The 72,089-nt window shown below is 41.8% G+C and overlaps 1 protein-coding gene across 2 annotated transcripts; it reads left to right on the forward strand.

Moving 5' to 3' along the window:
• Positions 1-24,437: 24,437 nt before the first annotated feature.
• LOC106560799 (lysM and putative peptidoglycan-binding domain-containing protein 4) lies at positions 24,438-32,361 on the forward strand. Of its 2 annotated transcripts, none has more exons than XM_014124102.3 (3): positions 24,438-24,861; positions 27,843-28,118; positions 28,839-32,361. In XM_014124102.3, exons 2-3 carry the CDS (start codon positions 27,852-27,854, stop codon positions 29,418-29,420), a joined length of 849 nt encoding a protein of 282 aa, XP_013979577.1. In that variant the 5' UTR covers positions 24,438-24,861; positions 27,843-27,851; the 3' UTR covers positions 29,421-32,361. The 2 variants fall into 2 exon arrangements, with proteins under 2 accessions (XP_013979577.1, XP_013979576.1); XM_014124101.3 differs by having other exon boundaries at positions 24,441-24,861; positions 27,840-28,118.
• Positions 32,362-72,089: the final 39,728 nt, after the last annotated feature.

The following is a 72,089-nucleotide window of genomic DNA, read 5'->3' on the forward strand; positions in this document are numbered from 1 at the left end:
AATGGTGAGCAAACTGTAAATGCCTTATAAATTGTTTATTATGGACCTTTAAAATAAAGTGTTCCCGAGATTGTAATCATGTATTCTGTTCTAACTACCCTTTCCCCCACTCCCCTTTCTTTCCCCCTGGTTCATTCAGCGGGCATCAACAGTAAGTGTCGTCATGCAGGATTTCACCCCAATTTCAACAGAATCTGACAATTTACAGCTCTGGGCATTTTCTGCTCCTCCACCCCTCCCATCCCATATTTCTAGACTGCCATGTATTTTTAACAGACTTAATTTCATCCATAACAGCAGACAAAGGTGTTGAAAAGTCCCTACAGTTTGCACCGTGCTCATGTTTGTGTGGTTCACAGAGGCCTGCATGTGATTACTTATTTACAATGACAGTTGGAGGAGGGGGGAGGGGGGGGTCGGGAATTAACTGAAATATTTTTCCCTGCCCTCTGCAGTGACAAATCATGTCCTTACAACATCTGGGTCAGAGTCAGACAAATAATCATTTTCAGAGAATGGACAACAACTAAGTCAACTTCTTAAGGGCAGGACTCTTGTCTTGCACAGGTTTGCCATACAGTACTGTATTTCGAGGTCTTTCCAGTACTGTTAGAAGGTGGTGTGCTCTAATGGGCACTGCAACCTCTTCATGACAGATGACCAAGTACACTTTGGATGACATAGGCTAATCAGTATCTAACTAACTAATAATTTTGACTTATAATAGAATAGAATTTGATTTAAGAGGAAAATAACAATGTGCAATTGAAAAGCCACTTATTCTTACATTGGTTCAAAATACCGCTCTCAACAACTAGCCTCTGCCTAAAAACAAAAGAGTTCATGTAGCATGTATCATTTATATCTTACGTTTTCAGGGGGAAAATAAATGGAATAAGGCATGTGGCTGTTTATTGTTGCTATACAGCATCTTTCATTGTTGTCATACGCCAGTAACAAAATGAAGACCCCTGTCTAAACCATGATTAATATTTCAATTCATGTGTTTTTCCCCAGCTTCAGCGATAATTTAGAGCCAACACTGCTGAGGTCATGTAATGGTAAAACAGGTAGAAACCCACAGAGCAGAGATTGAATGCAGTTGGGACACGTTATTAAAAAGGTCCAACGCAGCCATTTTTATGACAATTCCAAACCATTTCTGGGTAACAATTAAGAACCTTAATGTGACTTTTTTAAATTAAAATGGTCAAAAACAAACAAAAATTGCTTCTTAGCAAAAAAACAATTTCTCAAGCAAGAATTTTGCTAGGACTGTCTGGGAGTGGCCTGAGTGAGGAGGGGAAAACTGAAAAACTATCTGTTATTGGCTGAGAGGTGAAACTCAATTTCTTATTGGTCTATTAACTAATTTACCACCTGGGGATGTCACCAGGCAGGTCAAAACTACATCCCACCAAAACAGGCTGAAATGTAAGGCGGTCTTTTCAAACAGCTCGTACACTAAAAGGGCATTATCATCATTTTCACAATTTCACGGTATTATTCCAACCTCAAAGTGTGGAAATATATAGAAAACACAGGAAATCACGTTTTTGACTGCACCGAGCCTTTAAAATTCCTAGGTCATGAAGAAACTCACATCCTATCAAAAAAGAGAGAGAGATAGTGATGCCTCTGACTTTAGTTTGAACTCGCGGTGAGGATACTAACCATTAAAGGTTCAATAGTTCTTGCCTTGTGTTTCACACTGCAGATGAGTTTCTTTTTCAAATGGTGCATTACATAAAGCCTTTCAACTCCTTCAGAGCTCAATGGGAATTAGCCCATTGTTAATGCAATACGGAGAAGTCACCTTAGTATGCATAATTCTTGGTGTTTCATAATTAATTCCTCTAACAAAAAGAGATTGAAATTGAGCACATTACCCTTGCACTGAACTGTTGACATTTCTTATTCATAAATCTAATACAAATGTCAGATTTTACTGTCCCCATCTGTGACACAAGATGGCATCGCATTTCCTAGAATGATAAGAAAAGGCAGTCAAACTCACAGGTTGAATTTCAGCAAGGTTAAGTTACTGAATAAAAACAAATGCTGCATATAACAATGGGCTGGACATGAAAAATCCGAAGATAGCATCATGTACTTCATCATTCTAAGAGCCACCCAGCACTGGGCAAAAAAATGTCCACACAGAAATCCCAACAGAACAGTCTGAGTGGATGGGGGCATGTAGCATATCAAAAGCATGCTCTTAGTGCAGGGGTAGCCCATCAAGGCACAGCACACAACATTAACTCTGAAACGTAATGTTCATGATATCAGCTTTGTGAGCAGTGCGGGTCATTGCATATTTTATTAGCAGGAAATCATAGAAACGGCAGCTCTCCTCTCTACTGTCATCCATGTTTAATGCAGCTCTGTCCCTGGCTACATAGGCAGCAGGCACAGCGGGCCCAGTTAGACTATTCTAAAGCTTTTTACAATACAAATCCTGAAAGATGGTGGCAACTTCAATTATCTAACAATCATATTAGAGTCGCATTTAGTTTTGTTTCATGCCATTGTTAGAGCTATAACTAGGATATTTTACAAAGGGAATGGTAACAACTGAGTTATATGCAGCGTATTCATGATGATTTTGCGAGGCAATGTCAAGATTAATCTGAATTCACCCAAAAAACAACAAAGATTGAACACATAAACAAAAATAGCTAGGGGAAAAAGCGCTGTGCTCATGTACAACCATAGCCTACATGCCCCAATCTCTAAAACCAGGAACTTGCTATTCTATTTCACATGAAGCAGCAAAAGCATTTTCCCTCATCTTCCATAGGACACAGGGCACAGCTGAAGATGGCTTCATAATAAACAGTACCACGCCCCATGTCTAACCTTTATAACTGACTGTTTGCCAGGGTGAGGTTATACAGACCCTCAAAACTCATAGGACTGGAGTGCTGGGTCAACGTCAGTCACAGTAATATCAGCTGACACATTGGTGAGGGTGGCGACAGGGCAAGGTTATCTGTCACTGAACGCTCATGGCCAGCTTGGAGACCATGTACTGCCAGTGCTCTCCTTAGAATGTCTCTCCCTAAAATTTGTCCCATATGGACTTGGGGGGGGGGTGCCCTTAGGCTTGTTGCGACACCCCTGTCGCAGTGTCTCTGCCCTCTTCTGTAGAATTATTTTCCAAGGCCCTGAGGTCAGTCTGGTGGCTCAAGCCTTTACCCGCCTGCAACTCTGCCACACACACCAATCCCAGATACTACATCTCCCTCCAGATTTAGAAGACAAAAAAGGGTTGAGGGCAATGATCCTACTTCAGCCAGCACAGATCATTACCCTTGGCCTAACTCTTTACCCTGAACTGCCCAGTGCATAAACACAATTAACATTGCATCTTGACATGCAATGCCCAATCTGGAGGCAGCTTCCTGTCCATCTAAACATGTGGACACAGTTGACTTTAAACAGCAATTCCAACTTTCAACTTTGAGAGGTAATCTGCTGGTTTATTATAGGACTTCTATAGTGTACATCATTTTTGGAACATGGTAAGCAGCATCATATGATCATAATATGAAACTGATGGTTGTGTTGCTAATTCAATAACTGTAACTTTGGGAGAGAGAGACTGACCTAGCGAACCTAGGCAGGGTCTAGTCATAACATATACTCACCTTGCCAGTTACTTTTTTGAGCTCCCGTATTGCCGTTGACATTTCTATCACCTGGCACATGCGCAAAACTTTGTAAACACCTGCAAGACTTTAACACTGTAGCCTACATTTCTAATCAGCATTGAGTGAGATGAAACACTATGAAAAACCACACCGCCCATTGTAAATAAATAAGCACTGTATATCCTTATGGGCTTTGAATTGGTTGCTGCACGTAAGACAAGCCTAATTGAATTACAAACCAATGTAAAATGGTGTAAATGGCTTGTCTCCTGGACTCACAGAATTGAAGGCTACATCTGAATACATTGAGCTGATTTCAACATGCATTGATGTTCTGTTTGTTTGAATCTTCCTGTGAATATTATATGATGGATTGTCTACTGAGGCCTCCTCTGAGTAAATGAATCATCTTCACCTGGGAAGCTGACGTTTAATCAATACACTTCTGACCTGTTGACGTGACCCATAGCCATGAAGATTAATTTTGTTTTCCCACACCGACTCCCGTGGACTCCCATGGATCTCAACGACCCACCCCAAGCAGATCGTCAAATCAAGTGTGGCATGAGTCAATAACCACCCAGCAGATGAAACAACAATCTTCTGCTCCATTTTTTTGCAAAACAAATCAACTAATCCAGTTGGGTTTTGCCACAGCATGAAGAAATAGCTTACAAAAGCAGGCTTGTTGTGAAGATGTGCCAGTGAACTCCCTCCTCTTCTCTCCACACAAACAGACTTAATGGTTGCTACTTGCTATAAACCCTTTTTTTTGTAATCTAACTAATATATTACCATTTCCTTCAAACGTTTGCTTCGTAGGCTAATGGGGGTTATCATACAACTTATTTAAAAATGTGTGTATTTGTTTTGTTTGTTTGAAATGCTAAACTGCGATCTAATTATTACGCCGATTCTGTGGCACAGAAACCATTTACTCCAAAATGGAAAACGCAAATGAGAATTTAAATTGGATAAATTCAAGTAGGTGCCTCCCCGTTTCGTTATGTTTGCTCTGTTTGAGTCGTAGCCCTTTCCTGCAGTCAAATGATTAGTGGCCTCGGGTGGAATGTTATTAATATTTTTTATAATTTAAAAACATAAAAACAGCGGAAAATCTGGTGTTTCTATGTCAAACGGTTTTGTTATATTTCAGTCTTCTGTGATGTATATAAAGTGTAATATTGGGAGGCAAACTCGAAATTGAATGCATTTCAACTCTATATCTGACATGGTACAGGTGTCTTCTTTTTTAAGCCCATATCCTTGTGTGTGAGGTCTATACTTTGGTTTCAAAGTATATTTGTTTAAGACTACCAAGAAACACTGTGTGATCCTGATTTAGCCCACTGCAGTATTAAACCGTTTCCATAATGAATACACCCCTGTTCCACACAGCTGACACAGGTTGCGCCTCCAATTGTTATTTGGTTTTCCTATTTACAGTAGGGGGTGTTTATGCCAGGTGAGGGCAGTTCCTTTTAGATAGTCCACACTGCGCTCTTCAATGAGAGTGAAGGTTAAGTTATTGGCCAAGTAATTTGACAGATTCTGATGTTCATCAACATTCCTCCAAACATCAAATTTGAAGTGGTTTTGACACCCTGGGTTGCTCCTCCTGCTCAGCATCATTCCATTTCTCCAAACATCAAGGTTTAGGGATAGTGTTAAAACATGAAGTTTAGGCATTCATTTTGAATGGTTAAGTTCAGAGTTAAGATTGGGAATAGGGTTAAAGCCCCAACATTTCTAACGAGTGTCTACCATTAGAATGAACACCAGACCAGATCAGGATTCATTTAAACGTGTTAACCCTCGCAAGGCTGTCAGCCCAGACGGCATCCCTAGCCGCGTCCACAGAGTATGTGTAGACCAGCTGGCTGGTGTTTACGGACATATTCAATCAACTCCTATCCCAGTCTGCTGTCCCCACATGCTTCAAGATGGCCACCATTGTTCCTGTACCCAAGAAAGCTAAGGTAAGTGAACTAAGTGACTGTAGTACTCACTTCTGTCATCATGAAGTGCTTTGAGAGACTAGGCAAGGATCATATCACCTCCACCCTACATTTTACCCTAGACCCACTTCAATTTTTATAGGCCAATCTCAAAGCTGTCACCCCTGGTGAAAATACTTGAAACCCTTGTGAGTGACCAGCTAAAAGAGTTTTTATATACTAACTCTATTTTATCAATGTACCAATCGGGTTTCAGGAAGAAGCATAGCACAATTACAGCAGCCATGAAGGTTTTAAATGATATCACTGAAGCTCTTGACAAAAAACAGCATTGTGTCTCACTTTTTATTGATCTCTCTAAGGCTTTTGATACAGTTGATCATGCTATACTAAGGCAGAGATTGTCGAGTGTAGGTCTTTCAGAGCATGCAGTTGCATGGTTTGTTAACTATCTGTCTGATAGAACTCAGTGCACTCAATTTGATGGGCTTAGGTCTGTTAAATTGTCTGTCTTAAATGGTGTGCCCCAAGGCTCTGTACTTGGTCCTCTCTTATTCACTATTTATATAAATAATTTAGACAAAAATGTCCAAAATGCACAACTTCATTTTTATGCTGATGATACTGTTATTTACTGTTGTGCTTCATCTCTTACAAAAGCTTTCCAGAACTTGCAAACTGCTTTTAATACTGTTCAACATACCTTGTCTCAATTGAAGCTTATCCTCAATACTGACAAAACTAAACTTCTGGTGTTTTCTAAAGCAAGAAATAGACCCCTGAACCTTTCACCTATTACTACCTTTCAGGGCAAGGAGATTGAGGTTGTAACCTCATATAAATATCTTGGAATTTTGATTGATGATGGCCTCTCTTTTAAAATGCATATTCAACAACTTACAAAAAAATTGAAGCTGAAATTAGGATTTTATTTTAGGAATAAGGCTTGTTTTTCTTTTGAAGCCAGAAGGAGGCTAGTATCAGCTACATTTATGCCTTTACTAGACTATGGGGATATTTTATATATAAATGCTTCCGCTCAGTGTTTGAGATCAATTGACACCCTTTACCATGGCACTTTGAGATTTATTTTAAATTGCAAAACCCTTACGCACCACTGCACTTTGTATACCAGGGTTGGCTGGCCTTCTCTAGTCACTCGTAGGCTCAGTCACTGGTATACTTTTATTTACAAAGCCATTTTGGGTTTACTACCTTTTTATTTGGGCATTTTTATTGTTCAGAAATGTGGTGGGTACTCTCTTCGTTCGAGGGACTTTATCTTGCTAACTGTTCCAAATGTCCGAACTGAATTTGGTAAAAGGGCTTTTATGTACTCTGCGCCATCGTCTTGGAATGCCTTACAAAATACTTTTAAACTGGAAGAACTTGTCCCGATTGGTATTTTTAAATCACTGATGAATGATCTTGAGACTGATTCCCTGACCTGTCAATGTTTTTAATTTGCTGTTTTTGATTTTGTTATATTCTTTGTTAATTTTATGGTTTTTACTAGATTACTTGTAGTTTTTCATGTTGTTTGTCTAATTTTTGTAATGACTTGGCGCTGCCTATCTTGGCCAGGACGCTCTTGAAAAAGAGATTTTAAATCTCAATGAGCCTTTCCTGGTTAAATAAAGGTTTAAAAAAAATAAAAAAAAAAATTGCTTACCGCCCCAATAGGTCCACAGACGATGCAATCGCCATCACTCTGCACACTGCCCTATCCCATCTGGACAAGAGGAATACCTATGTAAGAATGCTGTTCATTCACTACAGCTCAGCATTCAACACCATAGTACCCTCCGAACTCATCATTAAGCTTGAGACCCTGGATCTCGACCCCGCTCTGTGCAACTGGGTCCTGGACTTCCTGATGGGCCGCCCCCAGGTGGTGAAGGTAGGAAACAACATCTCCACTCCGCTGATCCTCAACACTGGGGCCCCACAAGGGTGCATTCTCAGCCCTCTCCTGTACTCCCTGTTCACCCATGACTGCGTGGCCATGCACGCCTCCAACACAATCATCAAGTTTGCAGACGACACTACAGTGGTAGGCTTGTTAACCAACAACGACGAGACAGACTACAGGGAGGAGGTGAGGGCCCTCAGAGTGTGTTGTCAGAAAAATAACCTCTCACTCAATGTCAACAAAACAAAAGAGATGATCGTGGACTTCAGGAAACAGCAAAGGGGGCACCCCCCCTATCCACATCGATGGGACAGCAGTGGAGAAGGTGGAAAGTTTTAAGTTACTCGGTGTACATATCACCGACAAACTGAATTGGTCCACGCACACAGACAGTGAGGTGAAGTAGACGCAACATCGCCTCTTCAACCTCAGGAGGCTGAAAACATTTAGCATGTCACCGAAAACCCTCATTATCTTTTACAGGTGCACAATTGAGCATTCTGTCGGGCTGTATCACCGCCTGGTACGGCAACTGCATCGCCCACAACCGCAGGGCTCTCCAGAGGGTGGTGCGGTCTACACAACGCATCACCGGGGGCAAACTACCTGCTCTCCAGGACACCTGCAACACCCGATGTCACAGGAAGGCAAAAAAGATCATCAAGCACAATAACCACCCGAGCCACTACCTGTTCACCCCACTTCCAGAAGGCGCGGTCAGTAATGGTGCATCAAAGCTGGGACAGAGAGATTGAAAAACAGCTTCTATCTCAAGGCCATCAGATTGTTGAACAGCCACCACTAGCACAGAGAGGCGGCTGCCTACCTATAGACTCGATATCATTGGCCACTTTAATAAATGGAACACTAGTCACTTTAATAATGCCACTTTAAGAATGTTAACATACCTCGCATTACTCATCTCATATGTATATACTGTATCCTTCACTATCTATTGCATCTTAGCTGCTCTGTCATTGCTCATCCATATGTTTCATACTTATATATTCTCATCCCATTCCTTTACTAGATTGTGTGTATTAGGTTGTGGAATTTGTTAGATATTAGGTTTTGTTGTGGAATTGTTAAATATTACCTGTTAGATACTGCTGAACTGTAGGATCTAGAAGCATAAGCATTTCGCTACACTTGCAATAACATCTGCTAACCATGTGACCAATAAAATTTGATTTGATTCATAGGATTAAAAACCCAAGCCTACCCACTGTTGCCCCTAGTGGCCGGTTTTGAAGGAATTTTCCGACATCCTCAGGACATGGACAGACGTCCAACTTCGAAGTCAATCTTGGGCGGTCTGGCTGCCCTGAGAGCTCTGAGCTCTCCTTCCATCCAGGGCTCTGGTCTGTTAACAAGGCCCACCACTGCCATCTACTGATCTGTACATCTATACTCCAAACCAAGCTCTAGATTTATAACATAAACATAGCTTTAACATTTCTCTTCAAAAATATTAACCAATTGTATCTAATCAGTGAGTATGCCATTATGGTGAGTCGAAGAAGGGCCTCGGTGCTGTAATAGTTATATTTTGAATCGAAACCTTAGCTATACCCCAAAAGGTGAACTGATATCTTCAGATTAACACCTTTCAAATGATGCCTACTATGTAGCTACAGTGTAAAAGCTAAAAACAACACAATATTAACAGAGCACATCACCACACATTAACATGGACCGCTGCTGAGTTCATATGTGCCCTACATCAATCTTATGTCAATAAATATTTGATATTTGTTCTGAATCATTCAAAGTGAGACCCTTTTTGTTGTTCTTTAAGAAAATGTACACCCCTTCCTCTCTCCATCTACAGTGCATTCGGAAAGTATTCAGACCCCTTTTCTTTTCCCACATTTTGCTAGGTTACAGCCTTATTCTAAAATTGATTTTTTTTAAAATGTTCCCCCCTCATCAATCTACACACAAAACCCCATAATGACAAAGCAAAAACAGGTTTTAGAAATGTTTGCAAAAAAAGGAAGGAAAAAAGGGGGAAAAAAGGAAATATTACATTTACATCAGTATTCAGACCCTTTACTCAGTGTTACGTTCGTTGATTGAAGGATCGGACCAAGGTGCAGCGTGGTAGGCGTACATTTTACTTTTATTAAAAATGACACTGGAAAAAACAACAAAATACAAAAACGAACGTAAAGCTATATGCAGTGCAGAAAACAACTACACACAAACAAGATCCCACAATCTAAGGTGGGAAAAAGGGCTGCCTAAGTATGATCCCCAATCAGAGACAACGACAAACAGCTGTCTCTGATTGGGAACCATACTAGGCCAACAAAGAAATAGAAACACAGATTTCCCACCCTAGTCACACCCTGACCTAACCAAATAGAGAACAAAAGGGATCTCTAAGGTCAGGGCGTGACACTCAGTACGTTGTTGAAGCATCTTTGGCAGCGATTACAGCCTCGAGTCTTCTTGGATATGGCACACCTATATTTGGGGAGTTTCTCCCATTGTTCTTTGCAGATCCTCTCAAGCTCTATCAGGTTGGAAGGGGAGCGTTGCTGCACTGCTATTTTCAGGTCTCTCCAGAGATGTTTGATTCAAGTCCGGACTCTGTCTGGGCCACTCAAGGACATTCAGAGACTTGTCCTTAAGCCACTCCTGCGTTGTCTTGGCTTTGTGCTTAAGGTCGTTGTCCTGTTGGAAGGTAAACCTTTGCCCCAGTCTGAGGTCCCGAGCATTCTGGAGGAGGTTTTCATCAAGGATCTCTCTGAGGGCCTCTGTCGCAGCCGGCCGCGACCGGGAGGTCCATGGGGCGACGCACAATTGGCCCAGCGTCGTCCGGGTTAGGGAGGGTTTGGCCGGCAGGGTTGTCTCATCGCGCACTAGCGACACCTGTGGCGGGCCGGGCGCAGTGCACACTGACCAGGTCACCAGGTGTACGGTGTTTCCTCCGACACATTGGTGCGGCTGGCCTCCGGGTTGGATGTGCATTGTGTCAAGAAGCAGTGTGGCTAGGTTGGGTTGTGTTTCGGAGGACGCATGGCCTTCGACCTTCGCCTCTACCGAGTCCGAACGGGAGTTGCAGCGATGAGACAAGACTGTAACTACTACCAGTTGGATACCACGAAATTGGTGAGAAAAAAGGGGTACAAAAAAGGATCTCTGTACTTGCTCCATTCATCTTTGCCTGCCATCCTAACTAGTCTCCCAGTCCCTGCTGCTGAAAAACATCCCCACATCATGATGCTGTCACCACCATGCTTCGCGGTGGGGATGGTGCCTGGTTTCCTCCAGATGTGACACTTGGCATTCAGGCGAAATAGTTCAATCTTGGTTTCATCAGACCAGAGAATCTTGTTTCTCATGGTCTGAGAGTCCTTTAGGTGCCTTTTGGCAAACTCCAAGCGGGCTGTCATGTACCTTTTACTGAGGAGTGGCTTCCGTCTGGCCACTCTACCATGAAGGCCTGATTGGTGGAGTGCTGCAGAGATGGTTGTCCTTCTGGAAGGTTCTCCCATCTCCACAGAGGAACTCTAGAGCTCTATCAGAGTGACTATCGAGTTCTTGGTCACCTCCCTGACCAAGGCCCTTCTCCCCTGATTGGTCAGTTTGGCTGGCCGGCCGCCCCTAGGAAGAGTCTTGGTGGTTCCAAACTTCTTCCATTTAAGAATGTTGGAGGCCACTTTTTTCTTTGGGACCTTCAATGCTGCAGAAATGTTTTGTTATCTGTGCCTCGACACAATCCTGTCTCGGAGCTCTATGGACAATTCCTTCGACCTCATGGCTTGGTTTTTGCTCTGACATGCACTGTCAACTGTGGGACCTTACACAGACAGGCGTTCCAAATATTTTACCACATGTAGAGTCCAATCAGGTTGTAGAAACATCTCAATGATGATCAATGGAAACAGGATGCACCCGAGCTCAATTTCGAGTCTCATAGCAAAGGGTCTGAATACTTATGTAAATAAGGTATTTGTTTTTTTATTTGTATAAATTTGCAAACATTTCTAAAAAAACGGTTTTCACTTTGTCATTATGGGGTATTGTATGTAGATTGCTGAGGATTTTTTTTTTTTATTAATCCATTTTAGAATAAGGTTGTAATGTAACAAAATGTGGAAAAAATCAAGGGGTCTGAAGATTTTCTGAAGGCTCTGTATATATTTATTTCTCTCTGTCTATCCCTTCATCTCCCTGTTATTTCCTCTCCTCCTGTCAGTTGGACAAGCTGCTCAATGACCCCGAAACACAGCACGTTATGCCACTCCGTTGATCACCGTTCAGTGTTGTGCCCTGCATCTGAATGTGATGTAAATGATAGGATACATTCCTCATAGGCAACATTTAGATTACTTTTCCTTTAGCTTTTTCAGAGTGCAAAGGTTAGCTGAGACTATGAACTAAAGAGCAAAGTTCACTTCCAAGAAACCGTGTTGGATGCTCTGGCAGACGAGGGCATTTTGAAGACCATTAAGCTAAACAGTACATACTGTAGGTGACATGAGGACAATAATCCTGACATGAAGAGCAAGCCAGTTTTAAACAAACATGCAGCATGCCAAACCAAATACTGGTTGAAATTAATAAGCTTTGTGACCCACAAAAGGTTTAACTGAAGTTTTCTGTTGAGCCCACCTTGCCTTGCTGTCATGTTAAAGGGGTCAACTGGAATTGACTTGTGGGCTCCAGCTGGTTGGATGGATGTGAGTTTTATATGGGGGAAAAACACAAAAATATGCATGATTACTACTAGCTAAGTGTTTAGTCCCCAGCATGCTCGTAACGCAGTGTTGTATTATGATATCAAAGGAGGCTTATCTCAGAATTGTATCTATGTTTTCATATTTGTAAGGAACCGTGGCTGTGGCTTGGAATTGGGATAATGCAAACATGCAAGATATTTTCAGGCGTTAAATATGAGACAAGCATTGACCCAGTTGACAGCTTGTTCACACATTAGATCATGCAGTCAAAGTAATCTGCTGTTGAAAATTCACATATGCCCGATTGCAGGGTTGGGGTGGGAGGTGTTTATAAAGATAGCTGAGATAATAAAGCAAGCGGGTGGGGGCATCGTTCTGGTTAATTCATATGTTCCTTTATAATGGTGTCATTTAGAGTGGAGAAATTCCGGTCTAATAGATTCATCAATGCTCTAAGTGTAGAAACGGCTCATTGAATATCTAAGAATGTTATTCTTCCTTATTTCAGACTGTTTCACTGTCATTTTCCAAAAGCTTTGAATTCTATTGTTCTGTACTGAGGCTAATAAACACGTTGTCATGGTTTAGAAAACTTTGTGCCTAAATGGCTGGACAAGGATCTGTAATCCAGTTCCTTGGATTTCCTTAAATTCGTATTTTCCCCTGCAGTTTGCTTAGTTCTGCATCCATACAAAGTGTAGGCTACTTGTTTACACCAATGAACTCTGCCTATACTCCCTTTGTTCGTGTCTTCTGTAAACAATATGATTTTTCTTCTGCTGCAGCATGTGATTCTTTAACAGGCTTATTCCTCCTTTTGTTAAACGTGTGTTCATAAAATCACTCTCTTCCAGCAATTTCTCCACTGCAGATTAGGTCCTTCATATATCAACACATTTGATGCAGTTCTACAGCATGTCTCTAAAACATACACATTACAATGTATTTGTGTTATTTAAATTCAGCCCAAAAAGTTCCCTTTTTTTTAAATTAAAACTTTCTTTACACCATGAAGAGTTCTGATGGACCCTAGCCTGGAAACCAATACTAATGTTCAACTCTGAAAAAATAACCTATCCCTATGATCATCCAGAGAACCTTCATCAGTTGCAGAAGGAAAGATTACCGCATAGCTAGCGCATAGCCAGGCAAAGAGAAGAGTGACAACTGTCCTGTTGCTCTAGACATCAGTGCCTGTCTCTGGATGAGAGGAGCCACGCAGGTTCACATCCTGCCCCTGAGTCCTACAGTGCTGCTCACTTGCCTTTCATAAGCATACTCTCATCATATCCACCTCCTGACTAAGATATGCACTGTAATTCAACCCTGTGCTTCAGCATCCATTGGTCCTAGGCAGTAGTTTTTGGAGACAGACTTTGATGGTGAAAGAAGATTGATTGAGACATATTTGTAAAAAATTATGAAGAAATCTGACCTCTAGTTAAACCATAATGCTGGCAAGTGGATAAAACTGCCGTTCTAAAAACACACAGATGTTCTTTCTAAAGTCAAATACCACCATCTAGAGGCCCAATTAATGTTTGCTAGTAGGGGGGCCAATTAGTCCCCCAGTGAAAACAGGCCAATACTAGATTATATTTTATTTTGATTAGCAAATACTGTTTTCTATAAGATTATCTCCAATTCAAGGATACCAATAGCCCTAACTGCCCTAGGCTGTTTCCTTAGTTATAACCAAGGGGTGACCTGCCTTCCACGAGCAAAATTACCACATAATAGGCAGGCTAAGCAGAAAATGTTCATTTTAATAAACACGACTATCAGGTTTCCACTAAATAAAGTCAGATTCCACAGCCACAAGGTCAAAAGTGGCAAATAAAATGTGCTTTTTGGTCTTAATTTAAGATTAGGGTTAGGCATACGGTTAACAGTGTATTAAGGTTAGGGTTAAAATCTAATTTTAAGATATATTTTAGAAATGGTTGGAGTTTAGCCATAATTATGACTTTGTGGCTGTGTTAACGAGTGACGACCAGACTATCAAAGTTTAGCAAAGGTCATCAAAATTGTTCAAATGTTTTAAAAACAATTCTAATAAATGCAATAGTTGGACAATGGATGAAGATATTCCAAACTTTTGGCATTTTTATAATCCATCAGATATTGACTGAATTATACCACATAAAACATTTATTCTATTTCACAGCCAAAATGATCAAAGCACTGCTGGTGGTGGAGGAAAGTGCTGGGTTTTGATGAATAAACCAGTTGTGGGTGGTTTGAGGCTTGGCCCCTCACTGGCCAATCAGAACGTGCTCCATGGCTAAATATGTGGTTGCTTCAAGTTGTATATTTACGGTCTTTTATGTATTGCCTTGGAGTCAAGTCCAATGTTAGTTTGTTAAACAGCTTACAGAAACTAAATAACTACATTTTGACCCATTCCATCATTGCTAAAAATGTTAACTTGAACCTGTTTTCAGTCAACATTGTTCTCAGCAAAAAAAGAAACATCCCTTTCTCAGGACCCTGTCTTTCAAAAATATTTGCATTCTAACAAATTAACTTCACAGATCTTCATTGTAAAGGGTTTAAACACAGTTTCCCATGCGTGGTCAATGAACCATAAACAATTAATGAACATGCACCTATGGAATGGTCGTTAAGACACTAACAGCTTACAGACGGTAGGCAATTCAGGTCACAGTTATGAAAACGTAGGACACTAAAGAGGCCTTTCTACTGACTCTGAAAGACACCAAAAGAAAGATGCCCTGCTCATCTGCGTGAACGTGCCTTAGGCATGTTGCAAGGTGGCATGAGGACTGCAGATGTGGCCAGGGCAATAAATTGCAATCTCCGTACTGTGAGACGCTTAAGTCAGTGCTACAGGGAGACAGGATGGACAGCTCATCGTCCTCACAGTGGCAGACCACGTGTAACAACATCTGCACAGGATCGGTACATCCGAACATCACACCTGCAGGACAGGTACAGGATGGCAACAACAACTGCCCAAGCTACACCAGGAGTGCACAATTCCTCCATCAGTGCTCAGACTGTCCACAATAGGCTGAGAGAGGCTAAACGGAGGGCTTGTAGGCCTGTTGTAAGGCAAGTCCTCACCAGACATCACCTGCAACAACGTTGCCTATGGGCACAAACCCACCGTCGCTGGACCAGACAGGACTGGCAAAAAGTGCTCTTCACTGACGAGTCACGGTTTTGTCTCACCAGGTGTGATGGTTGGAGTCGGGTTTATCGTCGAAGGAATGAGTGTTACACCGAGGCCTGTACTCTGGAGCGGGATCGATTTGGAGGTGGAGGGTCCGTCATGGTCTGGGGCGGTGTGTCACAGCATCATCGGACTGAGCTTGTTGTCATTGCAGGCAATCTCAACACTGTGCGTTACAGGGAAGACATCCTCCTCCCTCATGTGGTACCCTTCTTGCAGGCTCATCCTGACATGACCCTCCAGCATGACAATGCCACCAGCCATACTGCTTGTTCTGTGCGTGATTTCCTGCAAGACAGGAATGTCAGTGTTCTGCCATGGCCAGCGAAGAGCCCAGATCTCAATCCCATTGAGCACGTCTGGGACCTGTTGGATCGGAGGGTGAGGGCTAGGGCCATTCCCCGCAGAAATGTCTGGGAACTTGCAGGTGCCTTGGTGGAAGAGTGGGGTAACATCTCACAGCAAGAACTGGAAAATCTGGTGCAGTCCATGAGGAGATGCACTGTAGTACTTAATGCAGCTGGTGGCCACACCAGATACTGGCTGTTACTTTTGATTTTGACCCCCCCTTTGTTCAGGGACACATTATTCCATTTATTTTAGTCACATGTCTGTGGAACTTGTTCAGTTTATGTCTCAGTTGTTGAATCTTGTTATGTTCAGACAAATATTTACACATGTTAAGTTAGCTGAAAATAAACAGTTGACAGTGAGGACATTTCTTTTTTTGCTGAGTTTAGCATTTGTATTATTGATAAGGCCTAAAAAGAGAGTGAATAATTCCAATCAAATTCTAAACAAAATTAAATAACTTGTTTTAAATAGGCTGTCTAAATACACTTACAGGCACCATAATTGCTCCCTGTGGGCACATAATATTAAAACAATGCAGACTATGGAGGGTTTTGCACACGTCCAAACTTTTCACATTAGCTGGACAAAGATTCAATATAAAGAGAAAGGGAGAATGTCCACTCACCGTTATACTGCTTCCAAATATGTTTTATAAACATATTGGAACCATCTTACAGATCGCATTCACAATTCTCCAGAAGTTGCATTGCATGCGCGCCTTGGATGTTCTCACCATAAAACCAGGACAGTGTGAATCATTCTGTTTGGTTTTATTAAAATTCAACAAAATGTTAATGATTTTTTTCAACAACAATAAATTAATATAAAATGTAATATCATCAAATCTTCAGGATAAAAAAGACATGACACATTGCTATTGAACCAGCTTTCATTATAGTAGGCCTTGGGTAAGGGTAGCCTATGTCCATGCCCATCATGAAATGACAGATGATGAATACTGGCAAACCTAGTATTTCGAAGTTATTTTCCTGTAACAATTGCTTGTTTCCCATTTCTTATACCGCTTTACCATTTAAACCAGCTTTTGGTTGTTCTTAAATTTCTATACCAGTGCTGCCTTAAATTAGCACTTTAGATCATGTTAAGGACATGTCAAATATGTCCAACCCTTCCATCTGAGCACAAGTGAGCTGATATAAGACCGGTAAGTGACCTATCCTTGCACAACAGTTTGAAAATAGCAGAGCGCTGGTTTTAACAGATTAAAATTGTAAACAGGCGTTTGACACAAGCGCCCCCTTAACGACAGCCAAAAATAGAGCCTTAGAGGGAGAGCGCAAAGATGTGGAGGACGAGAGGTAAGCTTGCTACTGCCATAATTGATTTTAATAAAAATATGTTTTGTTGCCCATAATGAAGCTATACAGTATATGCGAGTTATTGACCTCACAATAAGCCATACTTGAGTAATTTAGATTACTATGAAGCGGCAGTCATGCAGATGGTCAGCACATGGGGTGCTGAAAGAAGGCTAATTCGAGAAGCCCTAATTAATTTAAACACTCTTCATTTTAATTAGACTTTAGGCTACTATCAAGAGGACAGTGGTAGAAAAAGTACTCAATTGTCATACTTGAGTAAAAGTTAAAGATACCTTAACAGAAAATGACTCAAAAGTGAAAGTTACCCAGTAAAATACTCAAGTAAGTCTAAAGGATCTAGTTTAAATGTACTTCAGTACAGTGGTAGAAAAAGTACATCATACTTAAGTAAAAATACAAAGTAAAAGCTTTACATCAAATTCCTTACATTAAGCCAACCAGATGGTACGATTTTTGTATTATTTTTAATGACGGACAGACAGGGGCACACTCCAACAATTTACAAACACAGTATTTGTGTTTTGTGAGTCCACTAGGTAAGAGGCAGTAGGGATGACAAAGCGTTATATTGATAAGTGTCAATTCTGTCCTGCTTGAGCATTCGAAATGTAACAAGTACATTTAGGTGTCAGGGAAAATGTGTGGAGTAAAAAGCTAATTCTCTTTACAAATGTAGTAGAGTAAAGTTGGCAAAAATATAAATAGTAAAGTACAGATACCCCCCAAAACAACTTACACCACTGCAAGAGGGCTTTGTGTTGGAGCCTACTCAAGAAGAGGTAGGCCTACCTGTTTGATAGACTGAATTATAGTCTACTATCCATAGATTTTTGTCAGCCAATTCCTTCAGTCACTATGCACTCCTTAAATATATCAGTGTCAGTGAGTGAAGGGCTTGGTGTGTTAAGTTAAAACCATGGCTCGAATTTAGGGTGTGTGTAGCCTGGCGAAAGTAAACCCAGCACAGGACACAAACTAATGTTGGGTTGTTTATTCTGTCAAAGCTTAAATTTAAAATCTGATAATGTAGAATGGAAAACGGAAATCACCGGAAGGTGAAGTCAGCATAAAGTAAGGCTGAATCTAAATCACAATCAAGTGAAATAAATCTGTTACTAAAGTGCATAAAAACAGAGTACAATAAGTACAAAGTGAAATACATAAACGGTAGTGGGTCTGCTTTCTATAGAAAAACAAGAAAATACAGCGACCACAACGTTCCCAGTTAGAATGGACTTTCTAACATTTCAAATATCTGGGTACAAGATGTCCATAAACAAAATGACATTGTGCATCAAAAACAGGTTGCCATGAAACATTAGGAATACTTACAAAACACACTGTCAACATGATACCCTAACCCCACATGGAATAGTAGATCCTCATCTCACCCATACAGCACTGGGTGAAATGTCATAACAGATAAGCTGCAATTCAAAAATGAAACAATATAGAACACACTGAGGCTTTACAAAACAAAATGTAATTCTGAAAATTACTCGCGCTTCAAATAATGTTATCGTCAACTCCACAATGTGGTTCTGAGAGCACTGGTATTCAGCTAGCAAGAAGCTAACATCCTCATGTCAATCTGAAAGTATCCAAAGGATAACATGACCATCTGGCATAAATTACATAAACTCTTATACATTGCAGGTTATGCAAAATTATATCTTCCAGTACAAGATAAAAAGTATTACTTACCCATCTAAAGTAACGTTGGACCCACAATGAATTAACTGCATGCTCTCACACTACGCATGCGCAATCCCATAACCACTTGCACACCTAATTTATGAATCTCTTAAAGGGACAGTGCCACCTAGTGGTTATACATGAATACAGCTATGTGCTTTTACCACCTGGCTACGTGTGTGAGGGTATTGTGGCTTTTGTTAAAGAAAATGGCTAAAAGCATAGACCTACCCCTTATTAACTTAAAACATGTTACCTGAATAAAGCGATCTATAAAGATGCTTTAGTCCACAATGCTTTGTGCCAGAAAGATGCAGTAAAATGCCGGGGACAGACGTGACTCCGATAAATATGGGATATCTTCAGAGTCTGCGCCACAACCTTCTATAACCGACGAGACAAAAAAAAAGACAAAAAAAAGACTTTGCTTGGGAAGTAATGTGTGAGTCTGTCACTATCAATTGATGTTCAACATTTCAACAGGCTTTTAAACATATTAACCCTAAATCAGTCAGGAGCATGCCAGGTAGCATTGGAAGGAACAAATTCATTTAGGCTATATTATTTCAAAGCTATAGCCTGCCATTTAAGAAATACATTGTGAAGCATTTCAACACGTCAACAGCATTTTATATAACTTATACGCAGGGAGTCAGGAAACAGCTGATCTCTCACCCCAATGGGGACGTAGATGCGCTCTGGAGGGCAGGTGGCAGGAGGGTGTTCCCGAGCCTGGCGGATATCCACTTCACCGCCCCAAAACACGGGGCCAACGATACGGGAGGACCGATTGATGGGCTGGAGGACACTCACTGCCGTGGAACCACAGGGTGTGACCAGGAGATGGTGGGGTTATGAAGTTGGAGCCATGGGAGGCCGACTGTCTACGGGTGCAGTGATGAGGAAGGGAAGGATTTCCTGGTGCTTGGGTCCCACAGTGAGGGGTGCTGTGACGGATTCCAATGGTTGCATATCCAGGACAGGAAAAGGAGAGGAGAGCGGGCATGAAGTTAAGTTCAGGGAGGAGGTAAGGCGGCAAGGGCCTGGTCGATGAAGTTCCCCACGGCACCGGAGTCCACTAAAGCTGTAGAACCGACACATGAGGGACAGCTAGCCAGAGAAAGGTTTTGGTGGAGAATGATAACAGAATTCTCATGACTACCCTGGGAGACAGAAGGTCACAGGGCTGTTCCTCTGCTCTAGTGGACCCCTGGTTGGGATGCACCGACCACCACTGAAGCTGCTGCCCCACCTGGCTGCAATAGGGACAAAGCCTCAGCTGTCTCTGGTGAAGCCGCTCTGCCACGGAGAGGTGTGTGGTCCCTACTTCCATGGGTTCAGGCTCTGCTTCAGGGCAGCCAAAGGAGGGAGGTGAGTGGCAAGTTGGACACCGGCGCTCCTGAAGAAGGTTATCCAGACGGCTGGCCATTGCGATGAGAGCGTCCAAGGATTTGTCATCATCCTGACATGCCAGTTCTGTCTGGACCGCATTGCGCAGTCCACTGCGGAATAGAGTGTGGTGCACCGGCTCATTTAATTCGCTCACCTCCCTCGAAGACCGCCCTGAACCTCTCACAGGAATCCAGCTCATCCTCTCTCTCAGACGCCCATCCGGTCAGCAGGGAAATGACAATGGCAACCTTGGACCTCTTGGTGGGGGCTCCCGTCTGATAGGCGAAATAGAGGGAGCACTGGAGTAGGAAGCGACGGCATTTTGATGGAGTGCCGTAATACTTCTCCAGAAGGGACAGTTGGGCATCGCTGACCTGGGTGGACGGCTGGGTAGGCTGGGGGACTGGCTCCTTGTGACGACCCATAGAAGGAGGCCCTCAGTCAGAGGGATGGAGAACCTTGCTAGTGGTGTCGAGGCGTTGGAGAACCTCCTTCATGGTCATACCCAGTAGAGACAGCTGGTCATGGTGTTGGTGGAGTAGATGACCATGTTCCTCGACAGTCTGGAAGATGGTGTAATCTTCTGCTGCCATAATTTCTGAGGCAGTAATCTATAACATATACACAGGAAGTCAAGAAGCAGAGTTTAATAATGAAACTATACAAAATAACAGACAAGAAAAGCGTACTGAACATGAGAGAAAACAATACTGAATTAGGCTTACTGAGGGCTATAGGAAGGGAGAGTAATCAGGGTGGTAATGAAGTCCAGGTGTGCTTAACGATGGGGAGCAGGTGTGCGCAATGATGGTTGCCACGTGTGCTCAATGTGGGTTGCCAGGACCAGTGGTTAGTAGACGGCGAAGTCGAGCGCCAATATTGCATTTAGGCTGTATTACATGAAATTTCAAAAATATTTATTTAGAATAAATTAGAGGTCGACCGATTAAATGGAATGGCCGATTAATTAGGGCCAATTTCAAGTTTTCATAACAATTGGTAATCGGTATTTTTGGAGACCGATTTGCCGATAAAAAAAAAAATGTATTATACATTTTTTTTTACACCTTTATTTAACTAGGCAAGTCAGTTAAGAACACATTCTTATTTTCAATGACGGCCTAGGAACGGTGGGTTAACTGCCTTGTTCAGGGGCAGAACAACAGATTTTTACCTTGTCAGCTCGGGGATTCGTTTTTGCAACCTTCCGGTTACTAGTCCAATGCTCTAACCACCTGCCTTACATTGCACTCCACGAGGAGCCTGCAGCAAGAAGCCAAGGTAAGTTGCTAGCTAGCATTAAACTTATCTTATAAAAAACAATCAATCTTAACATAATCACTAGTTAACTACACATGGTTGATGATATTACTAGTTTATCTAGCGTGTCCTGCGTTGCATATAATCGATGCGGTGCCTGTTAATTTCTCATTGAATCACAGCCTACTTTGACAAACGGGTGATGATTTAACAAGTGCATTTGCGAAAAAAGCACTGTCGTTGCACCAATGTACCTAACCATAAACATCAATGCCTTTCTTTAAAATCAATACACAAGTATATATTTTTAAACCTGCATATTTAGTTAATATTGCCTGCTAACATGAATTTCTTATAACTAGGGAAATTGTCACTTCTCTTGCGTTCCGTGCAAGCAGTCAGGGTATATGCAGCAGTTTGGGCCGCCTGGCTCATTGCGAACTGTGTGAAGTCCATTTATTCCTAACAAAGGCCGTAATTAATTTGCCAGAATTGTACATAATTATGACATAACATTGAAGGTTGTACAATGTAACAGCAATATTGAGACTTAGGGATGCCATCCGTTAGATAAAATACGGAACGGTTCCGTATTTCACTGAAAGAATAAACTTTTTGTTTTCGAAATGATAGATTCCGGATTCGACCATATTAATGACCAAAGGCTCGTATTTCTGTGTGTTATTTTGTTATAATTAAGTCTATGATTTGATAGAGCAGTCTGACTGAGCGATGGTAGGCACCAGCAGGCTCGTAAGCATTCATTCAAACAGCACTTTTGTGCGTTTGCCAGCAGCTCTTCGCAATGCTTCAAGCATTGCGCTGTTTATGACTTCAAGCCTATCAACGCCCGAGATTAGGCTGGTGTAACCGATGTGAAATGGCTAGCTAGTTAGCGGGGTGCGCGCTAATAGCGTTTCAAACGTCACTCACTCTGAGACTTGGAGTAGTTGTTCCCCTTGCTCTGCATGGGTAACGCTGCTTCGAGGGTGGCTGTTGTCGATGTGTTCCTGGTTCGAGCCCAGGTAGGAGCGAGGAGAGGGATGGAAGCTATACTGTTACACCGGTAATACTAAAGTCCCTATAAGAACATCCAATAGTCAAAGGTATATGAAATACAAATCGTATAGTCAGAAATAGTCCTATAATTCCTATAATAACTACAACCTAAAACTTCTTACCTGGGAATATTGAAGACTCATGTTAAAAGGAACCACCAACTTTCATATGTTCTCATGTTCTGAGCAAGGAACTTAAACGTTAGCTTTCTTACATGGCACATATTGCACTTTTACTTTCTTCTCCAACACTTTGTTTTTGCATTATTTAAACCAAATTGAACATGTTTCATTATTTATTTGAGGCTAAATTGATTTTATTGATGTATTATATTTAGTTAAAATAAGTGTTCATTCAGTATTGTTGTAATTGTCATTATTACAAATAAATAAATAAAATAAAAAAATTGGCCGATTAATCGGTATCGGCTTTTTTTTGGTCCTCCAATAATTGGTATCGGCGTTGAAAAATCATAATCGGTCGACCTCTAGAATAAATCATATTGAAATGAAAAATGCCTTATTAGGCTATACAGTCATTCTACTGTAGAGTGCCTTTCAATTCACTTGTAGAAACACGAGTTTGGCCAGTTTTTGATTTGAGGATCATGCAGTGAGCTATGCATGTCTAGTTTGATAATTTAGCCTAGCAGATCCTCTTATATTCTCATTCCCTAATCACAGTCAACACACATTATTTTGTTACAACAATATCATGGAAAAAATTTAATAACTAAGAAAATTATAGTTTCTGGAATAAAAAAAAACAAGTGCATATACTGTAGGCCTACCTGATGATATGCAGCTGCTCTGTTAAAAAACAAATGGCTTTTTTCTTGAATTCATTGATGATCAGATACTTCAGTTGTAACTGGTTCTGTTGCGCTTTTTCTTTTTTTTACAGTTTATAGACAATTTTAGCACTGTTCCAAATTTAGACTATCCTCTTTTTCAACAACAGCCTGTATAGAAATGAAAACCTCTCCGGTGCTGCTGCATGCGCTCATTAGCTACCTGTGAGCTGCTCCTCCACTACCTTTATCAACATGTTGCATGCAGCCCTGCTGGATGTGACACAGATAAACCACTGATGTTTTCCTACTGAACCCACATTCACAGAGAAGTAGGACAATGTAATAGAGTTTAGTTGGTAATCCATAATCTCATCTCACCCTGTCAAAGTCATTTCAGTCTTTTTATTTATTTTTATTTAACCAGGTACTGAGGTTGACTGAGAACACATTCTCATTTACAGCAACAACCTGGGGAATAGTTACATGGGAGAGGAGGGGGGGGGATGAATGAGCAATTGTAAACTGGGGATGATTAGGTGAACGTGATGGTATGAGGGCCAGATTGGGAATTTAGCCAGGACACTGGGGTTAACACCCCTACTCTTATGATAAGTGCCATGGGATCTTTAGTGACCACAGACAGTCAGGACACCCGTTTAACATCCCATCCAAAAGACGGCACCCTACAATGGGCAATGTCCCAAATCACTGCCCTGGGGCATTGGGATATGTTTTTAGAAAAGAGTGCCTCCTACTGGCCCTCCAACGCCACTTCCAGCAGCATCTAGACCAACCCTGCTTAGCTTCTGAAGCAAGCCAGCACTGGGATGTTGGGTGGTATGCTGCTGGCAATTGTTATTTTCTGAATGAACAGTAGCAAAAGTAACTGGCTTGACTGAGAATAACATGATTCAATGAATGCATTGTATGATTAGCTTAAACTGTAACTCATGACTTCTACAATTAAATTGCACTTTGTTAGCTCAAGGTTTCCCAAACTTGGTCCTGCCCTAGCACTACACAGAGGATTCAAATAATCAAAGCTTGATGATGAGTTAGTTATTTGATTCAGCTGTGTAGTGCTAGGGAAAAAAACGAAACGTGCACCCAGAGGGGTGCCCCAGGACTGAGCTTGGGAAACCCTGAGTTGGCTGGTGGCTTCCAGTGATTTATATTGGTGGCTTTACGTCATACATGCAGCATTCTGTTCAGATTTCCTTCTCAGATACATTTTCAAATATGTGTGGGCATTGGCGTAGTATCTTCACCCTAATGGTCAACGTTGGTGAAATCTATCTTTTGATTGGAGCATATTTTTGTCAATATACCCAGCTACACTGCCACTGGGTTTGCGCACCACAGACCTAGGATCAGATTTATTTACCCCCAAAATCAGGTTCTCCATAGAGGAATGATCAAATATCTGATTCTGAATCAGTACTTCTATCCACAGGCTGACTGTCATCATGGTTGTCTGAGCTGTGTGTCAGTTCTGGCAGCTTTGTGGGAATTTGACGCTATGGGAAAACTAGATGAGTTACTTTAAACCCGGGTGAGTTGCAAGCTCAAACCTTATTAACTTGGTAATATGGATAAACGCATTTCGTGAATTTTATTTTAAGATTGATTCATAAACTATAGTTTAACGTTAGCTACTTTTGGCTAGCTCGAATGTTACGTCAGTGAGTGAGTGAAGGAAGCATGCAATGTCAAAAATATATTCGGACGTTTAGCTAACTACTGGTAACGTTATCTGTTAACGTTACCACGTAGCTTACTGGTTATTTTGTTCGTCCTGTCGTTTTATGGTAGGTATAGTTAGTTAGCTATCCCTTTTCATAGTTGTATGCCACTTTGTGTTTGTCCTGTTGCTATATACTGTAGCTAGCTAGTCACATTCATAGCTAACAAGTCGAGACTAGTATGAGGGATGTCATGGCCCCTAGTCTGATTAATCATGCTGTTATACACAATTAATTGGTAGTTATATACAGCCTGACACTAATGCCTTAAAAATCGTGTAAATGTTCCTTACAAGACAGAATGTTGAATACAATTACATTTAAACTCCTCTACCGGTTGTCTATGTGGTCTGTCCTTCAGTTGGTCGAAATTTGAGACAAAATATCCACAGGAAAGTATTATTGTTTACCCGACTTTTCAGAGTCCGTAAGTAATGTGGTTCAGTTCACACCGAGGTAAAGTTCGTTTTATATTGGATATTTATATAGCTATTGAACCAAGCATGCCATGACAATGAAAAGTGTATGTTCTGAATCAGGGGAGGATAGAGAACAATCAGAGATTGAAATCGGAATAAAAAATACAAAAATGAAACATTCGCACGCAAATTTGTTGATTGTTCTCTATCCTCCTCCAGATTCAGAACATACCATTTTCATTGTCATGGCATGCTTGCTTCAATAGAACCAAATATCTAATGTAAAATTAGTTTTACTTATGTACCTAACCATATACTTACCAGCTCTCTACAAAGTAGGGTAAACAGTACTTACCTATGGATATTTTGTCTCAATTTCAAGCAGCTGAAGGACAAACTGCACAGACAACCAGTAGAGTAAGTTTAAATGTCCTTTTATTCAAGAATCTGGCTTGTAAGTAACATTTACATGATTGTGCAGGCATTAGTGCCGGGCTGTATATACCAATTAATTGTATAATACAGCCTGATTAATGAGACTACATCAGTGGCAGTTGGTGCCGTTTAAGACGAGGGAGGATACAGTTTTTTATGAGCATTGTCATATTTCTATTACAGCATATTGGATGACTGTCATTCATATTCCATTCACCCAGCTCAATTTAACATCGACAGGTTTAGGCTACTACGTGATACTCCAATTTTCCCTATACCCATCATGATGTTTCTACAACCTAGCCTATGAATGAAAGTTTACAACGTAGGTGCACAGGTTGAGATAATTTTAAGAAATCAAAGTAACAGACAGTGACACATTCAATACCGCCTTGCACACTCTTTCCTGCATCTAGCTGATCTAGGGTGTAATCATTAGTCCAACAATTGCAAATTAGTTTTTATTGGACAAATTCATGTATGTTTATCCCCGTTTCATTCGATTTGGTTCCGTTTAAGAAAAGTTTTTCAACAGAATCGGAGAAATGAATACACCGTTGATCACACACAAACACAGTCCACTTTCATAGCAGCCATATCAAAACAGCATGATCAGCTCGTGTGTGTGTGTGTATATATATATATATATATATATATATATATATATATATATATAATTATTTCTCGAAATTATCTACACGCTCTCCTCCTCTCACTTTTGCTCTTCGCTTGTGGACAACACATCAGCTGTCTGTGACCAGGTGAAAAAACCTTTCCAAGCCAAACCTTCATATCATGATGACTGCTAATCTCTACACACACTACATCGTTGTCACCTCATCGTCAATATAGCAACTAGAACTGACGCATTAGTAAACCCGCTACATTCATATACAGTCAGAAAGCAGTTTAGCGGGCCCTGGTGGCAATAAATTAATACAACCAAAAGCTTACCTTGACTTGGAAGTTCCAGTGTTGGGATAGCCATAGTCAGCTAGCATTCCTCTCTGTTTGAGCTGGGTGTTTGAGTAGGCTAAACTAGCTAGTTGCATTCAGATAGCTCAGTTAAAGTTCATGTAAAAAAAATAAGTACAACCAAATATCTCTCTCTTGCTTCTCCTTAATTTTGGAAGAAATTAATTTGTTCAACTATTGTCTTTCTCTCCCTTTGTCAACTACTCACCACATTTTATGCACTGCAGTGGTAGCTAGCTGTAGCTTATGCTTTCAGTACTATATTCATTATCTCATCATTTAACTGGGTAGACAACATCTCAGTTCATGCTGTAAGAGCTCTGATAGGTTGGAGCTCGGAAGTTGTCATAATGACTGTGTAAGTTGTCATAATGACTGTGTCATAATGACTGTGACTGTGTAAGCAAATGTACCCAGAGGAGGACAGAAGCTATCTGTCCTCTGGCTAGACCATGGTGTTACCCTACAGAGTGCTGCAAAGGCTACTGTAGACCTTCATTGCAAAACACTGTGTTTTAATCAATTATTTGGTGACATGAATATATTTAGTATAGTTTTGTCTAAAATGTTTCACTATTTACATTTTTATGAAATTCACTAAGGAGGATGGTCCTCCCTTTCCTTCTCTGAGGAGCCTCCACTGGACTACATGGTCCCTAGACTAGAGTCAATTTAAGCTGAGTAAAGGCATACCTATTTGAAAGGTTGTAAGTGGCTTTGGTGAAGGTACATTGCTGTAAAGTCAATGCCAGCTAAGCTAATAAAGAATATTACAAAATAGGGAATTGGATTTAGCCTAATTTACTGTTCAAACACTATTCTTGTAATTGGCTGTTCACTACCTACAGAAACAATGTCAGAGTGGTATTTTTTGTATTCAGTTTGCATAGCTAGCTACATATTATAAAACCCTTAGCTTTCACACTTAACAATTTTGTGTATTTTCTGTCCACCTAAAGTAGCTAGTTGTGATGCGGAGAGGAGACCCTGTTCCCCGCGCCTTCCAGGCCCCAGTGGATGTCCATGCTAGTGTAGATGGCCAGGTGTACATGTTCAGGCGAGGCCAGCAGAATGACTCTGCTGGCTCTTCAGAGGAAGAAGAGTTCAATTTGATGGAGCTGAGGCCCCGGGGGTGGCAGGAGCTGGAGCAGGACAGACGCAATAGCCTCATGCTGCTGGAGAGGGACGTATTGGTTGGGGACAACCTCAACAAACTTGCTCTGCAATATGGCTGTAAGGTAAGTCCTGCAGCCCATGTATTTGCTGGCAGCAAACTGTACAGTGTACTGTACAGCAGTGGTGTAAAGTACTTAAGTACAAATATTTAAAGAACTACTTAGGTCATTTTTGGGGGGGTATCTGTACTTAACTATTTATATTTTTGACTACTTTTACCTCACTACATTCCTGATGAAAATAATGTACTTTTTACTCTATACCTTTTCCCTGACACCCGAAAGTACTCGTTACATTTTGAATGCTTAGCAGGACAGGAAAATGGTCAAATTCATGCACTTATCAAGAGAACCTCCCTTGTCATTCCTCCTGCCTCTGATCTGGTGGACTCACTTAACACACGGGCTTCATTTGTAAATTATGTCTGAGTTTTAGTGTGCCACTGGCTATCTGTAAATAAAATTAAAACAAGAAAATAATGCGTTCTGGTTTGCTTAATATAAGGAATTTGAAGTGATGTATACTTTACTTTTGATAGTTAAGTATTTTTAAAACCAAATACTTTTACTCAAGTAGTATTTTAATGGGTGACTTTCACTTTTACTTGTGTCATTTTCTACGAAGGTACCTTTACTTTTACTCAAGCATGGCAGTTGGGTACTTTTCCCACCACTGCTCTACAGGACACGCTACGGCAAGCACTGTACATACGCGTCTGCATAGGCTACTGATACTGTGTGCTCACATTATGCCAATATTGACACTTGTCTTATTCTCAACAGGTGGCAGACATAAAGAGAGTGAACAACCTGATTCAGGAACAGGATATATTTGCTTTGAAATCAATCAAAATCCCTGTAAAGAAACACAGCTTATTGACTGAGGCTAACACAGAGCTAAAAGAGCCAGATCCAGGAACCTCAAATTCAGCCACACCACTGCCCCAGCCACAGGGCAAACTTACAGCCAGCTCCCCTGGTAGGCCACATCTACAGGAGTACACCGACTACCTCAAGGAAGTGGACCATGACATTGAGAGACTGATCCAAACCACAAATGCACAGGATGAGGTTTTTTTAGAGTCTGCAGAAAGGCCACAAAAGTTGGGCTCCAGAGGCCAGCGCCTGACCAGCTATGGAGCAGACTGGGGCATCCAGTGGTGGAACGCTGTGGTGGCCATGCTCCTGATAGGCATTATCCTACCTGTCTTTTATGTTGTTTATATCAAAACTCAAGATACTGGAGTGCCTGCTGCTGTAGCTACCTCAAACAGCTCAGGGACAGGCCTCAGCACAGATAGCCCTAGGAGCACTTTTAGCAGCCAAGAGAGTGTGTCCCTCAGTCTGAACAAACCTAACACTTAATTGAGGGAAACAATGTCTATGGACTTCATGCTTAACTTTGGTCAACCAATGTTAGCCATAAGTACAATCACTTTGAATCCCTAAATAATGTTCTGCTTAAAGGTCATCAAAGTATTGCCTTAACAAAGATGTGTTGCTGTGTAACATTTCTTTACACAAGCTTGAAACTTTTACTTTAGTATGGATTTCTGTATGTGTTTTACCACGTATATTGGACTTCATAGTTTCCGATTTTGTGTGCCTTATTAGATGTGTGACTTATCCAGTCACTGTTCTTTCTTGTTTGTGCTAATTATTTTTGAACGTATTTAAACACAAGTGGTTGCTTTGTGAAATTACAGCTTCAATTGAATATGGATATTCAGTTTCAGACTTTCTTAGACAGTCTAAACTAATGGTACAAAATGTTTTATTTTTCTATGATAAAGATATAATGCCAACGGTGACATTTACAGAGATGTGTATGAACTAACATGTTTGTGTTTTGTTTCAATACTTTATTAAGTGCAGTAAATGTCCTTTAAAGGGATAATTGTGGATTTTGGCAATGTTGCCCTTTATCTACTTCCTCAGGGTCAGATGAACTCGTGGATACCATTTTTATGTATTTGCTTGCAGTATTTTGGAAGTTAAGAGGTAGTTTTGTGAGTCAATTAGCGCAAGTTAGCGCAATGCCTGGAAGTCTACTGTTCCCATAGACTTTCAGTTATTGTGCTAATGCTAGTTAGCAACTTCCTTCAAACTGCACGCAGATACAATACATAAAAATGGTATCCACAAGTTTCATCGGACTCTGGGGAAATAGATAAAGGGCCTCATTGCCAAAAACCCCGAACTATCCCTTTAAACTAGGAATTAAAACTAAACCATGCATGCATAAAATGTCCGCTTGCAGGTCTGTGAACTAGGCTATGCGGTGTGTTACACTGATGTAGGCCAGGCCTATCAGAAAGCAAAGCAGTCAAAGGTTTTTCAATACTGCTGCCATGGTCCGTTTCAATCAAGTGCTCTTACTCTTTGTGCCAATCAGTTAATGTTACTCCTGGAAAAATATAACCTGATATTCGTATTGCCTTCGATCCAAAATAATGGTGAGAATATGTAAATGCATGAATTACTCCCCCTGTTAATAACATGTTTTATAAGTTAGCATTAGTGTTATTTTCCAAAGTTACAAAAGTGTTTTTTGAGAATGTATGAACCATTCAAGAGGGCTCAAATTATGAATCATTTGAAACATGTTGGCAGTCTTGTATCAAACTGACCCTTTTCAGTAGTTTCCCCATTACTTTTTACATTGGTTGTGAAATATTAACAATTATTATTTGCAAGCATAGCACAGGACCAGTGTAACATGACTACAGTAAGCAGTGACTCAATGAAACTATTTGTTGCAGGTCGAAGTTTTAACTGCTTAAGTTAGTTGTAACTGATCTGTGTGTGTGTGTATATATATATATATATATATATATATATATATACGCATGCACGCAACATGTAAAGTTTTGGTCCCATGAGCTGAAATAAAAGATCCCAGAAATTTTCCATACACATGAAAAGCTTATGTCTCTAAAATGTTGTGCACAAATTTGTTTACATCCATGTTAGTGAGCATTTCTCCTTTGCCAAGATAATCCATCCATCTGACATGTGTGGTGTATCAAGAAGCTGATTAAACACTGACTTGCCTAGTTAAATAAAATAAGTAAAAACAGCATGATTACACAGGTGCACCTTGTGCTGTGGACAATAATAGGCCACACTAAAATGTGCAGTTTTGTCACACAACACAATGACACAGATGTGTCAAGTTTTGAGGGAGCTTGCATTTGGCATGCTGACTGCAGGAATGTCCACCAGAGCTTTTGCCAGAGAGTTGAGTGTTCATTTCTCCACCATAAGCTGCCTCCAACGTCATTTTAGAGAATTTGGCAGTACGTCTGACCGCCCTCACAGCCGCAGACCACATGTATGGCGTTATGTGGGCGAGCGGTTTGTTGATGTCAACATTGTGAACAGTGTCCCAAGGTGGCGGTGGGCTTATGGTATGGGCAGGCATAAGCTACAGACAACATACACAATAACATTTTATCGATGGCAATTTGAATGCACCTTGATGAGATCCTTAGGCCCATTGTCGTGCGGGAGCGTGCAATTGGCATGCTGACTGCAGGAATGTCCAACAAAGCTGTTGCCAGAGAATTGAATGTTCATTTCTTTACCATAAACCACCTCGTTTTAGAGAATTTGGCATTAGTCCAACTGGTCTCAACCGCAGATCACGTGTAACCATGCCAGCCCTGGACCTCCACATCTGCCTTCTTCACCTGCGAGATCGTCTGAGACCAGCCACCCAGACAGCTGTTGAAACTGAGGAGTAATTATGTCTGTAATAAAGCCCTTTTGTGGGGAAAAACTCATTCTGACTGGCTCGGCCTGGCTCCCAAGTGATTGGGCCTATGCCCTCCCAGACCCATCCATTGCAGCGCCCATGCCCATTCATGTGAAATCCATAGATTAGGGCCTAATTTATTTATTTCAATTGACTGATTTCCTTACATGAACAGTAACTCAGTAAAGTTGTTGCATGTTGCATTAATTTTGTTCAGTATAGTTTGTAAAAGGCCATAAGCCACTTATCTTTCACTACACCATGCTGTTTTTATAGCCCATCAGCTTAATACATTTTAAGCAGGTAATATATTTGAGGTTTTGAAAATGGAACATACCTTAATGTATTTACTTTATGCCCTATTCTGGTTGAGATTAACACAAAAGCACAATAGTGCTTCAGTTCTGTATGAGTGTTGTATTTCATTCAGTATGTGTGTGCCTTCTTCAATCCCTGTTAATAGGGAATCAGTGCATTATTCACAGTCAAATGTATTACTTGTCATGTTTTGCATTGTATTTTTAATACAGAAACAATATTTGGGCTATATTATTGGGCATTTTGTTATTGTTTATTTCTCCACTATGATCCTATTTTATTTTAATATAACCCTAGTTCTAAAGGTAGAACTCATGTACTGGATAATCCCTGTCGTTTCTCCTGATTTAACTTTTATCTTCACTAATTCACTGTTTGAGAGAATGAGAGGTTTATTTACATAACACAGTCCACATGGACATTTAATCATGTAGATAACATGGGTGGTGGAGCATGTAATAATGTAATTTATGTGGAACCGTTTTCTTGTATGTGGGTGGCAGAAATATTCACACTTCATCATATTGGTGCACTGTGCGCCGCCTCTGCATTAATAGCTACCAATCGGAAGAGGGCGTAAAAGAGCCTGGTTATTTTTCTTTTTTGGCCTGCAGTTGTCATGGACCAATTTATCGCGCAAATTTTTACCTCTCCTATATACAATTAGTGGTGGATTCTTAAATTCAGCTGGCAAAGCTGGGTCCGATGATAAAACATACCAGTGTTTCTTGACATCATCTCCCACTTTGCGCGAGTTCAAAGTATATGTGGTGATGAACATTACAGAGTGTTCTTTAGCTCTAGTGGGTCTTTTTGTAAAAGTTCATCTTGTGTTTTCCCTAATACCAATTGAAGAGCTTCATTCACACATTGTGGAGATTCTTAGAAACCTATTTTCTAGATAGTCCTCTACAGCAGTCTCACAACTCAATCGCTGGTTGATAACTGTTTTCTTTCCCTCCCAAATGATAGAATTTGTAGATAATTGGCCTCTTTCTGGGACTTGCCCACAAACAGGACCAAGCCTGGCCTACTGAGGAGTGACTGACTCCATCCTAGCTGGAGGGGTGCTCTCATTTTATCTATGAACATAGACAAGGCTCTAGCTCCACAATGAGATAGGGTGCAGGCCAGGCAGCAGGCTGTTAGCCAGCCTGCCAGCTTAGTGGAGTCTGCCACTAGCACAGTCAGTGTAGTCAGCTCAGCTATCCACATTGAGACCGTGTCTGTGCCTTGATCTAGGTTGGGCAAAACTTAACATGGCGGTGTTCGCCTTAGCAATCTCACTGGAATAAAGACCTCCATTCCTGTCATTATTGAAAGAGATTGTGATATCTCACATCTCAAAATAGGGCTACTCAATGTTAGATCCCTCACTTCCAAGGCAGTTATAGTCAATGAACTAATCACTGATCATAATCTTGATGTGATTGGCCTGACTGAAACATGGCTTAAGCCTGATGAATTTACTGTCTTAAATGAGGCCTCTCCTCCTGGTTACACTAGTGTCCATATCTCCTGTGCATCCCACAAAGGCGGAGGTGTTGCTAACATTTACGATACCAAATTTACATTTACCCCCAAAAAATGACTGCGTTTTCATTTTTTGAGCTTCTAGTCATGAAATCTATGCAGCCTACTCAATCACTTTTTTATAGCTACTGTTTACAGGCCTCCTGGGCCGTATAAAGCGTTCCTCACTGAGTTCCTATCGGACCTTGTAGTCATGGCAGATAATATTCACATTTTTTGTGACTTTAATATTCACATGGAAAAGTCCACAGACCCACTCCAAAAGGCTTTCGGAGCCATCATCAGTACTCACTGCCACAGTCATACTCTGGACCTAGTTTTGTCCCGTGGAATAAATATTGTGGATCTTAATGTTTTTCCTCATAATCTTGGACTATCGGACCACCATTTTATTACGTTTGCAATCGCAACAAATAATCTGCTCAGACCCCAACCAAGGATCATCAAAAGCAGTGCTATAAATTATCAGACAGCCCAAAGATTCCTAGATGCCCTTGCAGACTCCCTCCACCTACCCAAGGACAACAGAGTACAACGGTCGGTTAACCACCTAACTGAGGAACTAAATTTAACCTGGCGTAATACCCCTACAAACAAAAACATTTGTCATAAGAAACTAGCTCTCTGGTATACAGAAAATACTCAAGCCCTGAAGCAAGCTTCCAGAAAATTGGAACGGAAAGATTGGCTTGGAAAGACAGTACCGTGCAGTATCGAAGAGCCCTCACTGCAGCTCGATCATCCTATTATTCCAACTTAATTGAGGAGATTAAGAACAATCCCAAATTTATTTTTGATACTGTCGCAAAGCTAACTAAAAAACAGCATTCCCCAAGAGAGGGTGGCTTTCACTTCAGCAGTGATAAATTCATACAATTCTTTGTCGAAAATATCATGATCATGAGAAAGCGAATTACAGACTCCTCTTTAAATCTTCTTATTTCTCCAAAGCTCAGTTGTCCTGAGTCTGCACAACACTGCCAGGACCTAGGATCAAGGGATAGACTCAAGTTTTTTAATACTATATCTCATGCCACTTTGATTAAAAGCAGTCATGGCCTCTAAAACTTCAAGCTGCATACTGGACCGATTCCAAATAAACTACTGAAAGAGCTGCTTCCTGTGCTTGGCCCTCCTATGTTGAACATAAGAAACGTCTCCCTATCCACCGGATGTGTACCAAACTGACTAAAAGTGGCAGTAATAAAGCCTCTCTTGAAAAAGCCAAATCTTGACCCAGAAAATATGAAAAACTATTGGCTTATATCGAATCTCCCATTCCTTTCAAAGATTTTAGAAAAAGCTGTTGCGCAGCAACTCACTGCCTTCTTGAAGACAAACAATGTATACAAAATGCTTCAGTCTGGTTTTAGACCCCATCATAGCACTGAGACTGCACATGTGAAGGTGGTAAATTACCTTTTAATGGCGTCAGACCAAGGCTCTGCATCTGTCCTCGTGCTCCTAGACATAGTGCTGCTTTTGATACCATTGATCACCACAATCTTTTGGAGAGATTGGAAACCCAATTTGGTCTACATGGACACGTTCTGGCCTGGTTTAGATCTTATCTGTCAGAAAGATATCAGTTTGTCTCTGTGGATGGTTTGTCCTCTGACAAATCAACTGTACATTTCAGTATTCCTCAAGGTTCAGTTTTAGGACCACTATTATTTTCACTATATATTTTACCTCTTGGTGATGACATTCGGAAACATAATGTTAACTTTACCTGCTATGCGGACGATACACAGTTGTACATTTCGATGAAACATGGCAAAGCCCCAAAATTGCTCTCCCTGTAAGCCTGTGTTTCAGACAAGGAAGTGGATTTTTACTTTTAAACTCGGACAAAACAGAGATGCTAGTTCTAGGTCCCAAGAAACAAAGGGATCTTCTGTTGGATCTGACAGTTAATCTTGATGGTTTTACAGTCGTCTCAAATACAACTGTGAAGGACCTTGGGTGTTACTCTGGACCCTGATCTCTCTTTTGACTAAAATATCAAGACTGTTTCAAGGACATCTTTTTTCCATCTACGTAACATTGCAAAAATCTGAAACTTTCTGTCCAAAAATGATGCAGAAAAATGTATCCATGCTTTTGCCATTTCTAGATTAGACTACTACAATGCTCTACTTTCCGGCTACCCAGATAAAGAACTAAATAAACTTCAGTTAGTGCTAAACACGGCTGCAAGAATCTTGACTAGAACTAAAAAAAATGTATCATATTACTCCAGTGCTAGCCTCTCTACACTGGCTTCCTGTTAAGGCTAGGGCTGATTGAGGTTTTACTGCTAACCTACAAAGCATTACATGGGCTTGCTCCTACCTATCTTTCCAATTCGGTCCTGCCATACATACCTACATGTACGCTATGGTCACAAGATGCAGGCTTCCTTATTGTCCCTAGAATTTCTAAGCAAACAGCTGGAGGCAGGGCTTTCTCCTATAGAGCTCCATTTTTATCGAATGGTCTGCCTATCCATGTGAGAGACGCAGACTCTGTCTCGACCTTTAAGTCTTTATTGAAGACACGTCTCTTCAGTAGGTCCTATGATTGAGTGTAGTCTGGCCCAGGGGTGTGAAGATGAATGGAAAGGCACTGGGGTGACGAACCGCCCTTGCAGTCTCTGCCTGGCCGCTTCCCCTCTCTCCTCTGAGATTCTCTGCCTCCAACCCTATTACGGGGTCCACTGGCTTACTGGTGCTCTTCCATGCCGTTCCTAGGAGCGGTGCGTCACTTGGGTGTGTTGCGTCATTTGAGTGGGTGGAGTCACTGACGTAATCTTCCTGTCTGGGTTGGCACCCCCCTCGGGTTCGTGCCGTGGGGGAGATCTTCGTGGGCTATACTCGGCCTTGTCTCAGGGTAGTAAGTTGGTGGTTGAAGATATCCCTCTACTGCTGTGGGGGCTGTGCTTTGGCAAAGTGGGTGGGGTTATATCCTGCCTGTTTGGCCCTGTCCGGGGTAATCGTCGGACGGGGCCACAGTGTCTCCCAACCCCTCCTGTCTCAGCCTCCAGTAATTATGCTGCAATAGTTTATGTGTCGGGGGCTAGGGTCAGTCTGTTATGTCTGGAGTATTTCTCCTGTCTTATCCGGTGTCCTGTGTGAATTTAAGTATGCACCCTCTAATTTTCTCTTTCTTTCTTTCTTTCTTTCTTTCTTTCTTTCTTTCTTTCTTTCTTTCTCTCTCTTTCTCTCTTTCGCTCTTCTCTCAGATGACCTGAGCCCGAGGTCCATGCCTTAGGACTACCTGGCCTGATGACTCCTTGCTGTCCGCAGTCCACCTGGTCGTGCTGCTGCCCCAGTTTCAACTGTTCTGCCTGCGGCTATGAAACCCTGACCTGTTCACCGGACGTGCTACCTTGCCCCGGACCTGCTGTTTTTGACTTTCTCTCTCTGCCGCACCTGCTGTCTCTAACTCTGAATGATCGGCTATGAAAAGCCAACTGACATTTAGTTCTGAGGAGCTGACCTGTTGCATCCTCTACAACCACTGTGATTATTATTATTTGACCCTGCTGGTCATCTATGAATGTTTGTATATCTTGGCCATGTACCGTTATAATCTCCACCCCGCACAGTCAGAAGAGGATTGGCCACCTCTCAGAGCCTGGTTCCTCTCTAGGTTTCTTTCTAGGTTCTCTACCTTTCTAGGGAGTTTTTCCTAGCCACCATGCTTCTACATCTGCATTGCTTGTTGTTTGGGGTTTTAGGCTTGGTTTCTGTAAAGCACTTTGTGACATTGGCTGATGTAAAAAGGGCTTTATAAATAAATGTTATTGATTGATTGATTGATTGATTGACTGTGGAGTGGAATATATACGGTGCACTTTTAAAAACTGGCTTTTTGGAAGTCCTCTTTTTAATGGCTCAGGGTGGACCTGTCCCCCTTTAATATAGTATTTCTGTCCGTTTCTTTTCTATACGGAGTTGTAAACAGGGTTCCATTTGATTTCTCAATCCACATATCAAGGTAATAAACATGTTTAGTGTCACATTCAATAGTGAATTTGAGATTGGGGTCAATGTCATTGAGTAATGCCATAAAGTCTGACAGCCTTTCTCTCGTTCCTCCCCATATGCAAACATTTTGTCAATATATTGATACCACTTGAGGACTTTATTCTAAAATATTCTTCAAAATGACCCACATAAAGGTTAGCATAGCTCGGAGTGAATGTGGAGTCCATCGATATTCCTTCCATTTGTTTGGAGGTATAGTATTCATCATCAAACCTGAATTGTAAACTGGGTGGTTCGAGCCCTGGATGCTGATTGGCTGACAGCTGTGGTATATACCCGTATTCCACAGGTATGACAAAACATATATTATAACTGCTCTAATTACGTTGGTAACCAATTTATAATAGCAATAAGGCACCTTGGGGGTTTGTGGAATATGGCCAATATACCATGGCTAAGGGCTGTATCTAGGCACTCTGTGTTGCGTCGTGCTTAAAACAGCCTTTAGCCGTGGTATATTGGCCATATACCACACCCCCTCAGACCTTAATGCTTAAATAGAACACTTTAATGTTCACCACCACACATACTTTGACCTCGCGCAAAGTGGGAGATGCTGTCAAGAAACACTGTCATGTTTTATCATCGGACCCAGCTTTGCCAGCTGAATTTAAGAATCCACCACTTAAATGTATATTGGAGAGGTCGCAATTTACGGAAAAAATTGGTTCCTGCCAACTGTACCTTACCTTACCTGTACATAGCCCATCTATAATTTAGCCCAAACTACTACCTCTTCCACTACTGTATTTATTTATTTTATTTATTATTTTGCTCCTTTGCACCATATTATTTATATTTTAACTTTGAACTTTCTTCAAATTATAATTCTACCATTCCAGTGTTTTACTTGCTATACTTTATTTACTTTGCCACCATGGCTTTTTTTTGCCTTTACCTCCCTTATCTCACATCATTTGCTCACATTGTATATAGTCTTATTTTTGTCTACTGTATCATTGATTGTATGTTTTTTTACTCCATGTGTAACTCTGTTATTGTATGTTGTCGAACTGCTTTGCTTTATCTTGGCCAGGTCGCAATTGTAAATGAGAACTTGTTCTCAACTTGCCTACCTGGTTAAATAAAGGTGAAATAAAAAAATAAAAAAATAAATGAGCCGTCTCTTTTATGCCCTCTTCTGAATGGCAGCTATAAATGCAGAGGTTGCGCACAGTGCAACAATATGATGAAGTGTAAATATTTCTGCTACCCACATACAGGAAAACGGTTCCAAATAAATAGCATCATTACATGCTCCACAACCCGTGTTGTCCATTATGGGCTGTGCTATATAGGTAAAACCTCTTGTTCTCTCAAACAAAGAATTAGTGAACATGAAACATGAAATCGGGAGAAAAGACAAGGATTATCCAGTCACAGTACATTTTTATGACCAAAAACATGACATTTCTACTTTTAGATTTTGTGGCATAGGAAAGTTATGATACCAGACTGGGGAGGTGATATAAATAATTGTCACGGTCTTGAAAATGAGCGGACCAAGGCGCAGCGTGAGTGTAGTTCCACATATTTTTTTAAGTGAAACTAACAAAACTTACAAAGACCGTGAGGACGTAGTGCCCAAACACACTAACAAACAATCAATACCCCACAAAACACAGGTGGGGAAATAGCTACCTAAATATGGTTCCCAATCAGAGGCAACGATAAACAGCTGAGAACCAAGGGCCCTCTATGGTCAGGGCGTGACAGTACTCTGGCTCTTCCCTCTGCTCAGCCGCCAGCTCCATGTGCCCCCTCCCCCAGCTCCATGTGGCCGCGGTCCCCCGGCGTCGTCGTAGTCCCCCTATGCTCCTTGGCGACTCCCGCCAAGGAAGGGTCTCATGTCCTCCCAAGTCCAAAACTCCCTTACCTCATTTTCATGTTGCTTGGTACTTTGTTGGTGGGATATTCTGTCATGGTCTTGGAAATGAGCGGACCAAGGCGCAGCACGAGTATAGTTCCACATATTTATCTAATAAGTGAAACTAACAAAACCAAATAACAAAACTTACAAAGACCGTGAGGATGTAGTGCCCAAACACACTAACAAACAATCAATATCCCACAAAACACAGGTGGGAAAATAGCTACCTAAATATGGTTCCCAATCAGAGGCAACAATAAACAGCTACCTCTAATTGGGAACCACATTAGCACCAACATAGAAATAGATATACTAGATCACCCCCTAGTCACACCCTGACCTACTACACCAGGTCAGGGCATGACAATAATACACCCTCCAGACATTATTTCCTAAAGGTCTAAATGATGAAATGCCTATGTATGTTATGTTGTAAATGTGAACATGAATTAATGCCTCCACTTCAGATTACTCTGATGTTTTTCTTGCGCTGTACCCAATGATTTATGAAAACTTACTTGATTTCATCATTGTGGTTTTACAGACGTGTTTAATACGTTTTATGTACACACCTTATTTGAATATTTATGAAATGCACATTGTTGTATTTGGTAACACTTATTTATTTTCCCTCGACTCCAACCCGATTCGATGCATTGAACGGTTCTGGGTGGAGCTATGTCTACATAAAGGTGATAATAAAAGAAAACTCACAAAAGCTCTGACAAACAGCAGTGATACTAGAAGAGCAGTGTGCGGGTTTTTCTTTTTCTCTTATTCAACTGTTACCATGCACCTGCAAAAAAAGCTAGCTCAGATGTGCGAGTGCCTTTTGAAATTTGAATATAACCAGAGACAACACAGCTGATGTGTAAACAAAAATATGACTACATTTAGGAAAGATGGCACCGAGAGACATGGCAGCTCTGCTTCTAGCTCCTAAGCAACTTTGCAGTATTGTGTTTTTTTTGTGTGTTATTTCTTACATTATTAGCCCAGAACGTTTTTTTGTGTTATTACATACAGCCGGAAATAACTTTTGGATATCAGAGAGACAGTAACTCACCAGCATTGCGACCAGGAAAACGACTTTCCCGAATTGGATCCTTTGTTCGTACCCCCCAGGGCAATTAAACTTATTCCAGAGGCTACCAAGACGCCATCGGCGGGGAGAAGAGGTATTCGGAGTGGAATTCTAGTCTGACCAAGGAGGCGTGCACACCATCCACTGCTTACTCGCTAATGTTCAGTCTCTGGACAATAAAGTTGACAAGCTCAGGGCGAGGATCTTCTTCCAGAGAGACATCAGGGATTGTATCATATTGTTTCACGGCATCATGGCTCTCTTCGGATATACTGTCCCCGTCCATACAGCCAGATGGGTTTCAGTACATCGCGCAGACAGGAGTAAAGAACTCTCCGGGAAGAAGAAAAAAGGCAGTGGTGTATGTTTCATGATTAACTACTCATGGTGTGATTGTGATAACGTACAGAAAAAAAACACTCGACCACTGCCATTCCCTCTTCCGGGATGCCTACCAGGCCCTCCTCCACCCTCCCTTCGGCAAATAAGATGACAACTCCATTTTGCTCCTCCCTTCCTATAGGCAGAAACTCAAACAGGAAGTACCTGTGCTAAGGTCTATTCAATGCTGGTCTGACCAATCAGAATCCATGCTTCAAGATTGTTTTGATCATGTGGACTGGGATATGTTCCGGGTAGCCTCTGAGAATAACATTGACGTATACACGGACACGGTGACTGAGTTCATCAGGAAGTGTATGGGGATGTTGTTCCCACTATGACTATAAAAACTTACCCATACCAGAAAACGTGGATAGATGGCAGCATTTGCGCAAAACCGAAAGCGCAAATCACCGCATTTAACCATGGCAAGGTGACTGGGAATATGGTTGAATACAAACAGTGCAGTTATTCCCTGAGTAATGCAATCTAACAGGCAAAGTGGAGACAAAGTGGATTTGCAATTCAACGGCTCAGACACAAGTCGTATGCGGCAGGGTCAACAGACAATCACGGATTACAAAGGGAAAACCAGCCACGTCGCAGACACCGTCATCTTGCTTCCGGACAAGCTAAACACCTCCTTCGCCCGCTTTGAGGATAACACAGTGCCACCAATGCAACCCGCTCCCAAGGACAGTGGACTCTCGTTTTCCGTAACTGATGTGAGTAAGACATTTAAGTGTGTTAACCCTTGCAAGGCTACTGCCCAGACAGCATCCCTAGCCGCGTTATCAGAGCATGCGCAGACCAGCTGCCTGGAGTGTTTACAGACATATTCAATGTCTCCCTATCCCAGTCTGCTGTCCCCACTTGCTTCAAGACGTCCACCATTGTTCCTGTACCCAAGAAAGCAAATGTATCTGAAGTAAATGACTATCGCCCCATAGCACTCACTTCTGCCATCATGAAATGCTTTGAGAGGCTAGTTAAGGATCATTTCACCTCTACCTTACATTACCTGACACCCAAGACCCACTTCAATTTGCTTACCGCCCCAATAGTTCCACAGACGTTGCAATCGCCATGGCACTGCACACTGCCCTGTCCCATCTGGACAAGAGGAATACCTATGTAAGAATGCTGTTCATTGACTATAGCTCAGACTTCAACACCACAGTACCCTCCAAGCTCATCATTAAGCTCAGGGTCTGAACTCTGCCCTGTGCAACTGGTCCTGGACTTCCTGACGGGCCGCCCCCAGGTGGTGAAGGTAGGAAACAACACCTCTACTTTGCTGATCCTCAACACAGGGGCCCCACAAGGGCACGTACTCAGCCCCCTCCTGTATTCCGTGTTCACCCATGACTGCGTGGCCACACACGCCTCAAACTCAATCCTAAAGTTTGCAGACGACACAACAGTGGTAGGCTTGATCACCAACAATGACGAGACCGCCTACAGGGTGGAGGTGAGGGCCCTGGCTGAGTGGTGCCAGGAAAATATCCGCTCCCTCAGCATCAACATAACAAAGGAGCTGATCGTGGACTTCAGGAAACAGTAGTGGGAAGACACCGCTATCCACATCGACGGGACCGCAGTGGAGAATGGGTAAAGCTTCAAGTTCCTCTACATACACATCACTGACAATCTGAAATGGTCCACCCACACAGACAGTGTCGTGAAGAAGGCGCAACAGTGGCTCTTCAACCTCAGGAGGCTGAAGAAATTCAGTTTGGCCCCTAAGACCCTCACAAACTTTTACAGATGCACATTTGAGAGTATGCTGTCGGGCTGTGTCACCGCCTGGTATGGCAACTGCACCGCCCGTAACCGCAGGTCTTTCCAGAGGGTGGTGCGGTCGGCCCAACGCATCACCGGGGGCACACTGCCTGCCCTCCAGGATACCTACAGCACCCGATGTCACAGGAAGGCCAAAACGATCATCAAAGACATCAACCACCCGAGCCACGGCCTGTTCACCCCGTTAACCTCCAAAAGGCGAGGTCAGTACAGGTGCATCAAAGCTGTAACCGAGAGACAGCTCTATCTCATGGTCCGCTAGTCACTTGAATAATGTTTACATACTGTTTTACTAATTTCAAATGTATATACTGTATTCTATTCTTCTGTATTTTAGTCAATGCCACTCCGACATTGCTCATCCTAATATTTATATATTTCTTAACTCCATTCTTTTACTTTTAGATTTGTGTGTATTGTTGTGAATTGTTAGATACTACTGCACTGTTGGAGCTAGGAACACAAGTATTTCACTACACCTGCAATAACATCTGCTAAATATGTGTATGGGACAAGTAAAATTGTATTTCATTTTTGTATAATTAAAAAGGAAATGGCGCAACGCTCGCTCACCTTTAAAAATCTACTGTTTTATTTATTAAGGTTAAAAGATTTTGTTTCGGCCTTCAATGGCCTTCATCAGAATAATCACACAAAGGGAATGGACAAGTTCAAATAGGGCACAGGGAAGACAATTTTGGTTCTTTTCAGCTTGTGGTGCTAATGAAAGAGGGTGTGGTAGACTATAAAGGTTAGTCCTCCGTGTGAGGGGTACTGTGACAAATGTCTTCACCTAGCGGTAAAATACAGAAAGGAAACAGTAAAACAATTGGGAAGACGGGGAAAGCATATTTAAACTGCAGTAGATATACAGTGTATTTGGAAAGTATTCTGACTTTAAACACATTTTGTTATGTTACAGACTTATTCTAAAATTAATAAAATGTTGTTTTTTTTCTCATCAATCTACACACAATACCCCATAATGACAAAGCGAAAACAGGGTTTTAGAAATGTTTGCAAATTTATTAAAACAAAAAACTGAAAGATCTTATGCGTCTCAAAACGCAAATCAAAATGAGATATTTTGAATTGTTAGATACTACTGCATTGTTGGATCTAGGAACACAAGCATTTTGCTACACACGCAATAACATCTGCTAAATATGTGTATGTGACCAATAAAATTGTATTTTATTTTTGTATAATTAAAAAGGAAAAGGCGCAACGCTCGCTCACCATTACAAATGACCTGTTTTATTTATTAAGGTTAAAAGACTATGTTTCGGCCTTCAATGTGCCAAGCTTTTAGCGTCATACCCAAGAAGACTCGAGGCAGTAATCGCTGCCAAAGGTGCTTCAACAAAGTAAAGGTTCTGGATACTTACTTATTTTTATAAAGTTGCAAACATTCCCAAAATCCTGTTTTCGCTTTGTCATTATGGGGTATTGTGTGTAGATTGATGAGGAAAAACCAGTTTTTTAATCCATTTGGAATAAGGCTGTAACGTAACAAAATGTAGAAAAATGTCTGAATACTTTCCAAATGCACTGTAATTGATGTAAAACCATTTACTATATGTTGAAAATATTAGATATTGGAACATAAACAACAGGACTAAGCATAACTACGGATAATAAAACAACATCAAAAGCATAGGCAAAAAGGACAATAGTTAGTGAGCTAGTAATGACCTTTTTTCATGAATTACAACCGGCTCCAATAGCCAAAGTATGACTTTGTTAAACGAGGTGTGGGTGGGGGGGACCAACCTGTATGGTCTACCACACCCTCTCTCATTAGCACCACCCACTGAAGAGCTACAGTAATTGTCTTCGCCATGCCCTATTTGAACTTGTCCATTCTCTTTGTGTGAAGGCCATTGAAAGCCGAAAGGGAATCTTTTAACCTTGCAATTAAACAATGTGCCTTTTCCTTTTCAGTTATAGATTGTTTTGGTTGCACCTCGACTCACTTTGGTTGAGCACCCTCCATTTCTTTCTACATTTTTGTACCACCCATACCATTAGATGGCAGCATGTAGTAGTCTACTACTGCTCACCCACTTAACCTGGAGCAGAACTACAAAGACTTCCAAATTTGTGTGACCCTGTTTCCCTGACTTGCATGTGGGTTTTATGCCTGGGTAAGGAATTTGTACTTTGTGACAAATTAATTTGTAAAATTGTGAAAAGCTACTCACAAATATGATTATATTAGGTGATTCATATTGTGCTAAGAGGGGCGGATTACTTATGTGTATGGAAGTTCTATTCCAAATATTTCAGTGTATCCGAAAGACTGAGAGAAGAAAAGAGAAGTAATGGGTATGAGCTGCAGCTGCAGAGGCTCCATGGTCTCCTGTGATCCCAAAACCTGAGACCTCCATCTTGTAAGCAACGCTCACAAAAACAGCCCCTGCTCTGAACAAGGCCCCACAGCCCTGGCACTCAGCCAGCTCCCAGACTGACTCTCTCCCCATCCGTCTACCTACACCCTGTTCAGAAATGGTCCACACCTATCTTTGTTTGAGTATGTTCACATGTTGCTCCTTAATAGTCATATGGTTTTAAATCATAGTTCTATTATACACTTCGCAACAAACATATCTGTAGCTGAGGGTTGTTGTACCTGTGAAACTGGCTGTATGACTTACTTCTCTCTCACTGTCAACAATATTAAATTCCAAACACATTCAGTACACTGCTATAACTTGTCTGACACCACTGGTATAAAAAGTTGGAACTCATGCAACATGTCCCCACTTTTTGAAGGACTCAGCACAGTAAATTAATCCCCTCTCATCTTTAAGTTTGTTTTTTGTAAGTCAGCAGTAAAAAAAGTTGTACTATTTAATTTTACTTTCTATGGCCAGTGACACATATAGGTTGATACAGGTATAGTCTTTTAATTGAATTTTTTGAACCCTCCATTCTGTATATCACGAAGGAGAGGGGGGGTTGCAGTTGTGCTCTCTTTTTCAAACCCCACCCCCTGAACAGAGCAGACCCCATCTGTACTGTCTGGGTGGAGAGTAAATAAAGTGAAAAGATTCATGGCCAAATCCAAGCACTGCGCCTTTAAGAAGTTTGCACACTTGAGAAGTTGGCAGTGGGCCACTTGGCCACGTAAACAGCCCTAATCCTTTTTCCAAGGAGCTTTCAGCACTCATCTCTCTGGCACATTGGCCTCTGACTCTGACATTGCTATCACTGTCTATGGAGTTCCTCAGAGCTGCCACCAGGAGACAGCGTTTCCCTTTACATTAGAAAGGTGGGGTCTTCGTCTCATGCCTTTGATCATTATTCACTGCTAAGGTATGTGTCTCGTTTAGATTTTTTCCCTGAAGCAAAAACATACCTCATTTACCAGTGGGAACAGAGGAATATGTATATGATTGTGTACATCTGTGGAAATGTAAGCCTTATTTTGAGACTCAATATCTGACAGATTTCAGTGTTCACAAAGGTGCTGTAAATGGATCAAATTCAACCCAAGAGGTTTACAAGGATTTGTGTTGTGGGTCCTCATTGAATCATTTTAGGGAACAAACAAGTAATCCAGTGAATAATCCCCCCTAACTGTTCCAACCAACAAAGATACAATATCTCTCTGTCTCTCTGTGTGTTTGTGTTAGGTAAGGCTTGTTTCGGGTGGGGGTTGGGAAAACTAGGGTTTGATTTCCTCAACTCCCTGGGGGATTTGGCAGACACAGGGTAATTTGTAGTGAAATTTCCAGCAGGGTTAGTTTTGCAGGTGGCTGAGAACGAACGCAGGGCGTGGTTGGGAATGAGAGAAGCAATTTGCTGTCTGCGGGCTGTGAATATGAGTATTGTTGCACAGCGACAGGTTGGTGTGGCGACGGTATACACTATGATCAGGGCCGGACAAATGGAACGGAGGCAGTGGAGGTATACAGGATGTTATGGTTATTCATCCCCATGCAGTAGAAACCAAAGTTCAAGTTATCACCCCATGCACAACGAGAGAGGGAACTGAGCTTGTGTAGCACATGGGGACATGTGAAACTTACTCCTTAGCCTGAATAGTCACCACTTGCGCCGCCGAATTGTTAACTTTCTGGTGGCGCTGAATGGTAAGATACTTCGGGAGGGCAGTCACGTGTGCTAGCAAAGCAGAAGTCCTGGGTTTGAGCCTCGGTGTGAGTTGAATCAGGAGGAAGCGGTACTTGCTAAGCAAGCAGTGTGACATCCATTACCGTTGCTTATGGATTTTCCATGTATAGTTTCACCTCTTGGGGAGTATAAATTGATTATTACAATTATTTTCTAAAGCTTTGCAGCCTAAAACTTTCTCTTAGTCTGCCATTCTATAATATTTGTAAAAACATGTAGGATGTTTTGAGCTGAAGCAAGATCAAATCAATGTTGCCTCATTGCAACATTTGATCATAAACCGTTATAGAGATTCTCCGCTACGTTTGCATACTTTTTAGCCAGTAGTTCTGAAAGTAGTACTCACAATCCAAAAGTGGTCCCCGAAAATTGCATATATGTGCAGATATTTGCACCACATCATTGATCTCTTTCTCTCACTCTGATGTGTGTGCATTTTGCTAGCAGTCACTCAAATGGCGAGGAGCTGAAGCTGAAGTATGAACTACACATTGATACATCCAGCCCAAAGCGGGAGGTTTAAAAAATACTTACTATTCGCCAAAGTTCCAGAGCATGTCTTTAATACATACAGTATTTAGTTTAACTGAAGAAAATATCCACAGTGGTGTGAATGCTAATTGATTAGCATGCTGGGACAAATTGGCTAAATTAACTAGCTAGATCATTTTTGTTTTAGATAGTTTTCTGTTTGTTTAACTAGCTGGCTAACTAGCTTAAAACCATTCACATGTATCTAGTTTATGATTGTGAACTTAAAGGTTTGCGAAATCTAGTTATCTTTATGTCTGCATTGCCATTGACTTGACTGGATTGACAGGTTAGATGTGTCAGGGTTTTTGCTGCTGGTCATTCGAGTCAAGTGCAGGAGAGCAGAGAATAGCTGATAAAGCAACTTTATTAGCCAAGAGCAACAAACAGACGGGCACAAACAGTGACAACTCAAGCCAACTGGCAAAAGTGACAAGCGCAAAATACCGTCAATAATATAAGGTTCACCAATAATTCCCCAAATAGGGTACAGGCAATGCCCAGGGTGAAAAACCAGACTGGCGCGATACAACAAACACAAAACAAAACAATTCCACACAAAGACATGGGGGGGAACAGAGGAATATGTATATGCAGTGTGATTAGGGAACGTAAACCAGGTGTGCGGGGAACAAGACAAAACAAATGGAACAATGAAAAATGGAGTGGCGATGGCTAGAAGGCCGGTGACGTCGACCGCCGAACGCCGCCCGAACAAGGAGGGGAGCCGACTTCGGCGGAAGTCGTGACAAGATGCAACACCTCCTTTGTTGCTTGTTTGTTTGTTGATGAATTTCAGTACAGCTGTGCCTGTCAACAGACAATTACAAGATATAGGAAATTAGTAAATAAATGGGGAGATTACATTTTTAATTTGATCTGTGCTTCATATGAAATCTATTATTAATTTCCATGTTGATTATTGCTCATCATTGCTCCAATGTATCATACCTCTCCATTGTCAGAAACATTTCTGAGCAACAGCTGTGTAAAATTGCAGAATCGTTTTGATTGTTAAATCTGTTCTGCCTTGGATCCTCAGATCAATATCAGATATGACCAATGAACACCTGATCTGGTATAGTGCAACATTGGTTTGATTTCAGATGAGAATACATTTTTATTCTTATAAAAATAAAACAATCTGCATGTGGCGGTTCATGGCAGGAGACTTATTTTAATCTCTTTGGCTTTGGTGTGGTTTTAAAGACAAACACCACTCTTTAACTCCCCTGCCAAAATTCTAATGTATAATGTCATGCCAGACGTGAGAGTATCACAAGAAACATGGTGTGTCAAGGGAAAAATGTGATTCTTTAATTCCCTTTTATCAACATATTTTCATTCATATCAGAGGACATCTGTGAGAATGGAACTATTCCAGTGAAAAGAGTGGAACATCAGCGATTAATTATGCCAGTATAAAAACAGAGAAGGCACCTTGAAAACAACTTGTCTGTTTGGTCCAGTTCAGTTTGAAATCACTTGTACACATGTAGAATGTTTTCCTACCATTTCTATGGTTTTAGAGAGACGTCTCGCCCTGTCTGTGTCCATGGGTTTGTCTGAGGGATCAGTGAGAGTCACAGCTGGCTGGAGAATTTGATGTGCTGTCAGTCATGTTCCAGCTGGGGCGGGTGTTTTTCTTCCACCCCCGCTGCGGGGGAACCAATGGTGCGGCACCTGTTTTGCATTCCACCGGGGGCCTAGGGTTCCAGAAACAAGGGCTGGTTCCAGCCAAAGATACCCAGGCATAAAATATGAAATAATGTGGTGCAATGTTGTTTCTGTAATAGAGTGCTTCTCCCGTCAGTATGCTCTGTAGCATCGATATATATATATATATATATATATATATATATATATATATATATACTGCTCAAAAAAATAAAGGGAACACTTAAACAACACATCCTAGATCTGAATGAAAGAAATAATCTTATTAAATACTTTTTTCTTTACATAGTTGAATATGCTGACAACAAAATAACACAAAAATAATCAATGGAAATCCAATTTATCAACCCATGGAGGTCTGGATTTGGAGTCACACTCAAAATTAAAGTGGAAAACCACACTACAGGCTGATCCAACTTTGATGTAATGTCCTTAAAACAAGTCAAAATGAGGCTCAGTAGTGTGTGTGGCCTCCACGTGCCTGTATGACCTCCCTACAACGCCTGGGCATGCTCCTGATGAGGTGGCGGATGGTCTCCTGAGGGATCTCCTCCCAGACCTGGACTAAAGCATCCGCCAACTCCTGGACAGTCTGTGGTGCAACGTGGCGTTGGTGGATGGAGCGAGACATGATGTCCCAGATGTGCTCAATTGGATTCAGGTCTGGGGAAAGGGCGGGCCAGTACATAGCATCAATGCCTTCCTCTTGCAGGAACTGCTGACACACTTCAGCCACATGAGGTCTAGCATTGTCTTGCATTAGGAGGAACCCAGGGCCAACCGCACCAGCATATGGTCTTACAAGGGGTCTGAGGATCTCATCTCGGTACCTAATTGCAGTCAGGCTACCTCTGGCGAGCACATGGAGGGCTGTGCGGCCCCCCAAAGAAATGCCACCCCACACCATGACTGACCCACCGCCAAACCGGTCATGCTGGAGGATGTTGCAGGCAGCAGAACGTTCTCCACGGCGTCTCCAGACTCTGTCACGTCTGTCACGTGCTCAGTGTGAACCTGCTTTCATCTGTGAAGAGCACAGGACGCCAGTGGCGAATTTGCCAATCTTGGTGTTCTCTGGCAAATGCCAAACGTCCTGCACGGTGTTGGGCTGTAAGCACAACCCCCACCTGTGGACGTCGGGCTCTCATACCACCCTCATGGAGTCTGTTTCTGACCGTTTGAGCAGACACATGCACATTTGTGGCCTGCTGGAGGTCATTTTGCAGGGCTCTGGCAGTGCTTCTCCTGCTCCTCCTTGCACAAAGGCGGAGGTAGCGGTCCTGCTGCTGGGTTGTTGCCCTCCTACGGCCTCCTCCACGTCTCCTGATGTACTGGCCTGTCTCCTGGTAGCGCCTCCATGCTCTGGACACTACGCTGACAGACATAGCAAACCTTCTTGCCACAGCTCACATTGATGTGCCATCCTGGATGAGCTGCACTACCTGAGCCACTTGCGTGGGTTCTCATGCTACCACTAGAGTGAAAGCACCGCCAGCATTCAAAAGTGACCAAAACATCAGCCAGGAAGCATAGGAACTGAGAAGTGGTCTGTGGTCACCACCTGCAGAACTACTCCTTTATTGGGGGTGTCTTGCTAATTGCCTATAATTTCCACCTGTTGTCTATTCCATTTGCACAACAGCATGTGAAATGTATTGTCAATCAGTGTTGCTTCCTAAGTGGACAGTTTGATTTCACAGAAGTGTGATTGACTTGGAGTTACATTGTGTTGTTTAAGTGTTCCCTTTATTTTTTTGAGCAGTGTATATATATATATATATATATATATATATATATATATATATATATATATATATATATATTAGTACCAGCCATAAGTTTGGACACACCTACTCATTTTCCAGGCTGTGTAAGGGCTATTTGACCAAGAAAGAGAGTGATGGAGTGCTGCATCAGATGACCTGGCCTCCACAAATACCCAACCTCAACCCAATTGAGATGGTTTGGGATGAGTTGGACCGCAGAGTGAATGAAAAGCAGCCAACAAGGGCTCAGCATATGTGGGAACTCCTTCAAGACTGTTGGAAAAGTATTCCAGGTGAAGCTGGTTGAGAGAATGCCAACAATGTGCAAAGCTGTCATCAAGGCAGTGGTTACCTTCAAGGTAGTTACCTTGAAGAATCTAAAATCTAAAATATATTTTCATTTGTTTAACACTTTTTTGGTTATTTCATAGTTTTGATGTCTTCACTATTTTTCAATAATGTAGAAAACAATAAACATTTTTTAAAAAAACTTGAATTAGTAGGTGTGTCCAAAATGTTGACTGGTATTGTATATACAGTACCAGTCCAAAGTTTGAACACACCTACTCATTCAAGGGTTTTTCTTTATAGCCCTTACACAGCCTGGAGGTGTGTTGGGTCATTGTCCTGTTGAAAAACAAATGATAGTACCACTAAGCACAAACCAGATGGAATGGCGTATCACTGCAGAGTGCTGTGGTAGCCATGCTGGTTAAGTGTGCCTTGAATTCTAAATAAATCACTGACACTGTCACCAGCAAAGCCCCCCACACCATCACACCTCCTCCTCCATGCTTCATGGTGGGAACCACACATGCGACGATCATCCGTTCACATACTCTGCGTCTCACAAAGACACAGCGGTTGGAACCAAAAATCTCAAATTTGGACAAATCAGACCAAAGGACAGATTTCCACCAGTGTCCATCGCTTGTGTTTCTTGGCCCAAGCAAGTCTCTTCTTCTTATTGGTGTCCTTTAGTAGTGGTTTCTTTGCTGCAATTCGACCATGAAGGCCTGATTCACACAGTCTTCTCTGAACAGTTGCTGTTGAGATGTGTCTGTTACTTGAACTCTGTGAAGCATTTATTTGGGCTGAAATTTCTGAGGCTGGTAACTCTAATGAACTTATCCTCTGCAGCAGAGGTACCTCTGGGTGTAACGTTCCTGTGGCTGTTCTCATGAGAGCCAGTTTCATCATAGCGCTTGATGGTTTTTGCGACTGCACTTGAAGAAACTTTCAAAGTTCTTGAAATTTTCCAAATTGACTGACCTTCATGTCTTAAAGTAATAATGGACTGTCGTTTCTCTTTGCTCATTTGAGCTGTTCTTGCCATAATATGGACTTGGTCTTTTACCAAATAGGGCTGGCTTCTGTATACCACCCCTACCTTGTCACAACACAACTGATTGACTCAAACACATTAAGAATGCAAGAAATTCCACAAATGAACTTTTAACAAGGCACACCTGTTAATTGAAATGCATACCAGGTGATTACCTCATGAAGCTGGTTGAGAGAATGCCAAGAATGTGCAAAGCTGTCATCAAGGCAAAGGGTGGCTACTTTGAAAAATCTCAAATATAAAATATATTTAGATTTGTTTCACACTTTTTTGGTCACCACATGATTCCATGTGTCTTCACTATTATTCCACAATATAGAAAATCATAAAAAATAAAGAAAAACCCTTGAATGAGTAGGTGTGTCCAAACTTTTGACTGGTACTGTATATATATATATATATATATATATATATATTTATTTATTTATGTCAATGTTATAGGAATTTGTGGAATGTTAAAATCTAGTTGTGTGTGTGTGTGTGTGTGAGTATGATTGCTTGGTAGTTTCGTAAGGGAGATGTGAGTGTTTTTAGTAAAGAAATTATCAACAAAATATTATTTAATATTGTCTCATGCATTTCTGGCAAGCAAAAATCTATTATCTCATTGATATAGACACTTTACATTAACATAATATAAATACAAGTCATTCAACTAGTACATCTCATATGTTTTCCTGTGTAAAGCGTGCTGAGAGCAGTATGTTTGTCAATCCATTGGGGCAGTGGTTAAATTGATTACATGCTTGAACCCTGAGTGAATGGCTGGCATGCAGAACCAGCACACTGCGACAGGCACAGATGAGGAGAGGATAATGGGAAGAATATTACACATCACATCCAGGGGAGCCTCCTCTCATCTGAGCCCTGGTACCAGCACTGTGTCCTGCTGGAATGGCCTACTGGAGCGCAGCACACCAACACACTGGGGCTTGGCTGATGACTCCGTTTTAATGGGGATCAGTGTTCACACAGCTAATGAATTACACCTGCTGCAGTCGGTGTAGTAGCTATGTGTGACTAATTAGGGTTAAAAAGTGTGAGAGAAGTGTAAATAAAGCATTATACATTGTAATGCAAGAAGCACGATTTTTGTCTCTCCAAGACACAATTTGTATATATTTATCTGTTATAACAAATGCCTGCCCTCATAGTGCATCATTTCTATCAGAGATGCATGAATATGTATGGTGGTTGCCACTACTGTAGTGTTGTGAAAATGTGGAATCTAGATCAATAATAGAAATTTTGGTTTGAAGCCTGAAACTTGCAATTCTTTGAAAGGACAGAGCTTTTGTTGTACACACAGGTGACCTGGATGGAACCAATGAAAACCTTCATTTCTAGTATGGTTTGAATTGACTGCCCTAGCTTTCTTTTAGTATTTATTTGGGTTTGACATTTTTCCCTTTCTTTAAACCATAACAGGTCTTGATCTATGCTATGGTCAAAACAGCTTTGTCAGACTAGGTGCACTCAGTTCATTTACCCAGTTTGAAAATAATTTATATCCTAATTCCTGGTGGATAATTCTCAGCTCCCCAATGCCAAACAAAATCAGATGAAGGCTGCTTAATGCTGGGTGGCTATGCTAACTGGAATGCCTTTCCTTGCATGGTGGTGGGGGATTCCTCATGTCTCTCACCTCTCTCTCTCTCTCTCTCTCTCTAGACTACAATGTTGTTTTGGCCCTTGGGGTTTGGGGCAGGTTTGCCAGAGAGGATGTGGATAATAACCTCAGCTTTCACCATACAGTCCAGTGTCGATAGCTTGTAATGTGTCAACCCCTTTTCATAGGCAGTAAAGATTCTGTGTAAGTAATAATTAAAGGGTAGGAAGCATGAGTTTTACTCACCAAAGTAACAACACAGTGTGGTCAAAGACTTGGTAACTTAGGTGTAGTAACATAAGATGGCGCCGGAAAAGACGGCAGACGTTTTACCAGCTGATTGTGTTTTTTTGTTTGTTTATTTTCATTGTTTGTAACTTATTTTTTAAATGATTTTGTACATAATGTTGCTACCGTCTCTTATGACTGAAAATAACCTCTAGACATCAGGACTGAGATTACTCACCACGGACTAGCAGAATCCCTTTTTTCCTTTCACGACTCTGACAAGCCTGGAGTGAAGGATATACTGCTTCCTCAGGAACATTATTTACACACAATGTGTATTTTTGAAAGTATTAATGAGTATTAATGAAAGTAGCTGATGTGGTTACTAAAACAGCTTTACCTCTTGATTGGTAGAAGTTATTTCTGTTCTGATTTCAGATGTGAATAGCACGGAAACAGACAAAGATGTCATACTCGTTACGTTTTTGTCTAACTTGTTGGGAAAGTGGTCAAACCGGCAGTTGTTAAAAAAAGTTCTGAGGAAAAGTAGTAGATGTAATGAACTAAAACAGCTGTAACGTTTGAGTGGTAGAAGATATTTATGTTCTGATTTTAGATTTGAAAAGCAGATAAGTATAGTTAAATAATAATGCATGAGAAACTGGGAATTGTCATGTGAATAACTTCCGACTAAGGGCTGTACTTAGGCTCGAGCTGAAGCCAAGGGACGGGCTCTTAGAAGGGTATTATTCTCAATAATTCCCGGGTTTGAGGCCTTATTGCTTTTATAAAATGGTTGCCAATATATATAAAAAATATTAATGACATTTTCATTAAAAACATTCCACCATACAAAATCTTCCGGGCAAAAGCCAGTCGTTAGTTCTGAGATTCTGAAGTTGCTATCCAAATGGACTGGTCGCTCATTCTATCTATTCTAATTCCAATGGTTACTATGCTAAACAAATCATTGGCATGTAGCTATGCAGGCTTGCTACTTCTCCTTTGCAAGCTAGCCAACTAAAGCTAACACATTATCACATCAAGCAGCTGAAATGACAGCAAACTATGTGCTGACAGCACACTACTTTGTTTTACCTTTGTTTCTATTGCCATTTCTTTGTATCCATTATAATGATCTTGATAAATGAATTCACCTGGCTCAGAGAAGCTCTCAGTCTCTTCACGTTCGTATACATGGCACGGTAGAGATTGCAATTGATTGGTAGAATATATTTCTGTTATAATTTTAGATCTGAAAAGCAGAGAAGTAGACTAAGATGTCATACGCTCTAAGTTATTGTCTAACTTCTTGGGAAAGTGACCAAAGTAGCACTTTGTGCACTTAAATCAGATAACTGAACCTTTTCAGATTATGCAATGTTCACAATGACCTGAAATGACATAATTTCCAAGCATTCCAAAGGAGCATGTTGACAGGTGGCCATGCCTCTTGATGTTATATCAAGGATACAAAATCTAGTCTGACCAAAATATTATCGCAGATCATTTTATGACAAATTTAGCTGTTGTATAAAGAAAGTTTAAAAAAAACAGGGAAACCTTTGCATGTCACCTTTAAGGAGTTTTTCCATGTTTTATGTAGGATATTGCCTTGTCAGACAGTAGGTCCCAGTGGCCATGCTAACAGATACTGACTTGCCCAATAAGCACAAAGAACTGGATTGCTGAAAATCTTCCTCCATAAACCACTCTTGAGGCAAGCCAAAGATTAAGCAATCCTGCTACAGTTGTGAACTATTAAAGGCTATAAATCATAGTAATAAATCGTAACTAGCAAAACCAATATAGTAAGAATATGTATGCAGACAGGGACCATTTTGTGAAGAGAGGGAAATATGAAGAAAAATTTTTTGCTGCATTTAGCCCTGCAGAATGTGTTACCCCTGCATACCTCTGTAAAATGTGTGAGTGTGCTTGTATACAGTATGTGTTATGAAGAAAATGCACTTACAGCATATGAATGTTTGTGTGGGTGGGTGTGTCGTGAGTGGGAGAGTGTTTGTGTTTTTCTGTGTGTGTGTAACGGCTGTCATAGAGAGGGGACCAAAGCGCAGTGTGTTGATTGCTCATGATGAATATTTATTTTAACTCAGAACACTAAAGAAAAAATAACAAAGGGAAAATGAAAGTGCACAGTTCTGTCAGGTACAGAAAACTAAACAGAAGACAACTACCCACAAACACAGGTGGGAAAAAAACCTACTTAAGTATGATCTCCAATTAGAGACAACGAGGACCAGCTGCCTCTAATTGGAGATCATCCCCCCAAAAAACATAGAAATAGAAAAACTAGAACCTAAACATAGATATAGAAAACATAGAAAAACACAAAACACCCCGTCACCTACTCTACCATAGAAAATAACATCTTACTATGGTCAGGACGTGACATTGTGTGTGATCTAATAACAGTGTAGGTGGCCATCACGGGAAAACAATTCATTAATTTTGTTTGTGTGAGCTGTCATGAACTGCACGGTCCGGTGGACTACATAAGCTGACATGTGTTTGATATTTCTGTTCTCACCAGCATATGTATTTTTTTTCTTGACATGTTTTGTATTACACTGTGCCTACACATTACAACATATGTTTGGTCTCATGTATTCAATCTTTTACACATTATTTTCTCACTATCTGTTTATCTATGAGCATTTAACCAGTTCATTCTCATCGCTATTCTTGTAGGGTGACTGACCCTGGTGGTGAGGTCTCACAAGACATCTCAACATCACATGCTACACTTTACACTTTGGGAGTCCACACAATCAACAGACATCGCACAGATAATTGTACAAAGCACCGGTAACTGGTGAGGCCAAACAAAGAGGATGTTATCAGCTGAGAACTTGATGGATGGATTAGTCAACACTGAAGATGGACACAAGAGCCAGGTACCTATCTCTCATCATGGGGACAAAGCTGCCATACAGTGGGGGGTCGGCCCCTTCCCTCTGGTGGGTTGCTCCTGATCCAAGGACAGATAGCACGCATAGTGACAGGTCCTTTATTCCACTGGACGGTGTGTGTGTGTGTGTGTGTGTGTGTGTGTGTGTGTGTGTGTGTGTGTGTGTGTGTGTGTGTGTGTGTGTGTGTGTGTGTGTGTGTGTGTGTGTGTACACAGCCATGTTGGTGGGTCACAGCTGAGTTACCCCGTCATGTCCCAGGCATGAGTGAAAGGGGGCTCTGTGCATTGGGTGTTCTCTCTCTGGCTGACGTCTGCAGCGGGAGCTGTTGCCGTGAGATGTAAATGATATTTTTATTTGTTGAAAACATTCCTCTGAAAAACACTCATGCTTAACTGAGGGTGTGTGTTTCTTCGTAGCACAGACTATCATAACATATTTTTCTGCCACCTAAATTTTGAAAAACGATTGACCCTATGTAAACCCAAGCAACTTATTTTTGTTACTGGTTATAGAAGAAATCCCAAGAGATAAATACACCTTATTTATGACTAAACCACAGAGGATTGGCCTATTTTGTTTACACTTTCAACACATTACGCCTTGTGCAGAGGGCTTTGCGACCGTCTTGTGGCAATGTCAAATGAATAAAAATTCCCACAGAAAAGCTGAGACCCAGGTCTTGAGTGCGTTAATATGATAAACTCTCCACAACTCTAAGCTTGATGAATGGATGAATATCCCTCTGTTCACAGCTCAGGAGGAGTGATGCTCAGGGGACGGAACAGAGAGAGAGAGTGGTGCTGAAGACCCTGCTCCGAGGGCCTCTTCATTGTTGCCATCTGGTTCTCCTTGACACCCGAGAGGATCTAGAGGCGAAGCATACTACTGAGCCCTATCAGGCCAGCCCATGGAAGCCCCTCTCAGCACAGCAATGAGTGAGTGAGAACAGACTCCTAGAGATAAGGGCACAGGGAGAGAAAGGCCACTGGATATCAGGCCTGTGTGTGTGTGTGTGTGTGTCTCTCTTTGTGTGGAGGTCGTGAGTGAGAATCAGACCTAGGGGGATCACGTCACCGCAGAGATAGCCACCATTGCCTAGCAACCTCACCCCCCAGGCCAGAGGAAGTGAAAATTGAAAGCTGATCCTCTTTTAAAATATCATAGTAATGGATCTTTTCAACAAGGGAGGCAAAAGGCTTAACCCTATTGATGCTGATTTCTGTTTTGTTTTGTTTTAAACAGCACTCATTTAATGTATGATAACTGATACTTAAAATATCCATGTGAGGATGCTTTAAAGTCACATAATACATTTGATTGTATGTAGATTTATTTTTTGTGTGTTACGATCTGCAATGTATAAAATCGCTACCACCATAGTACTTAATACTCTAACTGTAAACAGTGCAATTTCATTGATGATGTAACCGTAACCCAGCAACCCCTGTGTGGCTGTAAATGACTCCAAAGTTATCCAGGGTTACTCTTCATAATACAGAGCTGCCAGATATGAAGGTTACTGTTGGGCTGTTTACTAGCTTTCACTCGCTTCATAGTCTGAGTGGGCCAGCCAGCGATGTCCAGACTCTGAGCTCATTTCAGCCGTGTAACTAGACAAATTATTGTCTTCCTGCTAGACAGTTCAGAGGAGGCACGTCCATACTGCAGGTGCAGCTGGGCCTGAAATTGCTTTGTTTAAACTTGTCAGGTTGGAATGGAGATTTTAAAAAGGTTCCGTGCTCAGGCGAGTGCAAGTGGTCTCAGCAGGAGCTGCATTTGTTTGAGACACACAGACAATAAGACTTGTGTTGGACCTGAGCTGAATACATGATTCTAAGATATAGATATCTCCAGCCTTGTAGCAGTTTAGACTGTTGCATTTCTCCAAGACATTTTTCAATAATTACACATTTTATCATCACATTCCATTGGATTGTTTGGACACAATCTCAAAGTTGTTGATGTTTACTACTCTTCTTTTTCACTCTGCTGTTAATATGGTGATTGAGACCAGCTGTAAAAATTGGAACATGCAAATTGAACACTGCAGTAAACACCGTCAATTATTGATAATTCATTAATTTAAAATGATGCATGCAGAAATCATAATTCATTACTTGTTCATTTGGTTACACTGAGCTAGAAACGCTTTCAGACACAGTAAAATGTTCAACATGTCTATACTTTAGCACCTTTCAATTCCTTCATCAGTTTTATTAGCAACATAGTGCATAACCTTTCGGAATTTCCATATGAGGTGATTGCAAAACAACGTGTCCCTGGAGACTGCTGCAATTTTAAAGCTGATTTATTCTTTATCCGGTACTGCGATCTTAATTCTCAGTACGGAGGGTGAGATGCAATTGCCGAATCCCAGTGCGCCTCCCGCATTTTTAACAATGCGGAGAGCTCCGTATAGCTCTGCATTGACATGATTGGTTGACTGGTAGGTGGAAGTGGTACGTCCAGTATAAACGCAAACTCACTTCCTTGACAACTTTTTTCACAGCAGCTTTGCTCCTTGAAGCGTAAGAAGTATGAATGCCCTGACTTAGACAGAGGCTGCATCACAGTAAATGCTGTACGGCCAATGCAATCCCATCTAGAGACAATATCTCTCTCATCATCACTCAATGTCTAGGTTTACCTCCACTGTATTCACATCCTACCATACCTTTGTCTGTACATTATACCTTGAAGCTATTTTATGACCCCCAAAAACCTGCTCCTTTTACTCTCTGTTCCGGACGTCCTAGACGACCAATTCTCATAGCTTTTAGCCGTAGCCTTATCCTATTCCTCCTCTGTTCCTCTGGCGATGTAGAGGTGAATCCAGGCAATGCAGTGCCTAGCTCCACTCCTATTCCCCAGGCGCTCTCTTTTGATGACTTCTGTAACCGTAATAGCCTTGGTTTCATGCATGTTAACATTAGAAGCCTCCTTCCTAAGTTTGTTTTATTCACTGCTTTAGCACACTCTGCCAACCTGGATGTCCTAGCCGTGTCTGAATCCTGGCTTAGGAAGACCACCAAAAACGCTGAAATCGCCATCCCTAACTACAACATTTTCAGACAAGATAGAACGGCCAAAGGGGGCGGTGTTGCAATCTACTGCAGGGATAGCCTGCAGAGTTCTGTCCTACTATCCAGGTCTGTACCCAAACAATTTGAACTTCTTCTTTTAAAAATCCACCTCTCTAAAAACAAGTCTCTCACCGTTGCCACTTGCTATAGACCACCTTCTGCCCCCAGATGTGCTCTGGACACCATATGTGGACTGATTGCCCCCCATCTATCTTCAGAGCTCGTGCTGCTAGACTGGGACATTTAACACCCCAGACATCCTACAATCTAAGCTTGATGCCCTCAATCTCACACAAATGATCAATGAACTTACCAGGTACCAGCCCAAAGCTGTAAACATGGGCGCCCTCATAGATATCATCCTAACCAACTTGCCCTCTAAATACACCTCTGCTGTTTTCAACCAAGATCTCAGCGATCACTGCCTCATTGCCTGCATCCGTAATGGGTCAGCGGTCAAACGACCTCCACTCATCACTGTCAAACGCTGCCTGAAACACTTCAGCGAGCAGGCCTTTCTAATCGACCTGGCCCGGGTATCCTGGAAGGATATTGACCTCATCCCTTCAGTAGAGGATGCCTGGTTATCTTTTTTTAAATGCCTCCCTCACCATCTTAAATAAGCATGCCCCATTCAAGAAATGTAGAACCAGGAACAGATATAGCCCTTGGTTCTCTCCAGACCTGACTGCCCTTAAAACCTGTTAGGGCTAGGGGGCAGTATTGACACGGCTGGATAAAAAACATACCCGATTTAATCTGGTTACCACTCCTACCCAGTAACTAGAATACGCATATACTTATTACATATGGATAGAAAACACCCTACATTTTCTAAAACTGTTTGAATGCGAGCGTCCCACCTAGCCCATAGAGGTTAACAAACACAAAAACATCCTGTGGCATTCTGCATTAGCATCGAATAGCCCCCGTGATATACAACTTTTCAGGGAAGTTAGAAACCAATATACACAGGCAGTTAAAAAAGCCAAGGCTAGTTTTTTCAAGCAGAAATTTGCTTCCTGCACCACAAACTCAAAAAAGTTCTGGGACACTGTAACGTCCTTGGAGAATACGAGCACCTCCCAGCTGCCCACTGCACTGAGGACAGGAAACTCTGTCACCACCGATAAATCCACTATAATTGAGAATTTCAATAAGCATTTTTCTACGGCTGGCCATGCTTTCCACCTGGCTACCCCTACCCCGGTCAACAGCACTGCATACCCACAGCAACTCGCCCAAGCCTTCCCCATTTCTCCTTCTCCCAAATCCAGTCAGCTGATGTTCTGAAAGAGCTGCAAAATCTGGACCCCTACAAATCAGCCGGGCTAGACAACCTGGACCCTTTCATTCTAAAATTATCTGCCGAAATTGTTGCAACCCCTATTACTAGCCTGTTCAACCTCTCTTTCGTGTCGTCTGAGATTCCCCAAGATTGGAAAGCAGCTGTGGTCATCCCCCTCTTCAAAGGGGGGACACACTCTTGAACCAAAGTCTTCGAAAGCCAAGTCAACAAACAGATTACCGACCATTTCGAATCCCACCGCACCTTCTCCGCTATGCAATCTGGTTTCAGAGCTGGTCATGGGTGCACCTCAGCCATGCTCAAGGTCCTAAACGATATCTTAACCGCCATCGATAAGAAAACAATACTGTGCAGCCGTATTCATTGACCTGGCCAAGGCTTTCGACTCTGTCAATCACCACATCCTCATCGGCAGTCTCAATAGCCTTGGTTTCTCAAATGATTGCCTCGCCTGGTTCACCAACTACTTCTCTGATAGAGTTCAGTGTGTCAAATCGGAGGTCCTGTTGTCCGGGCCTCTGGCAGTCTCTATGGGGGTGCCACAGGGTTCAATTCTTGGGCTGATTCTTTTCTCTGTATACATCAATGATGTCGCTCTTGCTGCTGGTGATTCTCTGATCCACCTCTATGCAGACGACACCATTCTGTATACTTCTGGCCCTTCTTTGGACACTGTGTTAACCTGTCTGGGCTAGGGGGCAGTATTGACACGGCTGGATAAAAAACGTACCCGATTTAATCTGGTTACTACTCCTGCCCAGTAACTAGAATATGCATATAATTATTGGCTTTGGATAGAAAACACCCTAAAGTTTCTAAAACTGTTTGAATGGTGTCTGTGAGTATAACAGAACTCATATGGCAGGCAAAAACCTGAGAAGATTCCAAGTAGGAAGTGGCCTGTCTGCGATTTTGTAGTTCTCCTTTTGCTTGTCTATCGAAACTACAGTATCCGTGGGGTTATGTTGCACTTTCTAAGGCTTCCATTGGCTCTCTAAAGCCACCAGAAAGCGGATTGGGGCATCTCCTCTCTCTGGGCAAAGTATAGTAACTCAGTTTGTCAGTGGTCTGCCTGAGGACAAAGGGAATGGAAATGCGCGTTCGAGACCTCGCCATTTTTTATTTTCCTCTTTGAATGAATACAATATTGTCCGGTTGGAATATTAATGCTATTTTACGAGAAAAATACCATAAAAATTGATTTTAAACAGCGTTATACATGCTTCTAAGTACGGTAATGGAACATTTTGAATTCTTTTGTCTCGAAATGCACTCGCGCGTTACCCTTTGGATAGTGACCTGAACGCACAAACAAAAACGGGGGTATTTGCACATAACTATGGATTATTTGGAACAAAAACAAGATTTGTTTGTCACGATTCTCTAAAGCTGAACCCAGAAGCAGACCAGGACAAGGTGAGTATTTATTTACAGTCTTGAGGTGAAAAAAGAATAATCCAGAAGACGGAGCGGCAGCGGAGGTGAGTTGATGAGAGTGAATAGGCAGATCCAATGATGTCACTGAAACCACCGACGGCCAGGCAGGGGAGTTGAATGTTCCGGGAGGATGATGTTCATTGCTAACAATCCGGCAGGGAATGGATGTCAGGTCAGGGCTTATGAAGAGAAGAGGTGATGATCAGGACCAGGTGTGCAGATGGCTGATGAGATGCAGGTGCGGGTAATCAAGAGTTCTCCCGCCTAGCTTCGTCGCCTGGCAACCAGGCAGGGTGCATTCAGGAACCTTAGGAAACAGACTCCAAAACAAAAAACAGTCAGCTCAGGCAGAAAACAGACTTAGGAAACGGTATTCCTGACATTGTTGTGGAAGTAGCAGTCCTGGGAGTGCATTCTGACAAAGAACAGCAAAGGTAATCCAATTTTTCTAATAGTAATTCTGGGTTTAGGTTGCCCCGAACTTGGCGGGTGTCAAATTAGCTAGCCGTGATGGCTGAGCTATGTACTCAGAATATTGCAAAATGTGCTTTCGCCGAAAAGCTATTTTAAAATCTGACATAGCGATTGCATAAAGGAGTTCTGTATCTATAATTCTTAAAATAATTGTTATGTATTTTGTCAACGTTTATCATGAGTAATTTAGTAAATTCACCGGACGTTTTCGGTGGGTATGCTAGTTCTGAACATCACATGCTAATGTAAAAAGCTGTTTTTTGATATAAATATGAACTTGATTTAAGAAAATATGCATGTATTGTATAACATAATGTCCTAGGAGTGTCATCTGATGAAGATCAAAGGTTAGTGCTGCATTTAGCTGTGTTTTGGGTTTTTGTGACATATATGCTTGCTTGAAAAATGGCTGTGTGGTTATTTGTGTCTATGTACTCTCCTAACATAATCTAATGTTTTGCTTTCGCTGTACAGCCTTTTTGAAATCGGACAATGTGGTTAGATTAACGAGAGTCTTATCTTTCAAATGGTGTAAAACAGTCGTATGTTTGAAATATTTAAAATATTGCATTTTTGAGGTATTTGTATTTCGCTCCACGTGATTCCACTGGCTGTTGAATAGAGTGGGATGCTAACGTCCCACCTAGCCCATAGAAGTTAACCTCTCTGGGCTAGGCGGGACGAATTCGTCCCACCTACGCAACAGCCAGTCTAATCCAGTGGCGCGATTTTCAAATACCTTAGAAATGCTATTACTTCAATTTCTCAAACATATTACTATTTTACAGCTATTTAAAGACAAGACTCTCGTTAATCTAACCACACTGTCCGATTTCAAAAAGGCTTTACAACGAAAGAAAAACATTAGATTATGTCAGCAGACTACCCAGACAGAAATAATCAGACACCCATTTTTCAAGCTAGCATATAATGTCACAAAAACCCAAACCACAGCTAAATGCAGCACTAACCTTTGATGATCTTCATCAGATGACAACCCTAGGACATTATGTTATACAATACATGCATGTTTTGTTCAATCAAGTTCATATTTATATCAAAAACCAGCTTTTACATTAGCATGTGACGTTCAGAACTAGCAAACTTCCGGGGAATTTACTAACAATTTACTAAATTACTCACGATAAACGATAAACGTTCACAAAAAGCATAACAATTATTTTAAGAATTATAGATACAGAACTCCTCTATGCACTCGATATGTCCGATTTTAAAATAGCTTTTTGGTGAAAGCACATTTTGCAATATTCTAAGTACATAGCCCAGCCATCACGGGCTAGCTATTTAGACACCCGGCAAGTTTAGCCTTCACCAAAATCAGATTTACTATTACAAAAGTTTGATTACCTTTTGTTGTCTTCGTCAGAATGCACTCCCAGGACTGCTACTTCAATAACAAATGTTGGTTTGGTCCAAAATAATCCATCGTTATATCCAAATAACGGCGTTTTGTTCGTGCGTTCCAGAAACTATCCGAAATGGTAAATCAGGGTCGAGCGCATGGCGCAATTCGTGACAAAAAAAACCTAAATATTCCATTACCGTACTTCGAAGCATGTCAACCGCTGTTTAAAATCCATTTTTATGCCACTTTTCTCGTAAAAAAAGCGATAATATTCCGACCGGGAATGTCCATTTAGCTAAACAGAGGAAAGAAAACAAAGCTTTCGGTCGACGCGGGCACGAGCCTGAGTCTCACAGTACTGTAACCAGCCACTACCCAAACGCGCTACTTTTTTTCAGCCAGAGCCTGCAAAGCCACGATTCAGCATTTTGCCGCCTTCTGAGAGCCTATGGCAGCCGTAGGAAGTGTCACGTTATAGCTAAGATCCTCACTCTTCAATAAACAGAGACAAGAAGAACGACACCTTGTCAGACAGGCCACTTCCTGCATGAAATCTTCTCAGGTTTTTGCCTGCCATATGAGTTCTGTTATACTCACAGACACCATTCAAACAGTTTTAGAAACTTTAGGGTTTTTTCTATCCAAAGCCAATAATTATATGCATATTCTAGTTACTGGGCAGGAGTAGTAACCAGATTAAATCGGGTATGTTTTTTATCCAGCCGTGTCAATACTGCCCCCTAGCCCTAACAGGTTAACTACCCTCCAGACGAGCTTCAATGCCATACAACTCTCCTTCCGTGGCCTCCATCTGCTCTTAAATACAAGTAAAACTAAATGCATGCTCTTCAACCGATTGCTGCCTGCACCTGCCCGCCCGTCCAGCATCACTACTCTGGACGGTTCTGACTTAGAATATGTGGACAACTACAAATACCTAGGTGTCTGGTTAGACTGTAAACTCTCCTTCCAGACTCACATCAAACATCTCCAATCCAAAGTAAAATCTATAATTGGCTTCCTATTTCGCAACAAAGCATCTTTCACTCATGCTGCCAAACATTCCCTCGTAAAACTGACCATCCTACCAATCCTCGACTCCGGCGATGTCATTTAGAAAATAACCTCCAATACCCTACTCAATAAATTGGATGCAGTCTATCACTGTCAAGTTGTGTATGGTTCACACTGCAGCTCTTTGCCCAAACTTGAAAAAGGCCTCTTTAAGGACTGAAGGACGCAAGAGACAACTCAATTTTCTTCTGGCTTCTTTTATTTATTTAGTCAGTTAGTTCGTTTTTTAGTTAATTAGTTAGCTAGTTGATTAGGTTGATAACCTTTAAAAGGCAAAACACAAAAATAAATATACATTACTTCAAGTAAGGTCATTTCAAATTAAATGCATAATCTCAATGTAGTCATATTATCTAAATTATACTCTATACTAAATTAGACAATTGGTCTCAATTCTCAACACAAATAAACACCTAACTGGCAACAATTTTACACAACAATGTCCATGTGCCTACCGGTTGAGTCTCCAGAATCCTAAATGAGCTGAATGTGTATGAATGAGAGTCTCCTCTTCCATGAAGGTCTTCCAGTGAAATGCTTTTTCACCACCTGCTATCACAAAGGTGCACCAGTATATATGTTCCCCAGGGAAACACAAGCTAATGATGGGTTCCACAATGCATACACTCTTTCGCCCCCTGCTGGTGTTTTATCTTTGAAATCAGTTGAAAATGTGAATGCCTTGAATATGAATACCTGTCTTTTGACGCAACACCTCCCACTTGATCTCCTGGCTCTTGAACCCAAGGAGGTCACATCGGCTTCATCTTCTACAGGTAATACAGGTAATAACACAACCAAACGCCTGACGTCCCTGTGAAGAATTGTAGCAGGGATTTTGGTTGAACGTTTCTTTGCTTTGTCTCCATGAACATGCTTCAAAGTTGAGATGGGATAACTTGGGAAGGTTCGTATATTTGCATCTCTCACAATGCCCTCCTTGTCAGCGTTGACATTGACGACCATACCAAGCTTATACTGACTCCTCAAAGCGTTCTGGTCTGCAAGCCAGACGACGTCTCCAACGGCCACGTTTTGCTGCTTTGTGTGCCACTTACTCCTCAAACAGGTTAGGTCCAGCCAACTGACTCCACTTCCTCCAGAACCAGTTAACTTCCACTTGAATGACTCTTAACCGTTTTTAGGAGTAGTCTTCAAACTCAAAGCTTCCTAAGTCTCCCCTAGGTCCAGTCCTTCCAAGCAGAAGAGAATTAGGGCTGATGTATTCTATGCAGTCCTCCCGGCTCTGAGTCCTGGCATCTATGGGCCTTTCATTGGCAAGGTTAGCAGCCATGAACATAAATGTTTGAAACTCACTCCATCTGAAGAGTCCTTCTCCTCTCATATTGTGCAAGGCCCACTTCACAGTGCGAACAGCTGCTTCTGCAGCACCATTCCTGTGAGGGGAGTCTGCTGGGTGGATCTTCCAGCTCCACTCTGTTCCATGCTTTGAAGCTTCATTTTCAAGCTCAGATGTAATTTGTTGATCCAGGAAGTGGTAGAGCTCTTTGAGGGCAGGTCTGGCACCCACAAAGTTCTTTCCAGGATCTGACCACAGTTTCTTTGCATGCCCTCTCAGTGCCGTGAATCTTTGGTAGGCCAGTAAGAAGCCAGTTGACTGGTTACTGACAACATCTGTGTGTATAGCTCTGGATGCCATACAGCAGAAGACAATTCCCCACACCTTGAGCTTGACCTTTCTCACCTCGTCTTTGACTTCATATGGTCCAAATAAGTCCACTGTTGTGTACTCAAATGGTCTGGCTGGTGTTATACGCTCAGGTGGAAGGTCATTCATGATCTGTTGGCACTTTCTGGCCCTAGCCTTTCTGCACACCACACAGTTGTCAACTCTCTTTTTAGCCAGCTTCCGGCCTTTTATCACCCAGGCTTTCTTCCTCATCCGGAGGAGTGTACCTGCTATTTCTTCATGGTTTGCATCATGGGCCTCTTGAGCTAGGAGAGTGGATATCCATGCCTCATATGGTAGAATTGGTACAGCAGTCTCGACAAACCAAGAGCCCAGTCTCTTCATCTCTGTAAACAGCGAGTCTGTTGAGAGTGGTGTCTTGAAAGGTTATACCTTCTTGAGCTGCAAGGAACAGGTCTCTTAGTGCATCTTCACACTCCCCAACAGTGAGTACAGCTTGTTTGCCTCTGGACTTCCAGTTTGTTGAAAAGATTTCCTCCCACTTTGGTTTATCTGAGGCTGAATTCTTGGTCAACACTTCTTTCCATTTCGTTGCAGCTCTCCAAACCCAGGCAGTGTTTCGGATCAGCCTGGTCAGGCTGCTGAATTTCTTGATGTCAATCAGTTTTGTTACTGCAGAGCCAGCTGGTGGTCTTCGGATCTTAGTCTTAGGTTCATCTGGGTTATTTTGCCTGCTTTGCTGTGCATCACTCTGACTTTCCTTCTGAACTCCCACTTCAGGAAGTACATCATTCTTGTTTCTCTTGGCCTGCGCTCTGGTCAGTGCTGCAGATAAATATTTCCTTTGAAGTTTGTTTATGCCTTCCTTGGCATGAGCTGCAATTTCTTTGGCTGACTTCTGTGGCCACTCTTCCACAGGTTGCCGCAGGAACGCTGGTCCATTCTGCCACATGGAATCTTCTTGGAGGTCTTCCGGGGCTGCCCCTCTTATGTCAGCACTGTTCAGGCCTCCTGGGATCCACCACCAGTCTTCGACGGATGTGGATTTCTGGATCTCTCCAACTCTACGAAGAAAGATTGATACCCATAACTGTCTCTCTGGATAGCTCCCACCACAGTTTGACTGTCCAGCAGATGGAGCCATCGTTCAATTTCTATACGACTGTGTTTTTCAATGTACTTTCGAAGTCGTGCTGTGCAGACAGCACCGCAGATTTCAGCTTTCACTGCCTCCCCCTTTTGGTCCAAAGGTGTGAGTTTTGCTTTGGACTCAACCAACCTGACTTGGATGCCTTGCTCGGTTTCCCATCTGAAGTACACTACGGCTCCATAGCTCTTCTCCCTTCCGTCAGAGAATGTTATTCCCCAAGGTTTACCAATCCAGTTGACTGGTGTGAGGCTTCTGTGGAAGGTGATTTGGCCAAGACTCCTCAAACAGTTTGATGGCTTCTTCTCTCAATTGTTCAGACAGAGGTTTGTCCCATGTGTTTCGGGTCGGAGTTTTGCCTCCAGCTTCTTGAAACGCCTTTCTGACAAGAATGGCGCCCTTTTGTTTGGCAGGTGCGATGAGGCCTATTGGGTCATACAGGATAGCTACTTGGCTTAGCAGTTCTCTTCTCGTCAGTGGGTTTGGAGTTTTCCCTCTCACCTCTTCTTCAAGAAGATTTTGTCCGACTCTCATCTTCTTTTTCCTCTTTGAGAAATTGATTGAAGTCATAAGGTACAGTTTGTCCTCTTCAACAAGGTATCCAACTCCAAGGGCTTTATTGTCTCCTTTCCTCATTGGTTTGGGAGAATAAGTACTGTGCCTGACACCGCTCCTTGTTCTCCTGGTACGATCTCCTGCCTCCCACTTTGGCCTGACCGGACCCAGGGTTTGAGGAAGAATCCGCCTGTCCTCAGGATCTCTTCAACTATTTTGGTGTCCTTGTCCAGCTTTTGTAAGTCATTATGGGAAGTCAGGATGTCATCGACATAGGATCCTTGAAGAGGATGCCTATGTTCCTCCTCCAGGTGAGCGAACATGGGCAGTTTTGCTGTCTCACTCATGGCCAGTTGTGCAATGCACCCTGCTGGTCGATCACCAATGTTGACTCTGGTGATGGCATACTCTTCAATCTCTTCCTCTTCAGTGTTTCTCCAGAGAAATCTGTGGAGATGCATCTCCAGGTTTTCTAACCACACCGAATTGTACATCTTCCTGATGTCGCCAAGAGCAGCATGGACACCTCTTCTGAACCTGAGTAGTACTGCTCGGATGGGATTGAGGACATCAGGCCCTTTCAGCAGCAGGTCATTCATGCTGACCCCTTTAAACTTCTGGCTGCTGTTCCATACCAGTCGCACAGGTGTTGTGACAGAGTGTGGGTTTGGCACCACTAAGTGGCTGACATACCATACTGGTCCTTTCCAGCTGGCGATCATCTCTTTGGTGAGTTTCTTTGCTGCTCTTCTCTCCACCATTTCATGTACTTGAGCTGTGTATGCTATTTTCCACTCTGGCTCTTTTTTGAGTTGTTTTTCTGTTCTTAAAACCTCTTGGGGCTAGGGGGCAGTATTGAGAATTTTGAAAAAAATATGTGCCCATTTTTAACTGCCTCCTACACCAACTCAGAAGCTAGAATATGCATATTATTGTTCAGGTTTGGATAGAAAACACTCAGAATTTTCTAAAACTGTTTGAATGGTGTCTGTAAGTATAACAGAACTCATATGGCAGTCAAAACCCTGAGACAAATTCTGACAGGAAGTGGATACCTGATGTGTTGAATTACCTTTAAGCCAATGCCATTGAAACACACAGGGGCTTATTAATTGTTGAGCACTTCCTATGGCTTCCACTAGATGTCACCAGTCTTTAGAAAGTGTTTTGAGTCTTATACTGTGAGAACTGAACGAACAAGAGCCTTGGAACGGTGGTGGCCGATTAGACTCTGGCGCGCGAGTTCATGTTTGGGTACTCTCGTTCCAAAACGTTTTAAAAGAGAATGCAAACGTCCGCCTTGAATATTATTCATGTTCTGGTTAAAAAAGGCACTAATGATTTATGCTATACAACGTTTAAACGAACGTAAATATTTTTTTTCCCCTCGTTCATGACGAGAAGTCCGGCTGGCATAGATCATGTGCTAACAACACGGAGCTTTTTGGACATAAATTATGAGCTTTTTCGAACAAAACTACATTTGTTATGGACCTGGGATTCCTGGAAGTGACATCTGATGAAGAGAATCAAAGGTAATGGATTATTTACATAGTATTTTCGATCTCTCCAACATGGCGGTTAGTCTGTATCGCAAAGCGTATTTTTCTGGGCGCAGTGCTCAGATTATTGCAAAGTGTGATTTCCCAGTAAGGTTATTTTTAAATCTGGCAATCCGGTTGCGTTCAAGAGATGTAAATCTATAATTCTTTGAATGACAATATAATATTTTACCAATGTTTTCGAATAGTAATTATTTAATTTTTTGTGCTGCTTGACTGGCGGTTATTGGAGGGAAACGATTTCCTCAACATCAACGCCATAGTAAAATGCTGTTTTTGGATATAAATATGAACTTGATAGAACAAAAAATGCATGCATTGTCTAACATAATGTCCTAGGAGTGTCATCTGATGGAGATTGTCAAAGGTTAGTGCATCATTTTAGCTGGTTTAATGCTTTTGGTGACGCCTGTCTTTGAATTGACAAAACATCACACACAGCTATTGTCAATGTACTCTCCTAACATAATCTAACTTTATGCTTTTGCCGTAAAGCCTTTTTGAAATCGGACAACGTGGTTAGATTAAGGAGATGTTTATCTTTCAAAGGTTGTAAGATAGTTGTATGTTTGAGAAATTTGAATTATGACATTTAATTGTTTTCAAATTTGCCACTCTTGATATTTCACCTGTTGTTGATTGGGTGTACCAGGGGTGGGATGCTTGCGTCCCACATAGCCCATAGAGGTTAAGAAGGTGGCTTCAACCCCACTCCTGTTGTAGGGAAGGGAACTTGGATCTTGAGTCCAGGGGTATTTTGTGTCCCAGTGCGGTTCATCGCTGTGAGCATCTGCTTTGATGTAGGTGAGGCCTTTCCTTATGATCTCCAGCCCCCTTTCCTCACTCAGAGTCATTTCCTTGCCTCCTGGTTGACAATTGCCGCACCGGCATCCTCCACACTTCGGTTCGCAAGCTGCTCCAATGCTATCCCATTTCCACCAATCCAAGAACTCTCTGCGAGCAACTGTGCTTTTGGTTTCAGCTGTGAACTCGTGTTTTAGTTCTCTTGATACTTGACAGCGGTTGCTCTCATGGATCGAGCAAAGTGCATTCCAGACCTGTGCGCGGCCATATCGACTTCTTCAAACAGATCTGGATGTGCTCCACCAACAATCTTTCCTAGCGGGCTCTCCCATAAGACAAGGTCTCCAATCACCTTCATTCTTTGCGGAGCAAGTCTTCCTTCGCGGTGGCTTATCAGTAGCTCAATGCTCTCCGGTCTCCTCAGATCTCCTAGACTGACTTCTGGGAAGAACTTCTTCAGTTGCTCAGGTTTGATGACTCTGTGGATGTTGGCAATTTAATTCAAACCATAGCAGACAAGCTCATGGGCTCTTTCTGTGCCTCTAGGCATTTTGACCCTCACCCTGAGG

Source organism: Salmo salar, chromosome 10 (genome assembly GCF_965601325.2).
Source record: "Salmo salar chromosome 10, fSalSal1, whole genome shotgun sequence".
Lineage (NCBI taxonomy): Eukaryota > Metazoa > Chordata > Actinopteri > Salmoniformes > Salmonidae > Salmo > Salmo salar.

Excerpts from the sequence above, each read along its gene's own strand:
- LOC106560799 (XM_014124102.3), top strand. The coding sequence starts at position 27,852 with ATGCGGAGAGGAGACCCTGTTCCCCGCGCCTTCCAGGCCCCAGTGGAT. Across the intron at positions 28,119-28,838 it reads CTCTGCAATATGGCTGTAAG|GTGGCAGACATAAAGAGAGT; the intron begins GTAAGTCCTGCA and ends TATTCTCAACAG.